The following is a 72,089-nucleotide window of genomic DNA, read 5'->3' as shown; positions in this document are numbered from 1 at the left end:
CAAGGCTATCTAAAATTCAACGCAATACCTATCAAAATTCCACCCTCATTCTTCAAGGAAATAGAAGAGGCAATCCAAAAATTCATATGGAACAATAAAAGACCCCGAATAGCAAAAACGCTCCTCAACGGAAAGAACACTGCTGGAGGAATATCAATACCAAATTTCAAACTCTACTATAAAGCCATAGTAATCAAAACAGCTTGGTATTGGCATAAGAACAGACCTCAGGACCAATGGAATAGAATTGAAAACCCAGAAATGAACCTACAGACCTATAGCCATCTAATCTTCGATAAGGGAGCTAAAACAATAGAATGGAAGACAGACAGCCTCTTCAGTAAATGGTGCTGGCAAAACTGGTTAACTACATGTAGAAAACTAAAGCTAGATCCTTATATATCACCCTGCACCAGAATCAACTCCAAATGGATCAAAGACCTTGAACTCAAAGCAGACACTCTGAAAACATTACAGGATGGAATAGGAGAAACCCTGGGTCTCCTTGGCTCAGGCCGAAATTTTCTGAATAGAGACCCGGAAACACAACAAATCAAAGAAAGGCTGGACAAATGGGATTGTATAAGGTTGCAGAGCTTCTGCAGGGCAAATGACATAGCTAGCAAGATCAATAGAAAGCCCACGGACTGGGAGAAGATCTTTACTAGCCATACAACGGACAAGGGTCTCATATCTAAAATATACTTGGAACTCAAAAAATTAAACCACCCAACAACAAATCCTAAAAGAAACAACTGCCCAATAAGTAAGTGTGCGAAAGACTTAAAGAGAAGCTTCTCTGAAGAAGAAAGAAGGATGGCCAATAGACACATGAAGAAATGTTCAACATCCCTAGCCATAAAAGAAATGCAAATCAAAACAACATTGAGATATCACCTCACTCCAGTTAGAACAGCAAAAATCAAGAACTCTAACAACAACAGATGCTGGAGGGGATGTGGACAGAAAGGAACCTTACTTCATTGTTGGTGGGAATGTAATCTTGTTCAACCACTTTGGAAAGCAGTATGGAGGTTCCTCAAAAGACTCCACATAGAGCTCCCCAACGACCCAGCAATCCCACTTTTGGGCATTTACCCAAATGATCACAAACAAGGCCACACTAAAGCTACCAGCACAACTATGTTTATTGCAGCATTATTTACCATAGCTAAGACATGGAACCAACCCAGATGCCCCTCAGTAGATGAATGGATCAAGAAGATGTGGTATATATACACAATGGAATTCTATGCCTCCATCAGAAAGAATGACATTTCCCCATTTGTTAGGAAATGGAAAGGCTTGGAAAAAATTATATTAAGTGAAGTAAGCCAGGCCCAAAGAAACATAGGTCCCATGGTTTCCCTTATTTGCAATATCTAGTATAGGTATGAGTCAAGCGGAAAAAGTCAGATAATGTGATGTTAGGAAAACGAAACCTCAAATATGTATTTTAATGTTTTTGTTTCTTTCATGCATGTGTTTCTAACGCATTTATAAGATTATTTCTTTGTTGCTTTGTATGTCCCTCCCCCACAGTGTAACCCCCGCTTTCACTATATTTGATGTCAGTATAACATGTGGAGGAGATGGGGACAAACAAGTCGTTTAAGGATTCAGGTGGACCTGTTGCAACAATGAGAAGTACAAAATGTCATGTCAAAACCAGCTTTACAATGTCGGTGGGGGGGGGAGGGGGGGTATGATTGGGTGGGAGGGAGGGAGGAGGCTGGGAAGGGAGGTGAAGGGTAAACAAAGGAGGAGGCTGCAATGCTTGGTAAGAAATGTATGCATTATCCTGCCCATGTAATTGTAACCCCTCTGTACAGTATGTTCTCAAATAAAATAAAATAAAATTAAAAAAAAAAATTAAGACATGAGATACCTTTGCAACTTTTAGAAATTAAAAATCCCAAAAGATACACTTCAGCATCCCTTGAAATGCAGTTGAAGAGAGTTTACAAAAAAATACTGATTTAGACTTGAAAACCCAGAAATGAACCTACAGACCTATAGCCATCTAATCTTTGATAAGGGAGCTAAAAAAATAAAATGGAAGAAAGTCAGCCTCTTCAGTAAATGGTGCTGGCAAAATTGGCTAACTACTTGTAGAAAACTAAAGCTAGATCCTTATATATCACCCTGCACCAGAATCAACTCTAAATGGATCAAAGACCTCGAAGTCAAAGCAGACACTCTGAAAACATTACAGGATGGAATAGGAGAAACCATAGGTCTCCTTGGAGCAGGCTGAAATTTTCTTAATAGAGACCCAGAAACACAACAAATCACAGAAAGGTTGGACAAATGGGATTGCATGAAGTTGCAGAGCTTCTGCATGGCAAAGGACATAGCTAGCAAGATCAATAGAAAGCCCACGAATTGGGAGAAGATCTTCACTAGCCATACAACGGACAAGGGCCTCATATCTAAAATATACTTGGAACTCAAAAAATTAAATCCCCCCTGCCCATGTAATTGTAACCCCTCTGTACAGTATGTTCTCAAATAAAATAAAATAAAATTTAAAAAAAAATTAAATCCCCCAACAACAATTCCTCAAAGAAACAATTGCCCAATAAATAAGTGGGCAAATGACTTAAAGAGAAACTTCTCTGAAGAAGAAAGAAGGATGGCCAATAGACACATGAAGAAATGCTCAACCTCCTTAGCCATAAAAGAAATGCAAATCAAAACAACATTGAGATACCACCTCACCCCAGATAGAATGGCAAAAATCAAGAACTCTAATAACAACAGATGCTGGAGGGGATGTGGACAGAAGGGAATCTTACTTCATTGTTGGTGGGAGTGTAAACTTGTTCAACCACTTTGGAAAGTAGTATGGAGGTTCCTCAAAAGACTCCACATAGAGCTCCCCAATGACCCAGCAATCCCACTTTTGGGCATTTACCCAAATGTTTACAAACAAGACCACACTAAAGCTATGAGCACAACTATGCTTATTGCAGCATTATTTACCATAGCTAAGATATGGAACCAACCCAGATGCCCCTCAGTAGATGAATGGATCAAGAAAATGTGGTATATATATACAATGGAATTCTATGCCTCCATCAGAAAGAATGACATTGCCCCATTTGTGAGGAAATGGAAAGACTTGGAAAATATTATATTAAGTGAAGTAAGCCAAGCCCAAAGAAACATAGGTCCCATGGAGTATATATATGCATCAAGCAGAAAAGGTCAGATAAAGTGATGTTAGGAAAATGAACCCTAAGATATGTATTTAAATGTTTTTTTCTTTCATGCATTTGTTTCTAAAGCATTTATAAGATTATTTCTTTGTTGCTTTGTATGTCCTTCCCCCACAGTATAACCCCTGCAAAAAAAAAAAAAAAAATGCGAAAACTTATCTCCAGTTATCCAGCAAGAAGTAGACGGTGAGAATGTGGCTCAAGGAATAGAGTGTCATCAGCCATGAGCAAAAAATTCAAGGAAGACCATTAAACATTGAGTTCCAGCCCTAAAAATGTCATATATACACAAGACAACAACAAAAAGTACTATGAACATCAATAATGAAGACAAAATAGTAGAAAAGATCATGAGAAATGTGTAAACATCTAGAAAACAGAAATCATTTTGATTCATGAGATGAAAAAGTTGCAGTCTCATTTGCACAATCTCATTGTAGTCATTTGTGTTGAAACCTGGCTATTGGGTAACGTGAAAGAGGAGATTGGATTACTTGACATAGCAGACATTGCCTGTGACTATGCACCATCCCACTCTACAAAATCTAAAATCATGCTTGTTAATTTAAATAACACCTAATGTTAGAGACTGGTCCACAGAGACTGGGGTCCTTATTTTGAGGCTTCAGACCAGTGCTTCTGTTTATAACCACTCCTGTTTTAACAGGATGGGCCAAAGAGAAGTAGTAGGTTTAATTATAAAAGGGAAACATTAGAAAGACTTATTTTTTGTTACTAAGGCTCTAACCACTTTAGATTATTTTTCAGGCCAAGCCACCCTTTAGCAATGATCGCTAACCTATGGCTTCCACAAACGTGAGAAAACAGGGAGATTACACTATATGTAGCTTTCTTTGTTTTTGTAGTTTCTCACATTTTTTTGTCAGAACTGGTCCTAGATATCAGTTTTCTATATTTTTGCCTTATAATTAGCAAAGCATATTTCATCTCAAGCTTGGACCCATACTATTTTTCATTGTAAACATTTAATATTGACTTCTGTTTTTTAGATGTCATTAAATACTATTGAGGTTAGTATGGATCTTTATGATGTTATAAGAAGAACACAGAGGGGCTGGGAAGGTGGCTCAGTGGTAGAGCGCTTGACTTGCATGCCTGAGACTGTGCGTTTGATTCCTCAGCACCACATAAGCAAAAAGAAAAAAAGCCGGAAGTGGCGCTATGGCTCAAGTGGTAGAGCACTAGCCTTGAGCTGAAGAGCTGAGGGACAGCGCCCAGGCCCAGAGTTCAGGCCCCACGACCAAACCCCCCCCCTAAAAAAAGAAGAACACAGATAAATCCCTGAATACATTTTCCAATTTATTTAAATATTTCTAGTATGACATCACAAGTAGGACATTAATATTTTACAAGTACCTTAAGTAGACTTCAGTTGTTTTAATTATTTTGTGCACATATTAAGTCCAATATAATTTTATCAACTCTATATGAATGTACCATATTTACAGATACGTTTCTTTACCAAAAATAATCTGTCTCATGCTTCCCTTTTATAATTAAACCCATTATTTCTCTTTGTCCCATCCCAAACCTGTTTAATCCTGGAAACCAACACATTTTTTTCTCCAAATTCTAGTTCATGCAATAAATAAGCTTTTAGGATTGCCTTCAAATCTATGGTAGATTATTCCCTATTGTTGTAGGTCTTAATATTGTATTGTGTTCACTCGAGTTGCCTTTTGGTTCTGTTATTAGAGAATTTAGCAAAAAATATTTCCCATTCACCTGAAGAATGCCTGAATTGATTTCCATTTCTTTGACTAGAGGAAATAATGCTGCTATATGGCTCTGTGTTTTGGCCTTTGGGTGAATGTTACATTTTATTTCTATGAGACAAAACCTGAAGAGCTCAATTCCTGTGCTATGCTGTGGGTATTTGCAAGTGTCATATACTAGGAACCTGTCAAAATGTTTTCAGAAGTGGCTTTCCCATTTGACATTCCTGCCAGCATCCAGTTTCTGTTTCTTGATAGCATTTAGTATGGTCATTATTGAATTATGTGAGGTAATTCTCATACATGTTTTATGATGTCATTTTAGTTTAATGTGCATTTATTTGATGACTGATGATGCCTTTCTTGTGCTTATTTTTCACAAGATGTATTTTGCTGGTTTCTAATTGATGTTCTTTTTAACATTAGGTTTTGAGAGTTCTATGTAAAGTCTCGATTTGAAGCATTCTTCAGGTATAGGATTTGCAAATATTTTATCCTTGACTATGGGTACACTTCATCATCATTATCTTCATAATCAACATCATAATCATCATCACCATCATCATGATGATGATGATGATGATCATCATCATCATCACTATGAGCATTACTACTATTACTGTTGTACATGTATCTACGGTCCTGGGCTTGAACTCAGGGTCCCTGTGACTTGTTGCAATTTGTTAACAATTTACCATTTCAGTCATTCCTCACTTCTGGCTTTTTTGCTGATTAATTAGAGATAAGATTCTTAGGAACTTTATTTTGTGGGCTGCTTTCAAACAGCACTTCTCAAATCACAGCCTCCCATGTAGCTAGGATAAGATTCATGAGCCACCTGCTACCAATTTTTATTCACTACTAGTATATGAACTTTAACAGACCAAATTATTTTACACTTGTATTGAGTTCTACTATATCAAGTTTTCCTTTCCTATAATTTTAATGCCAAATTTAAGTCTGCTTCATCTCCAAAATTGTCAAGACATCTTTCTTGGCTTTATACTTACATCTCTCTTTTTGTTTTATATGCCACTTTTTAATCCTGTTTGAAGTTAATATTTGCATTAATTGTTATTTTAAGTCAATGTTCATTTTTTAATTCTGCTCAATTCTGTCTAACCTATCATCACTTATTAAAGAGAATGTCATTCCACCAGTGTTTGGTTTTAACCCTTATTAAATATTCCCTGATAATATTTATGTGGAGCTAATCTGGTCCCCTATAGACCCATTGAGCTGTATAGTCTTTCCTCTACAAATATAACAATTTTACACTTTATTATTGGACAGAGAAATATATTCCAGTTTATTTTACTTTGTCAATGATTCAAAGAGTGCTGGTCAGGTGTTTTTGAAATTGTCATAAACATAAATAAAACTCTGTAGCTGTGTGCTGTTGCCTCATTCTTGTGATCCTAGCTGCATAGGAGGCTGAGATCTGAGGATTGTGGTTTAAAACCAGCTGGAACAGGAATGTCCATAAAACTCTTATGCTCAATTAACCTCAAGAAAACCAGAAGTGACACAGTTGCTCAATGAGTAGAGCACTCACTTTGAGCTGAAGAGCAGAGGGACAATGCCCAGTACCAGATCTCAAGCCCCATGAATGACCTCCCAAACAGGGGGAGGAGACAATTTATATTTTTTTCTCTATTGTATCCTGCAATCCACAAAAATTATATGTCTCCATTTATTTAGATGTTTGCTTTTATATTCAGCATTGTATAATTTTAAATGATGGTGAGTGAATAGCACTTTAATACATTTTGATGATATGTGAAAATAGCACAAAGAAATTCACAGAAAACAGTTGAAAAATAAAGGGAAATGGGAATGGAGAAAGACAGACACGGGTTAATCAGGCCCTTGATCAATATGTGAGTGTGTGAAATATTTCAATGATTATTTCATACAATTAATATACACCAATTAATAAATATCTTCCAAAGGCATTGGTGTTCAAGTATGACATAAAGGATATATACAGATTCTGTGGTGAAATAAAAGAAACATAGATGAGTAAATACATACTTATAGTAATCGTGTAAAGAAACTAAGAACTTTGGTCAACATCTGAGCGCTCATGACTCATTAGACAAGAAGGCTATTGGTATCAAAGGTAATACTAAAATGTTATACTTGAGCCTATCTTTAAGACTTCTTAATGCTATTGCTTTTGATTCAGTATTCTCTTTGTTGTTGCTGTTAGTGGTGGTGGTGGTGTTAGTCGTGCTTCTTGAACTCTTGGCCTGGACGCTGTCCCTCAGCTCTTCAGCTCAAGGCTAGAGCCATAGCACCACTTTGGGTTTTCTGGTGGTTTATTGGAGATAAGAGTCTCATGGACTTTTCCTGCCCAGGCTGGCTTTGAACTGTGATCCTTAGCTCTCAGCCTCCTGCATAGCTAGGATTGTAGGTGTGAGCCCCAGGCACTGGACTTCAGTCATTATTCTTAGTACGAGGAAAAAATACAAGTGGTTTGGAACCAAGTTGTAGAAGACTAACTTTTTGGCTTCAGAAGAGAGCTGTCAGGTAACTTAAGAGTAGATAGATTTAGCAAAAATTGAACATGTAAGTCCACAAGGAATGCTACAAAACATTTTTGCAAAGTTCCAAAAATGATAAGGATATGGACTGCAATAATTACCTTGGCAATAAAGGACATGTTTGAATATTCTGTCTTTATTGTTACTGTTGTAAATGTACAATGTCATTTTATTCATCTTTGTTGTTGTTTCCTTTATATGTTCTTTCCCCTATGGCATATCCCCTGTGTCACTGTACTCGATTTTGATACCCTGCATCTTGTATATACATGTCTAGTCTGGGGAGGGGAAGGGAAATTACAAAACCCCGAAACAAGGACACAGGATGACCCATTGCAACAATGATACCCACAAGACAGTATATTGGAAATGAACTTTACCACTTCATGCTGCGAGTGGGGGGAAATAGGATTGTGGGTGCGGGGGAAGGGAAGGGATAGTGAAACAACAACAAGGAAGGGAAGGGGTAACAATGATCAACAAGTAATGTACTCATTGCCTTACTCATGTAACTGAAACCCCTCTGTGCAACATCTTAACCATAAAATAAAATAAAGTAAAATCAATAAAGGACATGATCGGCAAATAAAGTAAAATGATATCTTACAAACAAATGAAAATAATAATATACATATGTCTATATACATGTGTGAAACCATCTGTATATACATATGTATGTATACATATATAGGTATTTGCATATATACACATATAAGTATGAATATTTACATAGGTACATATAGTGTGTATATATATATATATATATATATATATATACATTTATTTAAAGAAACTTGAATCAGAAATACATTAAGAACATATTAATGCCAATGGAAAAGTTTAACCATCATGAATAAATTATCAAAAATTCCAAATATATATCTCTATAGTAATATAACAACAACCAAGGAATATATGGAAAGATCAATACATACCTAGACATTGCATACATTAGAGATTAGTGGAAATAGAAACAAAAATGAGATTGCACTACACAACCATTAAGTAGAAATTGGAATCCATATATATTGGTGCTTGGCACTTAAAATGATATGGTCAGTTTGTTAAACATACTGGCAATCTTTAAGATATTATATATAAAGTTGCTCTGTGATCCAGCATTTTGAAACATAATTTTATGTTCAAAATTATTTCAACCTATGTCCAATGAGACACATGTGCAAGAATATACATAGTAAAACCTTTTACAATACCATATAATAAAATATTGAAATGCCCATTGAGGTTGTTATACAATTATACACAGGCAGACAAAATAATATTCTCCATCCATGAGAAAAATTTACATGGAGTTACTTTGGAAACAGTAATATTACATGGTAGAAATATATAAAATAGACTACATTTTCTAGTTATATGAGCTTTTTAAAGTTGGCACATCTGTAGAGGTAGAATATGAAATAATAACTACTCAAGAGCAGGGTAGGTTGAAATGATGACAGGAAGTGACTACTAATAAATATTGGAGTATTTTGAGAGAGTAGTGATGATAAAATGTTCTAGAACTGAAGTGATATTGTTACTCCAACCCTTTAACATTCTGAGAATCATTGTACTTTATCAAAGAATTACAGAGTGCATTTGTATTAACATTAGGAAAAATTTTAGAATAGTATTGGGTAAATCTGAGTGATAATTTAAAGTTTAAAATCACAGTATTCTGTAATGCATAACTTTAGTATGTTGATAAATAAGACTATTAATAAAATATAATCTGTAATATATTTTCAAGTCAGTGAATATTCTACAAAATTATGTAAATTGAGGGATGAGATAGGATTGAGAAAGATGAGAGATAATGATCATCAAGAGGCATTGTATTGGCCTGGGAATGTGGCTTAGTGGTAGACTGCTTGCCTTGCATGTGTGAAGCCCTGGGTTTGATTCCTCAGTACTACATAGCAAAAAAAGCTGGAATTGGCACAATGACACAAGTCGTAAAGTACTAGCATGAGGAAAAGTAGCTCATGGACATCCCCAAGCTCCTGAGTTCAAGCCTGAGGACTAGAAAAAAAATTCATTTTATTAAGCCAGTTATTAGTGGCTCACGCCTGTAATCCTAGATAATCAGGGGTCTGAGGATTGAGGCTTGAAGCCAGCCCAGGCAAGAAAGTTTGTGAGATTCTTTTTTGTTGGGGGGGAGGGGTTCTGTCGTGGGGCTTGAACTCTGGGCCTGTGCGGTGTCCCTCAGTTCTTGAGCTCAAGGCTAGCGCTCTACCACTTGAGCCACAGTGCCACTTTTGGCTTTTTTCTTTTTTGTTTATGTGGTGCTGAGGAATCAAACCCAGGGCCTCTTGTATGCAAGGCATGCACTTTCCCAGCCCTGTGAGATTCTTATCTCCAATTAAATCTCAGAAAAATATAAAAGTGCTACTGTGCCTCAAGTGATAGAGTTCTAGTGTTCATCGAAAGAAGCTCAGGGACAGCACCCCACCCAAAGTTTAAACCTCAGGAGAGAAAAAATTTTAAAAAAACTCACTAAACACTATTCATAAACTGCTTTGTCAAACAGCAACTCCCATACAACTGCTTAAAGTTAATTAAAAATATGATTAGAATAAAATACAAGTCATTTTGGGCACCAGACATAGATAGAATAAAGGGGACAAAATAAATTTTACATCACACTGTTTGAGTGGAAATTTGTTCTTCAGTCTTCTAACATCATTTTTGAAATTGACAATACTGCCAATTATAGTTCATTTTCCTTGAGGAACAGATTGAATTCTGCTGTCTTTTCATATCAAACCATAGAGGTGATTTTTTTGCTTCTTGTTGAAGTATATCTGATATTTTAAAGTAGATTTGTCCTAATATAATTTAATTTAACCAATCATTTCATTATCGCAATGTTGGTCAGATTTTTTCCAGTAAATCTTATCCCTTATAATAAATGAGAGCATGCTGTGTCAGTCTCCTATTAATATGAGACAATACTTTATAAAATTAACTTTAAAGGGGAAAAGATTAATTTTTGGCTTCTGATTTTATACATTTCAGTTTATGTTTCTTATCCTCATTGCTTTGGGTTGGTGGTGGCACAGTACCCCATATCAGGAACATGTGATGGAGTATGTGTATTCATGGAAGCCAGGAAGTAAGAAGAGGAGGAATAGGAGTGGGAGAGGGAAAAAGAAGAGGGAGAGGGAGAAGGAAAAGGAGAAGGAGACAGAGAAGAAAAAGTAGGAAGAGGAGAAAAGTACTTGATCATAACATCCTCTTTGATCACAAGTTCTCAGTGACCAAATCTCTACAACTATGCCCACTTGAAAGGGTTCACCTCTTTATGGCAACATAGTGAAAGCTGAGTATTAATCCCAATCCTTAATGATTTCAGATTTAATTTCTAGTGTGGTGGGTAGATATTTCTATACAATTGTGATAACTTCTGTTCTTAAGTACTTACTTGAATTAATCAGAGAAGCTATTTGGCTTGGAGGTGGTTTGGTTATATCATTGCTGCAGAGATGAATGAAATATTTTGAATGAAAATACATTTTATTTAACAGCTAAGAAAGCTTCAAGAGATTTCACTTTGTTACCTTCAAAAATGACTATTTCATCTAACTCATAATGACTTGAATTTTTCATAATTTTATGGCATTTCCATTCAAGTTTTTTCATCTATAGTGAGGTTCTTTCTAGTCCAAGGCAAAATAAATATTATCACAATCATTTATTTCTTATTTTATAAAGAGTAGGTATACTTTGAATTTCCTACCATTCAAAAATGTGTTATATTCAAGTCTATAGGAATAATCAGATAAGTGATGGGATATCTTGCTTTAGTTCAGATTTAAAGTTAAATTTTCAAAGTGCCTAATTGTTCCATATTGGTAATCAAAATGAAAATCAGGCATGTTTTATCCCCAAGAATGTCATTATTTCATATGTGAAAAGGTAAAATGAATGTAATATTAATTCCATGGAAAGAAATCAAATACTTATGCAATGCATCAATTCCATAGATTATGAGATCTATTGATAAAATTAATAAAACCCATATTAAACACATTGCTTAAGACATGAAGCAAATGATAATTTTGTTTTCTAGGTGAAGTTGATACAGAAATCAGAGCCCACACATTCCAGAGATCTGTGTGCTTGAAACATGCCAGTTTACACATATGCTTGGCTTATGTCAATGTTATTTGAGGATAACTGAGAATGGGACTACAATAAATATATCACGAAAATGTTTAGCTTTATTTTGTTACTAAATATGCCATTTTATATCTCCTTATTTTATTTGAAAATTCTGGTAAATTTATTTAACTCACATCAACAATAACGAGAAATAAAGAGCACCTAGCTCCTTAAAAGACAATCAATAAGAAAAAAATGACTCTTTTGTTTTCTTCCAAAGCTGAACTAAGCCAGGCCCAAAGAAACATATGTCCCATGGTTTCCCTTATTTGCAATGACTAGTATATGGTTGAGACAAGCAGAAAATGGTCATGTAAGTTGATGTTAGGCAAAATGAACTCCAAGATATGTGTTAAAAATATTTGTTTTCCTTTCATTTGATTGTTTCAGACATATTTATAAAATGATTTTTGTTGCTTTGTATGTCCCTCCCCCACGGTATAACCCCTACTTTCACTGTATTTGATGTTGGTATAGTTTGTGGAGGGTAAGGGAAAAAAGACATCATTTAAATACCGATACAGGTGGACCCATTGTAACAATGAGATGTACAAGACGTTATGTCGAAAAAATAACTTTACAATTTTGACATGGGGGCTCACAGGCAGGGGAGGAATGGAAAGGGATGGGAAGGGGAAACAGAGGAGGAGGCAACAATGCTTGTTAAGAAAAGCACTCATTACCTAGCCCATGTAATCATAACCCCTCTGTAAGGTATTTTCATAATGAAAAACGAATAAATAGAAGAAAAATAAGAAAGAAAAAATGAAACAACAAAGAAAAAATTGAACCTCATTTTGCATATGGTGTTTTTATATTGTGGTGCTTTTAGTTGTGGATTATGTGTGTATTCCATGAATCTGAGCTCTTATCACTAGGGCTACTAGAAGAAAATTTCAAAATCTAAAGCACTTAACACAGTTCTGAAGTTTTTTGTGGGTTTTACTACAGTAGCAACAGGGCATAAACTGTAAAAAGGAAATAATTCTAGTGCTTTTCAGGCAAGAATGTGATGAAAAGCATACTTTCAGCTTCCTAGATGAAATAAGAAGACCACACTTACTAAATGATCAGTCCTTAAATAACAGTGCCACTTTTAAGGCACTCTAGATAATTCAAGTCCTTCATCTCCCCACAACCACTATTGCCATTCCCAAATCATTGTCAAGGTGAATTTCCAGTTCTTTTTAATATTTCAAATGGCTTAGGCGTAACATAAACAGTAATTCAAGTTGTTGAGAAAATTTAATTTAGAATAAGCTAACAAATCAGAGTCAACTCCATAGCATAACCTTTAGGGAAAATGAACTAAGGAATACGGCATGTCCTTTGTAACTTAATAGTAGACATTAAGTCAAAATGCCAGAAACAGGGCTGGAAAGGTGGCTCAGTGGTAGAGCGCTTGCCTTGCATGCCTGAGGCCCTGGGTTCGATTCTTCAGCACCACATAAGCAAAAAGAAAAAAAGCTGGAAGTGGCGCTATGGCTCAAGTGGTAGAGTGCTAGCCTTGAGCTGAAGAGTTGAGGGACAGCGCCCAGGCCCAGAGTTCAGGCCCACGACCAGACCCCAAAATTCCAGAAACAGACTCTACAAGAAGAAAATAGATGTCTTTCATAAGACATATTAAAGATTACCTGGGGACAATTAATTTTACCTACCTTTTCTATTATATGATAGCATATTTTTGGCTACTAATCAGAAAGACTCAAAAACATTCATAAATATGATATGAAAAATGCATTGTCATGAATGAATGAAATCAGGGAGTAGATGGTTCAAAACCTGGATGGTTCTGTTAAATATTCTCATTATTTTGAATGATCTGATATTTTTACATACATGGAATTATAAATGTATTTTATGTCTTGGCATGAAAGTTTGATTATTTGATCATTGTCTGATACCCAGTGTCAAGAACCTAACCTGAGTTAGAGTGGTAAATATGTGTGTGTTTGTGTGTGTGTGCATTTGTGTGTGTGTGTGTGTCTGCACGCATGTATGTAGAAAGAAGAATCGTCTTGCTCTCAGGGTATATACTTAATCTTAATTGTATTAGTTATACCATATTAATGACAGCAGATAATGGGAATTAACATTTTGGGCCATATGTTTATGTTCCTATGATTGCATGAACAAACTAAAAATTATGTTTGGGGTATGAGTTTTGTGGAAGGTGAGCTGAAAGTATAAACATTTGGAATCTTGAGAAGGATATCAATGGCAATAATTTTAGTGTAAATCAATTTTAGACAACACTTCGAAGGATATGTAATCCTATATGAAAATGAAATATTTACTGATTTTTCCATAGCTACACTATTCTATAAATTTGTAGGAAAACAAGTTATATTATAGAAACATAAAAGTAATGGCAATTATTGAATACAGTTTTGCACTTTAGTTGCTTCAAGTAGAAATACCATTTATTTCTACTGTATAGGAAGGAAAACCTTAAATATTGCAGTTTGTGTGATATTTCACATTGGGAAGCTTTGTCTGTATCTATGTTTTTTTCTTTTGTTTCTGCTTTCCTATTCATAATTCTGTTTCTCATAGTATTCTTCTAAGGATTTTTTCTTTCTCCCAATATGGGGTTTGAACATACCTCATGCTCTCAGTTTGTTTGCTAACAGTAGTCAGTCTACCATTTGAACCAAGACTCCAGCCCAGAAGTTTATGTAGTTAATTGGAGATAGAACCACATAAACTTTCCTACCATCCTGAAAACCATTATCCCCCAAGTCTCATCATCCTTAGTCACTATGGTTATAGAGATGAGTCATGGACCAAAAGAGTAGATGACATTTCATGTCTTATAGATTCCACATGTTTGCTAGTAATTGTAATAATAAACTATGACTGATTGAGTAGCATTAATACTGTAAATACATTACCTCTGAGTTGGTGGAACTGGAACTCCAAGATCAGAGTTGGCTTTTTCTAAGTCCTCTTTCCTTGGCATATCCAAGGCCTTCTACCTCTCTTCGAGAAGACTTCAACTTAAATGCTTCCTTTGAGATTCTGTTTCCAAATGCAGTCAATGGGTTTTTGATCTTTAATATGACTTCAGTAGGACAGTATCCAACACACAACATATTATTTAATGTATAGAAGAAAATCTCTAATAGGAAATTATTCAGTTTGGGGATGGAAGTTATGATTATACTTTTAAAAAATTAGCAAAAGAGGTAAAAGCTTTATTAGAGTTTGTAAAACAAGTATGTAGTCTATACATATGCCAAATTTTTACCCTGGTACACACTTAAATTCCTAGTGGTACTGGAGGATTGAACCCAGAACCCAAAACCCTATATTTGTGAAACAGCATCTCTACTATTGCCATATCTGCAGATTGTAATTGGATTGCTTATTTTGAGGTAGTATCACTATGCCTGGGACTGATTGAACTGCGATCCTCCTAATACAAGCAAAAAAACTTTGCACCCAGAAAATGGTTAGAGTTTCAGAAACTTCTTTTTTTGTCTCAGCTTCCTTGGAACTGAAATTCTCAAATCTTTGTTTCCCAAGTAAATAAGATTACAGGTTTGAGCTACTTTATCTAGTAAAGGTATAAAATTTCAAAATATCTTGATATTGCTTGTATTAGTTCTTAAAATATATACATAACCTTAATTTTCTCTTTCTTTTGTTTAGTACTTAAGTTGAAAACATTGGCTTACTTTTCTATTCTTTTCTTCTCTCTCTTTATTTTTTTTTGCAGATGACTTTTTTTGTGAAAATATTGTTCAGAAGGTTTACAATTACATGGGCAAGATAAGAGTACATTTCTTATCACGCATTCTTGCCTCCTCTTTTGTTTCCCCTTCCCATCCCTTCACAGCCTCCCGCTGCCCATCCACCCAAACGTCCACCCCCCCCCCCCCCGCACCAAAGTTGTAAAGTTCGTTTTCGACATGACAACTTGTACTTCTCATTGATCCAATGGGTCCACCTGTATGTTATTTAAACGACTTGTTTTTCTCCTTCCCCTCCACAAATTATAACGACATCAAATTCAGTGAAAGCAGGGGTTATACTGTGGGGGAGAGGCATACAAAGCAACAAAGAAATAATCTTATAAATGCGTTAGAAACAAATGCATGAAAGAAAAAAAAACATTTAAATACATATCTTAGGGTTCATTTTCCTAACATCACCTTATCTGACCTTTTCTGTTGACTCATACATATACAAAATATTGCAAATAAGGGAAACCATGGGACCTATGCTTCTTTTGGCTTGGCTTAATTCACTTAATACAATTTTTTTCAAGCCTTTCCATTTCCGAACAAATGGGGCAATGTCATTCTTTCTGACGGAGGCATAGAATTCCTTTGTGCATTTATACCACATTTTCTTGATCCATTCATCTACTGAGGGGCATCTGGGTTGGTTCTCTTTCTTTGAAGAGTCCCTGCCTGGTTTTGGGATGAGGGTTATGATGGCTTCATAGAATGTGTTCGGTAGTGAACATTCTCTTTCAATTGCATTGAAGAGTTGGAGGAGTATTGGTGTGAGCTCTGCTTTGAAGACCTTTTAGAATTCTGCTGTAAAACCATCTGGTCCTTGATTTTTCTTAGCTGGGAGGTCTCTTATTGCTGTTTCTATTTCAATGCTTGATATGGGCCTGTTAAGATGGTTTCACTCATCTTGGTTTAGTTTTGGCATGTCAATATTTGCTAGGAAAAGGTCCATTTCTGCCATGTTCTCAAAATTATTAGCATAAAGTTTTGAGAAGTATTCCCGTATAATGTTCTGAATTTTGATTATTCCTGTGGTGATGTTTCCATTCTCCTCTCTGAGTTTATTTATTTGGGTGTGTTCTCTTCTTTTCCTGATAAGATTTGCTAAGGGTCTGTCAATTTTGTTAATTTGTTCGAAGAACCAACTCTTCATTTTGTTGATTTTTTTCTATAGTTTTTTTGGATTCTACTTCTTTTAATTCTGATTTAATTTTAATTATTTCTTTCAATCTACTGGATTGGGGTTTATCTTGCTGTTCTTTTTCAAGAAGGTTCAGATGTCTCATTAAATTGTTGGTTTCAGATCTCTCCAATTTGTTGATGTAGGAACTGAGAGCTATAAATTTGCCTCTTAATACTGCCTTTGTTGTGTCCCAGAAGAGCTGGTAATTTGTGTGCTCATTTTTGTTCAATAGCATGAATATTTGAATTTCCTTTCTAATCTCTTCCATGACCCAGTCATGATTCAGCAGAGTCTTGTTCAGCATCCATATGTTACCGGAATTTCTTTGGTGGCTTTTGGTGTTGAGTTCTAATTTTATTCCCTTGTGGTCAGAGAGAATGCAAGGTATAACTTCAATGTTTCTGAATTTGGACAAGTTTGTTTTGTGGTCTAAAATGTGGTCTATTAAGAAAATGTTCCATGTGCTGCTGAGAAAAACATGTATTCTGATTCTGCTGGGTGAAATATTCGGTAGATGTCTGTTAAATCTAGTTGATCTATGCAGCTATTTAGATCTGCGGCTTCTCTGTAGAGTTTTTGACGATTTGATCTATCTGGTGATGATAGTGGTATGCATCTAATGTCCCCAACAATGAATGTCTTTGGATTTATGTAGGATTTGAGGGAAAGTAGTGTTTCTTGGATAAATTTGGGTGCTCCATTGTTTGGCGAATAGATATTTAGAATTGCAATATCCTCCTGAATGAGAGATCCCTTAATTAGTATGTAGCAATCTTCGTTATCTCTTCTCACGAATTTTAATTTGAAGTCTATTTTATCTGATATTAGGATTGCAACTCCCGCCAGTTTATGGGGGCCGTTTGCTTGGTAGATTTTGTTCCAGCCTTTAACATTTAAAATGTGTTTGTTTTTACGGGTAAGATTTGACTCCTGAAGGCAGCAGAAAGAAGGATCTTGTTTTTTAATCCAACTAGACAGTCTATGTCGCTTAATTGGAGAGTTCAGTCCATTAATGTTGATCGAGAGGACTGCCATGTTATCCACCTTCTTGGGGCCTGCGAAAACTGGGTTCTTTCTATGGTTCTTGGATTCTCAGTTTGGGTGCAGTTTCTTAGCCTTTATTGTAGTCTTGTTGGTTTTCTATGTGTAGGACATCTTTAAGAATCTTTTGTAGGGCTGGTTTGGTGGAGATGTATTGTTTCAATTTTTCTTTGCTATGTAAGGTTTTTTATTTGGTCTTCAGTTATGAAGGAGAGTTTAGCTGGGTACAGTATTCTTGGTTGAGAGTTGTTTGTTTTTAGGGCATGGCATATATATTTCCAGGCTCTTCTTGCTTTGATGGTTTCTGCTGAGAATTCTGAGGTGATTCTAATTGGTTTCCTTTTATAGGTGATTAATCTTTTCTCCATGAAGTTTTAAGGATCTTTTCTTGGTCTGAGTTGATCCTGTGTGGATCATACTGTGACGGTGGGATGTCTTATTCTGGTCTGGTCTATTTGTAGTTACAAAAGCTTCTTGTATCTGAATAGGCCTAACTTTGCATGTTTGGGAAGTTTTCTGCTAGGATCCTGTTAAACAAATTTCCTAGACCATTAACTACTGTTTCTAGGTGCTCTTCTACACCCATTATCCTTAGATTAGGCCTTCTGATGGTGTCTTCCAAGTTTTGGATATATTTCTTGTACTTGTCTTGGATGTTTGTATCTTCTTTCTCTATAATATCTAGGCTGTCTTCAATCCCCGAGTTTCAATCTTCTGCATGCTCTAAACTGCTGTCAAGACTTTCTACTGTGTTTTTTATTTCTTTTCCTTCTAATTGGTCAGCTTGATGCCTTCAAATTCTTTGCTGAAGTTTTGTTTTAGATCTTGTATGAACTTCTTTATTCCTTAATTTGGTGTTCAGTGTTTATTCTCAAATCAGTTAGTTGATTGGGTATGGTTTCCTTGTACTCCCATTCCTTCTGTTGGGTTCCATTCAGCATTCCCTTTGTGGTCTCCCTGACTTCCTTCAGCTCTTCGTTAATGGATCCCATGAATGCCTTTAGTGATCTTTGTGTATTCTCTTCTTGCTCTCTCAATTCCTGTATTACTCTTTGCTTAGCTTCCTCCTGCTTCCGTTCATGCCATTCCTGTAGTTCTCTTTGAGTGTTCTCAGTCTGTTCACGCCATTCCTGCCTTTCGCTTTGAGTATTCTCATGCAGCTCAGGGAAATCCTGTATCAGTTTTGAGTAGCTTCCTCATGCTCATGATATTCCTGTATAAATCTTTGGATTGCCTCCTCTCTCTCCGTATCACACTCATAAAGAGTCCTTTGTAGGTTTTCAATCCTTTCCTCCATTGACCTTTTGTTTGCTTCCTCTCTCTCCCTATCACGCTCATACAGAGTCCTTTGGATGTTTTCAATCGTTTCATTTATCATGTTTGCCAGCAGTGTTTGTAGAGCTATTTGGGAACGCTTGTCTGGATTATTCATTATCTGTTCTGTCCCTAGATTATCATGAGGGGGAGTTGAGATACCCTGACTTGCCATTTTTCTTGTGTTTTTCCGACATACTCTGCCTCTTTGGGATGAAAATAACACCAGTTTTGTGCTTGAACACCAACTTAAGGCAAGCATCAACCAAAGTCTGTATTTGCACAGTCAATAGTCTGCAAGTACAATCTAGTTCAACAGATACATCTATTCAACATCAAACAACTATATATTAATGGGCTACGAACCACAAACAAGAATTTGGTAAACCAGAAATTATTAGGTTTAGGGAGAGGTGTAGGTAAAAAATAGGAATAGAGAGGGGAGTCCGGGAAGATGGCGGAGGACGAGCTGGAGTCTAAGTAAGCTCTCGCATAGAAAGCAGTTATAGAGTTCCAGTGGACAGTCCTAAGTCAGAGAATTACACCAAGTGAATCATCACAGGACAGAGAGTTTGGCCAGAGAAGGAAACCCAGGCAAGGAGACACTTCTGAGCCCTTGCCAGCAGCCACCGTGTCGGCGGCAGCTGTGGCGGTGGCAGGCGAGCGCAGCCGCCATACCTGAGCAACAGAGAGTCCGGGAAGAAGGAGCTAGATGCAGCAGGCGAGCAGATTCTACTCAACACCAGCAAGAACCGACAAGAAGCAGACATCTTCATCCTGCAGTTCGCAGACCAGAGACGACCCAGGAACCAAGACTCGGCGTGAGTAGAAGCCTGACGTCCTCACTCCTTCTCAGGGAGCAGAGGAGGGAAGGCCATCCCTTCCCCCCCCCCCCAGCACCAGTGATCTCCATCTTGGATACTGACAAACCTCGGAGATGCTGCTAGCTCCAGCTCAGGCCTTGGAATAAAACGAGTCATTTAGCAGGTCACAATAACTTAATGGCGGCGTGACCTGCCAGACTCAGCTCCACTCAGGGAAAAGTCACCCAGCTCGGGTGCCAGCCCTAGGAGTGGGTTCCTTCACTGGGTAATCAGAGCCAGAGGCTGCCCCTCCCTCTAGCAGCCTGGACAATCAATTGAAATTCAGTAAACAGAAACCCTCAGAATAGCTCCAGGCTGGGCTCTATGAGGTTTTCACAAACCAGCCCTGGAAAAGCTACCAGAACCTAGCCTCATCACTGCATCCCCCTCTTTTGTGATACTCAAAGCAGTTCTGTCTCCCAATGAACTAGCCTGGGAGGAGGATCGCCAAATCCTGGGTAAAGCAGAGCATTATACTGCCTGTTCGAACAAACTGACTTAAGAAACCAACCAAGCCACAGGACCACAGGCAGACCAGAGACTCCAACAAGATGCTGGTTACGGACACAAGGGAGATACAGGATTTTTCCCACTCCTCCCAAAAAATAAAAATAAAAATCAAAGAAATTTTTGGGATTTTTTTGTTTTTTTGTTTTGTTTTTTTCTTTTTTCTTTTTTCTCTTCTTCGTCTTCTTTTTTTTTTTTTTTTAGTTTTTATTTTTGGTACTTTATATAAAAAAAATTTTTTTTCTTTTCTAAAACTTTTTTCAATCTTTAATCTTTGCCTTTTTGATAAAAAAAAATATTTTCCAGAAAGTTTCCTTTCCTCTTATAATTTTCATTTTGGGGATACGGGAGTGTGCCTTTTTGCTTTCTTTTTTGGTCTTCTTTCTCTTTTTTTTCTCTCTTTTTAAATTATCTTTTTGTTTTTTGTTTAGCTCTACTGAACTTCTTATATTTTTCTTCTTCTTTCTTATCTTTTTCACCTTCTCCTCTCTTTCATTCTTCTTTATGTGACTTAATTCTTGTCCTGCACATCTTCAGATAAACCTGTAGTTGACTATTAGACCCTATCCCCCATTGTGTACACACTTAATCCACAAATTTATTACACAAGTCAAAACCTCTAAGACGTAAATTCCCTAATAGCAGTACTACCTCTTTATACCTATATAATATTTTAAGCATTTTTATTTTTAAGTTTTTCACATCTACTTTATATCCCTCCCCTTCACCAATAAATTCATGTTCTTATCTAAATAGATTGTTATCGAATCTACATAATTTTAATAATTTCTACCTTTCTATTTCTTCTGGACTCTTTTCTTTCTTTTTTTTCTTTTCTCTCTCTCTCTACTTTCATCCTACCCAACCTATTTCCTGCTTTGAGATTAAGACTTAGTTAATTCCCCCAGAGCCTCCCCACATCAATCTATTCCTATCTTTTTACCCACATCTCTCCCTAACCCTAATAATTTCTGGTCTTCCAAATTCTTCTTTGCAGTCCATAGCCCATTAACGTATAGTTGTTTGATGTTGAATAGATGTAACTGTTGAACTAGATTGTATCTGTAGAATATTGACTGTGCAAATTCAGACTTGAGTTGATGCTTGCCTTAAGATAGTTTTCTAGCACAAAACTGGTGCTATTTTTATCTCAAATGGACAGAGAAAGCCGGAAAAACACAAGAAAATGGCAAATGCGGGTATCTCTATTCCCAATCCCGATAATCAGGGGACGGAACAGATAATGAATAATCCAGAGGAGAATTCCCAAATAGCTCTACAAACACTGCTGGCAAACATGATAAATCAAAAGATTGAAAGCATACAAAGGTCTCTGTATGAGCGTGATATGGAGAGAGAGGAGGCATTTCAAAAGTTTATACAGGAATATCATAAGCATAAGGAAGCTACTCAAAAGCTGATACAGGATTTGCATGAGCAGCTTGAGAATACTCAAAGACAGAAACAGGAATGGCGTGAACAGGCTGAAAACACTCAAAGAGAACACAGGAATCCCACGAACGGGAGGAAGCTTATCAAAGAGTAATACAGGAATTGAGAGAATGAAGACAATACACAAAGATCACTAAAGGCATTCATGGAATCCATTAACAAAGAGCTGAAGGAAGTCAGGGAGACCACAAAATGAATGCTGAATGGAACCCAACAGAAGGAATGGGAGTCCAAGGAAACCATAACCAATCAACAAAGTGATCTGAGAATAAACACTGAACATCAAATTAAGGAAGTAAAGAAGTTCATACAAGATCTAAAACAAAGCTTCAACAAAGAACTTGAAGCCATCAAAGCTGACCAATTAGAAGGAAAAGAGATAAAAAAAAACAAAGTAGAAAGTCTTGACAGCAGGTTAGACCATGCAGAAGATCGAATCTCAGGGATTGAAGACAGCCTAGATATTATAGAGAAAGAAGATACAAACATCCAAGACAAGTACAAGAAATATGATAGATCTATCCAACACTTGGAAGACACCATCAGAAGGCCTAATCTAAGGATAATGGGTGCAGAGTAGCACCTAGAAACAGAAGTTAATGGCCTAGGACTTTGTTTAACAGGATCCCAGCAGAGAACTTCCAAATCATGCAAAAAGATAGGCCTATTCAGATACAAGAAGCTTTTAGAACTCCAAACAGACCAGACCAGAATAGGCCATCCCACCCTCACATTATAATCCACACAGGATCAACTCAGACCAAGGAAAAGATCCTTAAAGCTGTCAAGGAGAAAAGATTAATCACCTATAAAGGAAAACCAATTAGAATCACCTCAGCTTTCTCAGCAGAGACAATCAAAGCAAGAAGAGCCTGGAACGATGTATGCCATGCCCTAAAAACAAACATTTATCAACCAAGAATACTGTACCCAGCTAAACTCTCCTCCATAACTGAAGGCCAAATAAAAACCTTCCATAGCAAAGAAAAATTGAAACAATGCATCTCTACAAAACCAGCCCTACAAAAGATTCTTAAAGATGTTCTTCACATAGAAAACCAACAAGACCACAATAAAGGTCAAGAAACTTCACCCAAACTGAGAATCCAAGAACCATAGGAAGAACGCAATTTTCGCAACCCCCAAGAAGGTGGATAACATGGCAGGAACTCACAAATACCTCTCAGTCCTTTCTCTTAATGTTAACGGACTGAACTCTCCAATTAAGCGACATAGACTGTCTAGTTGGATTAAAAAACAAGACTCTTCTATCTGCTGCCGTCAGGAGTCACATCTTGCCCGCAAAAACAAACACATTTTCAATGTTAAAGGTTGGAACAAAATCTACGAAGCAAACGGCCCCCATAAACAGGCGGGAGTTGCAATCCTAATATCAGATAAAATAGACTTCAAATTAAAATTCGTGAGAAGAGATAAAGAAAGTCGCTACATACAAATTAAACGATCTCTCTTCAGAAGGATATTACAATTCTAAATATCTACTCGCCAAACAATGGAGCACCCAAATTTATCCAAGAAACACTACTTTCCCTCAAATCCCATATAACTCCAAAGACATTAATTGTTGGGGATTTTAACACACTACTCTCACCACCAGATAGATCAACTCGGCAAAAACTCAACAGAGAAATTACAGATCTAAACAGCTGCATAGATCAACTAGATTTAACAGATATCTACCGAACATTTCACCAAGCAGCATCAGAATACACGTTTTTCTCAGCAGCACATGGAACATTATCTAAAATAGACCACATTTTAGGTCACAAAGCAACCTTGTCCAAATTCAGAAACATTGAAGTGATATCTTGCATTCTCTCTGACCACAAGGGAATAAAGTTAGAACTCAACACCAAAAGCCACCAAAGAAAGTCTGGTATCACATGGAGGCTGAACAACACACTTCTGAATCACGAGTGGGTGATGGAAGAGATTAGAAAGGAAATTCAAATGTTCATGCTATTCAACAAAAGTGAACACACAAATTACCAGCTCCTCTGGGACACAACAAAAGCAGTATTCTGAGGCAAGTTTATAGCTCTGAGCGCCTACATCAACAAATTGGAGAGATCTGAAACCAACAATCTAATGACACATCTAAACCTCCTTGAAAAAGAGCAGCAAAATTAACCCCAATCTAGTAGACGGAAAGAAATAATTAAAATTAAATCAGAATTAAATGAATTAGAAACCAAAAAAGCTATAGAAAGAATCAACAAAACAAAGAGTTGGTTCCTCGATAAAATTAACAAAATTGACAGACGCTTAGCAAATCTTATCAGAAAAAGAAGAGAACACACCCAAATAAAAAAACTCAGATACGAGAATGGAAACATCACCATGGAAACAACCAAGATTCAAAACATTATAAGGGAATACTTCTCAAAACATTATGCTAATAAGTTTGAGAACTTGACAGAAATGGACCTTTTCCTAGCAAATATTGACATGCCAAAACTAAACCAAGGTGAGTTAAACCAGCTTAACAGGCCCATATCAAGCATTGAAATAGAAACAGCAGTAAGAGACCTCCCAGCTAATAAAAGTCCAGGACCAGATGGTTTTACAGCGGAATTCTACAAGGCCTTCAAAGCAGAGCTCACACCAATACTCCTCCAACTCTTCAATGCAATTGAAAGAGAAAGTTCACTACCAAACACATTCTATGAAGCCACCATAACAAAACAATGTTTCTTAATTTATAAATGCAATATATTTATAGTATAAGTCAGTGCCTTCTTAAGTATGAGAAGAGAAGGAAGACAGAAATGTAAAAGATGTCAGATATAATTTTGACAGCATACTAGGTCTCCATAGAAATTTTGTAGTTGTCACTTCATGTTATCTTCCTTCCTTAAATCTTGCTTTATTAAAACCCTCTGGGTGGATATTGGTTGTACTACTGGTAATGTTCTCCAGGAAATGAAGCTGATTTTTGCAAACTGATGGTGTGATAAATAAAGGAATGTTGAGAATGAGGACTGATATTGTCACATAATGAGAGACCAGGTTCAACTGCTGAACAGCAAAACAAAGCAAAGTTTCAAGTCTGATGATTCATCTTGGAAGATATATAGATAGCTACATGTACATATACATATACCTGCATGCATGAAATAGTAGAATATTGAGAAACTTGGCCTGACAATTATTAGACTATATCAAACTGGTTGCAGGAAAGGTAGAGTAAAATACCAATAGTTTAGCATAGATTTTTGGAAAGGATGAAAATTCTTCCTTGATTATATACTTTACAAATATCCTTAATATATTTTAAGTTTTTTTATATTGTAATGGGATCATCTATACAATGCTGACATTTGGAATTACCCAAAATATGCAACATGGCTGGGCACTGGAGGTTCAAGGATGTAATCTTATCAAGTTAAGAGATTGAAATCTGATTATTACAGTGTGAAACCAGCCTGCATAGAAAAATTCATTAGATTCTTATTTCCAATTAACCACAAGGAGAAATGGAGTTCCAGTTCAAATTGTATACAGAGCATTGGCCTTGAACACAAAATCACCATCCATGCCCTGAGTTTAAGCCCTAGGATCAACAGAAACAAAAACACAAAATACAACATGGAGTTAGATATTTTATAATGAAACACATTATTAGAAAACTAGATTTCTGTGTTAGCTTTATAACCTACAATAATCAGTGATATTGTCCATTTATTAAGCATAAATGCTTACTCAGATTTACAAGTTGGAAGGTTTCAGTGTATGTAAAGTTGGTTTTATTGTTTTGGTGGTCTGTGACAAGACAAAGTCAAGGTGGGGAATGTGTCACAGACAAATGTTTTTGACCTAGAATGATTAAAGGATAAAAGAAGAAAGTAGATATAATCTATATTCTCATGGTTTCACTCTGAAGAACTTACTCTCCAAAAGAACTATTCAGATATTCTCCACAGTATGGGAGGAAATGGAAAGTCATTTTTCTTTAACACATAGGTCTTTCTGGGCATTCTAAATTCAAATGGCTACATCTACACCAGTGATAATAACTTATCCAGGGGTGGATGCAACTCGATATTTCTATAAATTCTAATCAGATCTTAGCAGACGAAATATTTTATGGAATTCCTATTAAAATATTTTCTGCAGACTGACTGAGTCTCCATACTACAGATGTGTATATCTGTGTATTTGTATGTGTGTGTTTTAATAAACTAATATAACAATGCACCTGATAAAAAGTACTCCTATGGCCATTTTTTCTTCTCAGATCATGAAAGCCTGCCAATTTCCCAATCAAATCCCATCCAAGATTCAAACGTTAATGCTGTCCCAAAAGTTTTGCATGGAAACCCAAGTACATCCACGTCATTTCAGATGGCCATGGTATAGGAAAATTTTAAGGTTTTTCAATAATGTTGTCACCAAGGATACAACATAAAATATTTCTTTTGAAAATACCTAGATTATAGAACACTTAACCAGAAAATTGAAGGAGTATAATTTATGGGATTTAATTTAAATATTTAGTCACTTAAATGGATATTCTATATCCACATTTCAGAGCCTTACTAAACTACATAATTGCAAAACTAATCTATTACCATATTCCATGAAGACAGGCCTTGCTGAAAACAAACCAAATGTGGTAAACAAATTAACATGTATGCCATTTACAAATGTTGCTCTTCTAAAGGATAGAAGTGACAGAGCAATTAATGCCTGTGAGCAGCTGTTTCTAAGGAGTATGGAAAGTGATTACCTTGCACCATAAGTGGAAATATCCACAGATATTTCAGGTTGTGTTTCATTGTTGGCATTTGTGAGATATATTTTGGAAAGCACAATGAATGAAAGCATGCTGTTTTGTAAAACTTTGCTGGCTGACACAACAGGGAAAAAATTTATTGAAATGCTTCAAATGAGAAGACAGAATAGGGTGGGTTACAATGTGGTATGAAGCTTTAAATACAGACTGAAGCAAACCAAAGAATGGGAAAAATAGTTTTTCCTTAACAAATGTTTTCTGAGTATATCGTGCTATACATTATAACGATTAAATGATCATTTCTTTGGAAAGTAAGGAAAAATACTATCACTTGTTGAATTTCTATTTAAAGTGAATCTTAGATGACAAGGATGAAGAAACTTAAATGGTTGAATCAAATATTATCATGTATTACTTTAATTTTTGTTTAAAATTTAAAACAAACTGATAGACTATTAGTCCATCAAATTTATAGAGTGAATTGTCTGGAATATACTTTCTTTTGTTCCTATTTTGTGGGAGGTGATATAAATATTTTTTTTCTCAGAAAGAGCACATGGTTTTAACCATTACCCACAAAATTTATGCTGTAATAGAATCAGAGAGTTTTTCTTTTTACTAAATTAAGACAATTGTAGGCTAATTTTATGCCAACACAAAATTAAACACCAATGACATTTTTCACGGAACAATCACTCATAAAAAATCATGAAATAATAATATATAAATCCATGTCAATTTCTTTTGTCGGTCGTGAGATTTCAACTCTGGGCCTGGGCACTGTCCCTCAGTTCTTCAACTCAAGGCTACCACTGTATCACTTGAGCCAAATTGCTGTTTCTGGTTTTTAGGTGGTTTATTGGAGACAAAGTTCTCACAGACTTTTCTGCCCATGCTGGCTTTCAACCACAATCCTCAGATCTCAGACTCCTGATTAGCTAGGATTACAGTTATGAGCCACCAGTGCCGGCAATATTTATATCTGAAATTTGTCAGTGGAACAAAAGGTACAGAAACTGTTATTCTTATTACTAAAGGACTTCACATTGACAGGTGTAATGACAAGAAGAAAAACGATAAATATTCACAGAGGCACAAAAATTCCTTAGGTGCCTCGTTAGACAACACTTTTTTTGAGAGACTGCATGTTGTGTGAGTGGTTTTCAACCAAAGCGACTGTAGAAGGTATTGGACCCTAAACAACACTGACAATTGCCCACTGACAAAAACCCACTCCTCTATGACAGATATAGCAAGGACTATCATGGAGATTCCTGTTAGGGACATGATGAAAAATTTATATGTTAGTTGTGATTACAGAACTTTTTACACCTGTCACTCAGCCATTAACTGTATTTAACGTAGTTCCTTTGCTCTAACTTATATTTTCTTGGCTCAGGAAATTGTTGTTATTTGTGAAAACTTGACTGTTCACAACATAGACATGAGTTTTTAATCCTTTTGAAATTACTGTCTGCACAGAGTTCTATGAGATGAACTTCTCTTAACCACTGGAATAAACTTACTCTGATTCAAACTTAGACATCAGCTAGCTTGTTCTTGCTCCCAGAAAACCATCTGTATAGACGTCTTTACATGTAAAACAGATCCTCACTTACTTGCAAAAGTCTGTCAGTGAGTCAATCCTAACTCACCCAAGTGAGGTTAATTCCTCTCCCATGCTTCCTTTACATTAAAAATGGTAAGAACTGTTCCACAATGCACATACTTTTTAATGTGAAGTGTGACTCCTATTTTCCATAATGTGAATCAAGCAGAGGAATCAGTTTATGATGCGAAAGAGCCTTTCAAAGAGTCTTAGACCTTGAAAATTATCCTGAGTATAATTTTTGGAGAAATATCTCTTTTCAAAATAGAGGACTCAATTATCTTTTATATTGTGATGGTACTGGGGTTGGAACTGCTGGTCTTGAGCTCTATCTGGGCTTTAATTCTCAATGTTTGCTCTATACCACTTAAGCCACACCTGCACTTCTTCCTTTTACCACAACTGGAGAAAAGAATCTCTTAGGTTTATCTACTTGGAATAGCTTCATATTGCAATTGTCAAATTTGAACCTACCAAGTATCTAGATGTAAGCCACTGGTGCTCTGCTACAACTCAATTCTAAATAATAAATAATTACAAAAATCTGAGAAAAATATTTGTTTAATTATTTATGTGTTGTCTTATAAACCAAATCACTTGCTACTGGAAGAGAAAAAGAAGATAGAGATGAATATGGAGGAGCAAGACCCAAAGAAAGAAGAAGGAAAGGGAGGATAAAAAAGGGAAGGAGAAGGGAAGGGAGTGTACGAGAGGAGGGGGCTGAGTAGAATTGTCTTCTCCTCACTAAGGTATTGTTGGACAATCAGTGCTTTTGCATTTATGTAGCCAAAGCTTTCTATTTTTGGTAGTAGTAAGCTGAGACATAAAATACCAATTTACAGGTAATAACTTGCTACTGTGCTTCCTCCTGCACCAAGGAAGCCACAGTTAGATTACTGTTAGAGAGAAGGCAAGAGTAATCAGTTTAAGTGATTCTGAGAAACAATAATTGACATGCAAGGAATGCTCCCTTGTATGGTGAAATCAAGCATCACTCTTGTTCCCTGCTCCAGTCTTCCTCTCAACAAGAACAGCAAAAACAGAAGAGGAAGGAGATATCTGAGTAATGATCATCTCTATTTTTCCTCATCCCTTGGCCACTCAAACAATAAAGCCAAAGGAGACTTAACCTGAGCTAGTGGGAGAAATAGGGGGAAAAGTTCAGTCTAACAATGTGACAGTTGTCAAGTAATTGGGATGGCATTTCAAATACTGAAATAAACTTTTTAAAATTATTAATAAAAAGTAACTCGAAATTTATTGAACATTTAGAAGAATACAGGTCTCACTACATAGTGGAATGTGCATTATTAAAACTGACTCCTGCTTCTATCATCAGAAATTAAAGATCTTCCCTAATATTCCAATACTAGGCAAATTACCCTTGATATTCACTTATACTGTGTGGATATAATGCAGAAAACATTACTTTAAATTTAGACCGGTGAAGTGGTAGGTAATGGAAATTCATGATGGATAGCATAATGCTGAAAGCATGGAAATTTTTTTCCTTCTGTTTTCCATGTGTAGAGAAGAAAAAAGCTCTCTTGGATGTCCCTGAAAATCCATTTCTAAATGTAGGACAGAAGGTGAATAGTAAAGGAGACCTATCTCAGCCATTCAGAGATTAGAAATGTGGAGAACTATCCTCATTTTTGTAGGTCAAACATGGAAGAGAAGATGTGGCAAGTCCAAAGCCAAATTTCAAAGGCATGAAGTTAAAACAAGTCTTAATAGGGAATCTGGGTTTAAAGAGAGTAGGGAGGAATAATGGAGAGGGAAATGGTGGACTAATACATTCATAGTACTCAATGTACTTGTGTGAGGATATAAGTAGTAAACTTGAAGGGATAGGTGGGGTTGGGGTAAAGGAAGGAAGAAAAATGGAAAGTGTGACAATGATCCAGATGTATTGCACATTGAAATGCACATACACTCTATTCGACATTGAAATGATGAAGCGAAATCCATTTGCACAACTAGCTAAAGATTAAAAATTTTTTGAAGTTTTAATATTGAGAGACCAGAAGCCTAAACCTTTAGAGATAAACATGAGGATAGCATTGACATATTGTTGAGGCTTGTGCTCCTTTCAATATGCAAAATTTAATAAGTGTTGTCTGGGAAAATGTAAATTTTATTTTACCAATTCCTTTTTCAAATTGCTTAAAATATAGAGAATCAAATTCTAATATTACTTCACTTCCAATAAAAAAAAATTTATAGACCTTTAGTTTTCTCAGTTGTTTCTAAATATCTTAGTGTAATGCATTGGAAATAATTTCATTCTAATTTAATTTTAAATTTGAAATCACTAAATTCTTTTAAAATCCTCTCACTCGGGCACAGGTATGGATAGATAACTGACGTGGGCAGAATCAGGATTATTCAGAAGGCTGTAAATGGATCCTTACCTAGTTTTCTCTCTGCTAGATCACAGAGTACAGACTGCCCTAATTGGAAAAAGTTAGCCTTCCCAAGTTTTCTTCGTATAAACACTCTATCAACATTTTCTTGTTAGAGAATTATTCAAGAATAGCTATAAGTTATTGATAATGACTGAACATTACAGAAAGGTTAGGGAAAACCCTCTACACTTCAGTGAGGTTGTGAATTGTGCTTCATAAAGTGTTATGAAATGGCTCCATGAGAAATCTAGCAACCTCATTTCTAAAAAGTCCTTGCATGGTTACTCTTTCTAATAATGTCTCAATTCAAGTAATTCTCCTTGGAGTTCCATACTACTCAATGATGCTGTATTAGCTCCTTGTTATATTTTGCAGACCGGTGTTGGTAATGAAATTTGTGCTTTCCGAAATTGCTCTCCCAATTCCATCCACAAAATGCAGACAAATATTCTGAAAGAGTCAGAGGAAGATGGCGGAGGAGAAGCTGCAGGCTAAACAAGCTCTGGCATAGAAAGCAACTTTAGTGTTCCAGTGAATAATCCTAGACTAGAGAATCACAAGAAGTGTGCCTTCACTGTACAGAGAGTTTGGCAAAAGAGGGAAAATCCAGGAAGGTAACAGATCTGAGCACTTGCCCTTGGCCGCAGATCTGGCCAGGGATGGCGGCAGCAGCAGCTGCCTTTGCTGCCATACCAGAGAGAGTCTGGAACAAAGGCACCAGATGCAGCGGGTAGGTGGATTCTACTCAAAACCAGCAAGAACTGACAAGGAGCAGATATGTTCATCCTGCAGATCACAGACCAAAGACTATGCAAAAACCAAGATTCTGGCATGCAGGAACCAAGAATCTGGCGTGAGTAGAACCGTGACATCTTCACTCCTTCGCTGGGAACATAAGAGGGAAGGCTGCCCCCTTACCTCCCGCCCCCCCCCCCCGCCCCGCCATCACCAGAGATCTCCATCTTTGATTCTGACAAAGTCCTGGCTGAGCAACTAGCTCCAACTCAGGCCTTGGAAGAAAACAAAAAAGTCATTTAGCAGGTTAGAAGAACCTGATCTGACCTGCCAAGTTCAGCTCCACCCAGGGGAAAGTCATCCAGCTTAGGCAGGGTATCCTCTGCCCCTGGAGGAGTGACTTTCTTCATTGGGTAAACAGAGCCAGTAGCTGCCCCTCCCTATAGCAGCCTAGACAAACAATTGAAATTCAGTAAACATAAACCCTGAAAATGGCTCCAGGCTGGACTCTGTGAGTCTCTCACCAGCTAGCCCCTCAGGGAAAAGCTATTGTTTGCTGAAAGGCTTCAACCATACCCAAAACCTCGCCTCATCACAGCATTTCCAAACTAAAGAAAACAGCCATCTAAATGTTTTGTGATACTCAAAGCAGATGTCCCTCCCACTGTACTAGACTGGGAGAAGGATCACAAAATCTTGAGTAATGCAGAGCATTTTTCTGCCTTCTCTAACAAACTGACTTAAGAAACCAATCAACCCACAGGAAAACCAAACACCACAGACTAGATACTCCACCAAGAAACTGGTTACAGACACAGGGGAGATAGAGGATCTTCCCATTTTTGCACCCCCCCTCCAAAAGAAAAAATCAAAGACCTCTTTTTATGTGCCTTTTTAAATTTAAATTTTAATTTTTTTCTATTAATATTTTTCTCTCATAATTTTTTTAATTTTATTTTTATTTTTTGTGAACATGCTGTACAGAGGGGTTACAATTACAAGGGCAAGATAATGAGTACATTTCTTATCAAGCATTGCAGCCTCCTCCTTTGTTTACCCATCACATCCCTTCCCAGCCTTCGCCCATCTGCCCACCCAACCACCCCCCGCCCCCCGCACCAAAGTTGTAAAGTTCGTTTTTGACATGACAACTTGTACTTCTCATAGTTGCATCGAGTCCACCTGTATCCTTAAACGACTTGTTTTTCCCCATCTCCTCCACAAATTATACCGACATCAAATAGAGTGAAAGCAGGGATTATAATGTGGGGGAGGGACATACAAAGCTACAAAGAAATAATCTTATAAATGAGCTAGAAACAAATGCATGAAAGAAAAAAAAACATTAAAATACATATCTAAGGGTTCATTTTCCTAACATCACATTATCTGATCTTTCCTGCTTGACTCATACATATACTAGATATTGCAAATAAGGGAAACCATGGGACCTAAGTTTCTTTGGGCCTGGCTTAGTTCACTTAATGTAATTTTTCCCAAGCCTTTCCATTTCCTAACAAATGGGGCAATGTCATTCTTTCTGATGGAGGCTTAGAATTCCATTGTGTATATATACCACATTTTCATGATCCATTCATCTACTGAGGGGCATCTGGGTTGGTTCCATATCTTAGCTATGGTAAATAATGCTACAATAAACATAGTTGTGCTGGTAGCTTTAGTGTGGTCTTGTTTGTAAACATTTGGAAAACTGAACAACACAAAAAGACTAGAGACTCCACCAAGAAACTGGTTACAAACACAGGGGAGATACAGGATCTTCCCATTTTTGCACCCCCTCCCAAAAAAAATTCAAAGACCTCTTTTTTTGTACCATTTTGAATTTGAATTTGAATTTTTTCTATTAATCTTTTTTTCTCTCATAATTTTTATTGTGTGTGTTTGTGTGTGTGTGTGTGTGTGTGTGTGTGTGTGTGTGTGTGTTTGTGTGTGTGATTTTTAAAATCTTTTTTGACCTTTTGGTCCTTTTTAAAAATTCTTTTCAATATTTTGTGTTTTTTTTCTTTTTTGCATGACTTAATTGCTGTTCTGCTCATCTTCAGATAAATACCTGACATTGATTATTAGACCTTATCCCCCATTATGTACATACTTAATCCAGAAATTTATTATTGAAATCACAACCACTTATGCTTAACTTCTTTAATAGCAGCATTATATCTTTATACCTATATAATTTTCAAGTAACTAATTTTAAGTATTTTTATTTTTTAGTTTTTCATGGCTCCTTTCTATCCCTCCCCTCATCTCATCTTATCCTTTTCTTCTATAAATATCACTTATTTAAACTTACATGGTTTTTAAATGTATCACTTTTTAAATTTAAATTTTAGTTTTTCCATTTTTCCTTTTTTTGTTGGTTTGTTTTAATCTCTCTCCTATCATTCTGTCCAATCATTTTCACTCTCAGAGATTAGGACTTGGTCAAATTCACTTTCCTTTTACTTCTTCACATCCCTCTAAGCCTATTTTACCCATAATTCTCCCTAAAACGAATAATTTCTGGTTTGCCAAATTCTTCTTTGCTGTTTTTAGCCCATTAATCCATAGTTTTTTGGTGCAGAATAGATTATATCTGTTGAACTACATTGTATCTATTGCCTTTTGACTGTGTAACTACAGAAATTTGGCTGATGCTTGCCTTAAAATAGTGTTCTAGCACAAAATTGGTGTTTCTTTCATACCAAATGGGCAGAAAAAGCTGGAAAAACACAAGAAAAATCCAAGTTCGTGTCTCTAAACTCCCAGACACGACAATTCAGTAATAGAAAAGTTAAGGAATAATACAGAGGAGATTTCCCCAAAAGCTCTACAAATACTACTGGAAACATGATAAAAAAAAAAAAAGAATCGATTGAACACTTGCAAAGGACTTGTGTTTGCGAGATAGGTAGAGAGAGGTGGCAACCCAAAGGTTAGTACAGGTATTCCCTGAGCATGAGGAAGCTACTCAAAAATTGATACAAGACTTGCGAGAGCAGGCTGAGAACAGTCAGAGAGAAAGACAGGTATTAAGTGAGCAAGCTGAGAACAGTTAAAGAGAAAGACAGGAATTGTGTGAATAGGCTGAGAACAGTCAAAGAGAACTATTAGAATTGCATGAACATGAAGAAGCTAATAAAAGTAATAAAGAGGAGAGAGTTCTCAAGATGGCGACGGGGCAGTAGGGAAACGCCACAGCTCTCTCCAACCAAAAAGAGAGTTCGAGTTCCAACCTTTAATCTCCCCAAGAGACCGACAACAACAAAAAGACGAACACTCAGAGAAAAACCAGAGGTGGAAAATAACAAAAAAAGAAAGAGAGGAAAAGAAGAATTTCAGAACAGAGAAGAGCGAAGACCCCTCCCCCAACCTTTCCTGGCCGCGCGGCAGTGCGCCAAGCCGCCGGCCAGCCGGCCCGGCGGGGGCTGCCGGAGCCACAGAGACACAGGGGGCTGCTTGCAGATCACCAGGTACCGGATTGCAGAACAGTGGATCGCCAGGAACAGAGAAACCTACCAGCCGGGAGTCTCCAGGAGGATCCCACCCCACCCATCACTCTCCACCGGAGCGGAGAGGCTCCATCCCGCCAAAGCCGCCCGGCACCAGCAGCGCCACAAAGGGACCTGTCGCGATCGCAACGACCCGGCGGGGGGCCGCCCAACCCAGCCCGCAACCACCCCAACTGAACTCGGACTGCAACAACAACTGACGACCTACAGGGTGAGTACCCATCAGGGGACAGGGAATCCATCAAGGGAGACCAGAGCTGGAGGGAATCCCCAGACCCTGACCTAGACTCCCTACCCCAACACCCGGACCACAGGACCCACTAAAACTGGGAACTGTTCGAGAGCCCCACCAGCCGGTGGAGCACACTCTGCTGGCCAGGCCAGAGCAAGAGCGCCCCGGGAAGGGAGCTTAAATGCTCAAGCCAGGAACAGTGCCCCTGGGTCAAGACTACCAACAGTAGAAGAAATTTGAACTGTGTCCTCCAGGCTGCATAACCAAGGTGGTATACACATTAGCACAGGCCTAACGAGCGCGCTCCAGGCTGGGGCCGGAACCAGGCCAGGGGACCGGCGCCTGAACAAAGCAAAAAGGGTCAGAAGTGGGGCTGTGGCTCAAATGGTAGGGTGCCAGCCCTGAGCTGAAGAGCTGAGGGACAGCACCCAAACCTAGAGTTCAAGCCCACAACCAGCCCAAAACAAACAAAAACACATCAGGAGCCCATAGCAGACTCCAGTATTTGGGAGAGTGCATCCAGAGCATCTGATCTTCCCAAGAGCACCCGCAGGAGCAAACACAAGCAGTCTAGGCTGCTCAACCCTTCCAAAGGCGGGAATTGCTACAGCAGAGAGCTGAGAATCCTAAGTGAATAGCAGCTGGAAATAGGCTCCCAACAGAATCCAGATCAGACACAGACTCTCTCTACCAATAGAGAATCAGCAACCAAGCAAAGACAGACACACCAAAACAAGATTGAAGAGCAGTCTCCTGAACCCCCATGCGAAAATCACAGAGAAAAATCACAAGGTTTACCACTACCCAGGACAGCAAGCTCACCTCAAAAGCCAGCAGCCACGCAGGGGAGAGCCCCAGTGGGAGCAAAGCAGGAATGGAAGACAAAAACTACATCCAAGGGTTGCTGGAGGCAATGACTCAAGAAATAAAGCGAGAAATGGATCAGAAATTGAAAGAGCACAAGGATGAACTATCAAAAGATATACAGGATATCAAACAAAAATTGGATGCAAAAATAGAAGCTGCACAAACCTCAGTAAGAAGTGAGATAAACGCCAAATTAGAGGTAATGCATACTGATATCACCTCATTGAGAGGTGAGATCAGTACTCTGAGAACCAACATTGAATCCATAAAGGGATCCATTTCCATCATGCAAACCACAATAGAAGCCACGGTCAACAGAGTGAATGAAATGGAAGGTAGAGTGTCAGATACAGAAGACAGAATACACCAACTGGACCAAAAAGTGACAGATATGGAAAAATCACTCAAATTAAACCAAAGGGAAATTCAAGAGCAAGCAGATAATGCTAAAAAATTTAACCTCCGCATAATCGGAGTGGACGAAGGTGAGGAATTCCAGAGCAAGGGAATGCAACACCTATTTAACAAGATAGTCAATGAAAATTTTCCCCACCTCAAAAACGACCATCTTAACTACATCACAAAAGCTTATCGAACACCCAACAAGCAAGATCCCAGGAGAAACACTTCTAGGCACATAATAGTAACAATGATGGATCTGAATAATAAGGAAACAATCCTGCATGCAGCAAAAATGAAGAAGGAGCTATACTACAACGGGAAAAAAATTAGAATCACTGCAGATCTCTCCACACAAACAATGAATGCAAGAAAAGCCTGGGAAAGCACCATACGAGCCCTGAGAGCCAATAACTGCCAACCCAGACTGATATACCCGGCAAAGCTAGCATTCACATTCGATGGAGAACTGAAAACTTTTAATAGCAAAGAAAAACTAAATGAATACATAAACATTAAGCCAGCATTACAAAGAATTCTAAGAGGGGGGACACAACCTGAAGAAAGCAACCAGGAACTGGGACCTGCCCCAAACAGGCATTACTCAAAGTCTAACTGAGCAAGCACAGGAGGAAAGGAAAGAAGAAAAACTTAGGAAAACGGAATGGCAGGGACAACAATGCATCTCTCTATACTTTCTCTTAATATAAATGGGCTGAATTCGCCAATTAAAAGAAAACGAACTGAGGACTGGATCAGAAAACAAGACCCATCCATCTGTTGCCTTCAGGAGACCCACCTCTCAGCCAAACATACAAACAAACTCAGAGTGAAGGGGTGGAAAAGGATCTACCAATCAAATTCCCCCAATAAGAAAGCAGGTGTAGCTATCCTGATATCTGACAAAATAAACTTTTCATTAAAATCAGTACAGAAAGACAAGGACGGACATTACATATTAATAAAGGGAACAATCCAAGAGGAGGATATAACCATCATCAACTTATATGCCCCAAATATCGGTGCACCCAGATATGTTAAACAAATGCTCTCAAACTTACAGAATAAAATAGATCCCAATACGATAATACTAGGAGACTTTAACACGCCACTCTCACCAAAGGACAGGTCTACCAACCAGAGGATTGGCAAAGAAGCTACCGAATTAAGTGAGGCCATACTTCAAGCGGAATTAACTGACATCTACCGAGTATTTCACCCTAAAACAACACAGTACACATTCTTCTCAGCAGCTCATGGAACTTTCTCCAAAATAGACCATATCATAGTTCATTCAAGGAACTTAAGCAAATACAAAGGGATCGACATAATCCCCTGTATCCTATCTGACCACAGTGGAATCAAGCTAGCTCTCAATAACAAAGCATACCGCAGAAATTTCTCTAATACATGGAAATTGAACAGCACACTCCTTAACAAGGCCTGGGTAACAGAAGAGATCAGAGAAGAAATAAAGCATTTCCTAGAACTCAATGAAAATGAAAACACCTCACAAAGAAACTTGTGGGACACAGCAAAAGCAGTCCTGAGGGGCAAATTTATTGCCCTCAGTGCCCACATCAAGAGAATGGAGACAGACCAAGTAAATAATCTCATGTTGCAACTAAAACAGCTAGAAAAACAAGAAAAAATGGGACCTAAAGCTACTAGACGAAGCCAGATAACCAAATTGAGAGCAGAGATTAACCAATTAGAAAATCAGAAAACCATAACCAAAATAAACCAAACAAAAAGCTGGTTCTTTGAAAAAATAAACAAAATTGATGGCCCGTTGGCAAGATTAATTAAAAAAAGAAGAGAGGAAACCCATATTAATAGGATTAGGGATGCCACGGGAAACATCACAACACGTACCCAAGATATCCAAACAATTCTAACAGACTACTTTCAAAAGCTATACTCTCTAAAGGAAGAAAATCTGGCGGAAATGGATGCATTTTTAGAGAAATACAAGTTACCCAAACTGAGCAAAGAAGAAGTTAACCAATTAAATAAGCCAATATCCTATAATGAGATACAGGAAGCTATCAAAAGTCTTCCAACAAAAAAAAGCCCAGGACCAGATGGATTCACAGCAGAATTCTATAAGACCTTTAAAGAAGAACTAATACCCATACTCCTCAAGCTCTTCAGAGAAACAGAGAAGGAGGGAGCTATCCCAAACTCATTCTACGAAGCCAATATCACACTCATCCCCAAACCAGGCAAAGACCCAACCAAAAAGGAGAATTACAGGCCAATCTCCTTGATGAACACAGATGCAAAGATCCTTAACAAGATTCTAGCTAACAGAATCCAGAAACACATAAAAAAAATAATACACTATGATCAGGTAGGCTTCATCCCAGAGACACAGGGATGGTTTAACATACGTAAGTCAATAAATGTAATCCAGCATATCAACAGAGCCAAGGTCAAGAATCACATGATTATCGCCACAGATGCAGAAAAGGCCTTTGATAAAATTCAACATTCATTCATGCTAAAAGCTCTGGAGAAAATAGGAATAGAAGGAACATTTCTAAAAACAATAAAAGCCATTTATGACAGACCAATAGCCAATATTATACTTAATGGGGAAAAGCTACAACCAATCCTCCTAAAAACAGGAACAAGGCAAGGATGTCCACTGTCTCCACTCCTCTTCAACATAGTCCTAGAACCCTTAGCCAGGGCAATAAGGCAAGAAAAAGACATTAAAGGGATCCGCATAGGGAAAGAAGAAGTGAAACTATCCCTTTTTGCAGACGACATGATACTATACCTCCACGATCCCAAAAACTCCATCCCCAAACTTTTAGAAATCATAAGTCACTTCGGCAAAATAGCAGGATACAAAATAAACCCACAAAAATCAGTTGCCTTCCTATACACTGATAACGCACAGGAAGAGAGGGAAATAAAGGGAGCAACCCCATTCACAATAACCTCCCAAAAAATAAAATATTTAGGAATTAACCTAACCAAAGATGTAAAAGAACTATTTAATGAGAACTATAAAAAGTTAAAGAAAGAAATTGCAGAAGACACTAGGAAATGGAAAGACCTCCCATGCTCCTGGATAGGCCGACTTAATATAGTAAAGATGGTGATACTTCCAAAATTAATATACAAATTCAATGCAATTCCTATTAAAATCCCAATGACGTACATCACTGAAATACAGAAAACAGTCCAAAAATTTATATGGAACAACAAAAGACCTAGAATAGCCAAAACAATTCTAGGGGATAAAGACAATATGGGAGGGCTATCCATGCCGAACTTCAAACTCTACTACAGAGCTATAATCACAAAGACAGCATGGTACTGGCACAAAAACAGACCCGAAGACCAATGGAACAGAATAGAAGATCCAGATATAAATCCACAGGCCTACAGCCAGCTGATATTCGACAAAGGAGCCAAAGACATACAATGGAAGAAACACAGCCTCTTCAACCGCTGGTGCTGGGAAAACTGGGCAGCCACATGCAGAAAACTAAAAGTGGACCCCAGCCTATCACCATGCACCAACATCAACTCAAAATGGATTAAAGACCTTAACATTAAACCTGAATCTCTGAAACTACTGCAGGACAGAGTAGGAGAGACACTTGAACTAATAGGCACAGGAAGGAACTTCCTGAACAGAGTCCCAGGGTCACAACAAGTTGGAGAGAGACTCGACAAATGGGACTACCTTAAAATAAAAAGCTTCTGCACAGCTAAATCTATCGCAACTAAGCTAGAAAGACAACCAACTAATTGGGAAAAAATATTTACCAGCAATATATCAGACAAGGGGTTAACATCCTGTATATACAGGGAACTCAAGAAACTAATCCCTCCCAAACCTAACAAACCAATTACTAAATGGGCAAGGGAACTAAAGAGGGACTTCTCAAATGAAGAAATAAAAATGGCAAAGAAACACATGAGGAAATGTTCATCATCCCTGGTGGTGAAGGAAATGCAAATAAAGACAACCCTGAGATACCACCTTACCCCAGTCAGAATGTCCCACATCCACAAATCAACCAACGACAAATGCTGGAGGGGATGTGGAGAAAGAGGAACCCTATTACACTGCTGGTGGGAATGTACACTTATACAACCACTTTGGAAAGCAGTCTGGAGGGTCCTTAGAAAGCTAAAGATTGACCTCCCTTACGACCCAGTCATACCACTTCTAGGCATCTACCCTGAACAACAGGAACCAATATACAAGGACACGTGCACCTCCATGTTTATTGCAGCACTGTTCGCAATAGCTAGGATATGGAAACAACCTAGGTGCCCCACCACAGATGAATGGATCCAAAAATTGTGGTATCTATACACAATGGAATATTATGCAGCCATTAGAAATGACAAAATAATGGCATTTGCAGGGAAATGGATGGAGCTAGAAGGAATCATGTTGAGCGAGGTAAGCCAAGAACGAAGAGACAAACGGTACATGGTCTCCCTCATAAGTGGATGCTAAATCCAAAAGGTTAGTGATACGACAAAACTAACAGGACTTAAGAAACAAAGAACTCCCGCTCATCTGGTTGAACCACTACTAAATATCCTCATGCTGCTGATCACAAATATGGTATATAACATGTGAACACTGTTATATATTACAGACTGTGGTAGACAATTTGCTCCAGGGAAGTTAGAATGAACTTGTGACTTTGAAATTATGTAATCATTTAATCACAATCAAAAAAAAAAAAAAAAAAAAAGAACCTCGGGGAAGGGAGGGAGGGAGGGGATGGTAGGGGGAAAACAATGGAGGGGGTAACAATGTTCAAGAGGAAGTGTACTCATAACCTCACTCATGTAACTTTGACCCTCTGTATAGTAGCTTTACAATAAAAAAAAAAAAAAAAAATTAAAAAAAAAAAAAAAAAAAAAAAAAAAGTAATAAAGAAACTGCAAGAGCAGGATGAGACTAGACAGAAATCAATTGAGGAATACATGGAATCCATAAACAGATAGCTGAAAGAATTCAGGGAGACTACCAATGGAATGCTGAATAGAACCAGACAGAAGGAATGGGAGTCCAAGGAAACCATAACCATTCAACTAAGTGATTTGAGAATAAATATTGAACATCAAATTAAGGAACTAAATAAGTTCATAAACATCTAAAACAAAGGTCCATCAAAGAATTTGAAGCCATCAAAGTTGACAAATTAGAAGGAAAAGAAAAAAAAATGAGAAAGTCTTGACAGTAGGTTAGACCAGGCAAAACTCAATTCTCGGGGATTGAAGACAGCCTAGATTTTACAGAGAAAGAACTTACAACTATCCAAGACAAATTCAAGAATATGAAAGATCTATCCAACATTTGGAAGACAATATCAGAAGGCCTAATCTGAGGATAATGGGAGTAGAGGAGCACCTAGAGACAGAAGTTAATGGTCTAGGAAATTTATTTAACAGAATCTTAACATGCAATAAGATAGGTCTATTCAGATACAAGAAGCTTTTTGAACCCCAAATAGACCAAACCAGAATAGGACTTCCCTCTGTCACTTTATAATCTTAACAGGATCAATTCAGACAAAGGAAAAGATCCTTAAAGCTGTCAAGGAGAAAAGATCAATCAATTATAACAGGAAACCAATTAGAATCACCTCAGATTTCTCAGTAGAGACAATTAAAGCAAGAAGACCTTGGAATGATGTAGGCCATGACCTAAAGACAAACAGCTATTAATAAAGAATAATGTACCCAGCTAAACTCCCCTTCATAAACGAAGGTCAAATAAAAGCCTTTCATAGCAAAGAAAAACTGAAACAATTTATCTCCACCAAACCAGCCCTAAAAGATAGTTAAGGATGTCCTACACATAGAAAACCAAGAAGACCCCAATAAAGGCAAAGAAAACGAACTTAAACTGCTAATCCAAGAACCGTAGGAAGAACCCAGTTGCCGCAGCCCCCAAGAAAGTGGACAGCATGGCAGGAACTCCCAAACACCTCCTAGACCTAACTCTCAACATTAACAGACTTTATTCTCCAATTAAGCGACATAGACTCTCTAGTTGGATTAAAAAGGAAGATCCTTCTATTTGCTGCCTTCAGGAGTCACACCTTCACCATAAAATAAAAATTTTGAAAGTGAAAGACTGAAACAAAATCTACCAAGCAAACAGCCCCCATAAACAGGCAGGAGTTTCAATCCAAATATCAGATAAATTGGACTTCAAATTAAAAATAGTGAGAAGAACTAAAGAAAGTTGCTACATACTAATTAAAGGATCTCTCCTTCAGGAGGATATCATAATTCCAAAGATCTATTCACCAAACAACGGAGCACACAAATTCATCCAATAAACACTACATTATCTCAAATTTCACATAGATCCAATGACACTAATTGTTGTGGACTTTAACACACCACTATCCCCACTAGATAGATCAAGTGAGCAAAGACTCAAAAGAGAAACTGAAAATCTAAACAACTAGACATAAAAAACCCTTAGGAAATCTTATCAGAAAAAGAAGAGAACACACCCAAATAAATAAACTCAGAGATGAGAATGGAAACATCACCACGGAAACAACCAAGATTCATAATATTATAAGGGAATAATTCTCAAAACTTTATGCTAATAAGTTTGAGAACTTGACAGAAATGGACCTTTTCCTAGCAAATATTGACATGCAAAAAATAAACCAAGATGAGTTAAACCATCTTAACAGGCACATATCAATCATTGAAATAGAAACAGCAATAAGAGACCTCCAGGCTAAGAAAAGTCCAGGACCAGATGGTTTTACAGCGGAATTCTACAAGGCCTTCAAAGCAGAGCTCACACCAATACTCCTCCAACTCTTCAATGAAATTGAAAGAGAAAGTTCATTACCGAACTCATTCTATGAAGCCATCATAACCCTCATCCCAAAACCAGGCAGGGACTCATCAAAGAAAGAGAACTATAGACCCATTTCTTTGAAGAACATTGATGCAAATCCTCTCAATAAAATTTTGGCCAATTGACTTCAACAATTCATCCAAAAAATCATACACCACGATCAAACAGGATTCATTTCAGGGATGCAAAGCTTGTTCAATATACGCAAATCAATTAATATTGTTCATCACATCAACAGGAGCAAGAATAAGAACCACATGGTTATCTCATTAGATGCAGAAAAAGCATTTGACAAGATCCAACACCCCTTTATGATGAAGGTTTTGGAAAAATTATTAATCCATTGAACATTCCTCAATACAATAAAGGTTGTATATGACAAACCTACAGCCAGCATTATATTTAATGGTGAAAAACTGAAGGCATTTCCTCTTCACTCAGGAATAAGACAAGGATGTCCACTCTCTCCACTTCTCTTCAATCTAGTATTAGAATGCCTAACTACAGCAATAAGAAAAGATTCGAACATAAAGGGGATCCAAATAGCGAAAGAAGAAATAAAACTTTCCCACTTTGCAGATGACATGATCTTTTTTTAAAGAATCCTATAGACTCCACTCCTAAGTTACTCAAGCTGATTCAAAACTTTGGCAAAGTAGCAGCATATAAAATTAACCCCCAAAAATCAATGGCTTTTCTGTATGCCAACAATGAGAAAAGTGTGGCTGAAATTAGGAAAGCAACTCCATTTTTAATAGCCCCACAAAAAATAAAATACTTAGGAATTAACTTAACCAAAGAAGTAAAGGACCTCTATAATGAAAACTTTAAAATGTTGAAAAAGGAAATCAAAACAGAACTTAGAAAATGGCAAAATCTCCTATGATCCTTAATTGGAAAGATTAACATCATGAAACATGCATTACTTCCCAAGACTATATACAAATTCAACGCGATACCTATCAAAATTCCAATCTTATTCTTCAAGTAAATAGAAGAGGCAATCCAAAAATTCATATGAAACAATAAAAGACCCTGAATAGCAAAAACGCTCCTCAACGGAATGAACCCTGCTGGAGGAATATCAATACCAAATTCCAAACTTTACTATAAATCCATAGTAATCAAATCAGCTTAGTATTGGCATAAGAACAGACCTCAGGACCAATGGAATAGAATTGAAATCCCAGAAATGAACCTATAGAACTATGGCCATCTAATCTTCGATAAGGGTACTAAAACAATAGAATGGAAGAAAGTCAGCATCTTCAATCAATGGTGTTGGCAAAATTGGTTAACTACTTGTAGAAAATTAAAGCTAGATCCTAATATATCACCCTGCACCAGAATCAACTCCAAATGGATCAAAGACCTCGGAGTCAAAGCAGACACTCTGAAAACATTACAGGATGGAATAGGAGAAACCCTAGGTCTCCTTGGCTCAGGCCGAAACTTTCTGAATAGAGACCCGGAAACACAACAAATCAAAGAATGGTTGGACAAATGGGATTGCAGGAAGTTACAGAGCTTCTGCATGGCAAAAGATATAGCTAGCAAGATCAATAGAAACCCCATGGATTGGGAGAAGATCTTCACTAGCCATACAACGGACAAGGGTCTCATATCTAAAATATACTTGGAACTCAAAAAATTGAATCCCCCAACAACAAATCCTCAAAGAAACAACTGCCCAATAAACAAGTGGGCAAAAGTTTTAAAGATAAACTTCTCTGAAGAAGAAAGAAGGATGGCCAATAGACATATGAAGAAATGTTCAACCTCCCTAGCCATAAAAGAAATGCAAATCAAAACAACATTGAGATACCACCTCACTCCAGTTAGAATGGCAAAAATCAAGAACTCTAACAACAACAGATGCTGGAGGATATGTGGACAGAAGGGAACCTTACTTCATTGTTGGTGGGAATGTATACATGTTCAAGCACTTTGGAAAGCAGTATGGAGGTTCCTCAAAAAACTTCACATAAAGCTTCCCTATGACCCAGCATTTACCCAAATGTTTACAAACAAGCTACCAGCACAACTATGTTTATTGCAGCATTATTTACCATAGCTAATATATGGAACCAACCCAGATGCCCTTCAGTAGATGAATGGATAAAGAAAATGTGGTATATATACACAATGGAATTCTATGCCTCCATCAGAAAGAATCACCCGGCCCCATTTGTTAGGAAATGGATAAACTTGGAAAAAATTATATTAAGTGAAGTAAGCCAGGCCCAAATAAACGTAGGTTCCATGGTTTCCCTTATTTGCAATATCTAGTATATGTATGAGTAAAGTGGAAAAAGTCAGATAATGTGATGTTAGGAAAATTAACCCATAGATATGTATTTTAATTTTTTCTCTTTCATGCATTTGTTTCTAATGCAGTTATAAGATTATCTCTTTGTTGCTTTGTATGTCCCTCCCTTACACTATAACCCCTGCTTTCACTATATTTGATGTCAGTATAACTTGTGGAGGAGATGGGGAAAAACAAGTCATTTAAGGATACAGGTGGACCTGTTGCAACAATGAGAAGTACAAGTTGTCTTGTCAAAATTGAGCTTTACAACGTTGGTGCGGGGCGGGGGTGGAGAGAGGAAGGAGTGGGTGCTGAGGTGGGGGGGATGCTAGAAAGGGATGTGAAGGGTAAACAAAGGAGGAGGCTGGAATGCTTGATAAGAAATGTACGCATTATCCTGTCCATGTAATTGTAACCCCTCTGTACAGTATGTTCACACACAAAAAATAAAATTTTAAAAAAGACATCTACTGAAATTTTCACCTTGCAGCATCAGAATACAAGTTTTTCTCAGCAGTACATAAAACATTTTCCAAAATAGACTTCATTTTAGGTCACAAAGCAAACTTTTCCAAATTTAGAAGCATTCAAGTTATACCTTGCATTCTCTCAGACCACAAGAGAGTAAAATTAGAACTCAATACCAAAAGCCACCAAAGAATGTTCTGTAACACATGGAGGCTGAACAAGACAGACTTGAATCACCAGTGGGTCATGGAAGAGATTAGAAAGGAAATTCAAATGTTCATGATATTCAACAAAAATGAAAACACAAACCATCAGCTCCTCTGGGACACAGCAAAGGCAATACTCAAAGGCAAGTTTATAGCTCTGAGTTCCTACATCAACAAATTTGGAGAGATCTGCAACCAATGATTTAATGAGACAGCTGAACTACCTTGAAAAAGAGCAGCAAGATAAACCCCAATCCAATATACGGAAAAAAATCATAAAAATGACATTAGAATTAACGGAATTCGAATCCATAAAAAAACATAGAAAGAATCAACAAAACAAAGAGTTCGTTCTTCAAAAAAAATTAACAAAATTGGGCTGGGAAGGTAGCTCAGTGGTAGAGTGCTTGCTTGCATGCCTGAGGCCCTGGGTTCGACTCCTCAGCACCACATAAGTAAAAAGAAAAAAGCCAGAAGTGGCGCTGTGGCTCAAGTGGTAGAACACTAGCCTTGAGCAGAAGAGCTCAGGGACAGCGCCCAGGCCCAGAGTTCAGGCCCCATGACAGGACTCAAAAAAAAATTAACGAAATTGACAGACCCTTAGCAAATTTATCAAGAAAGAAGATAACAGACCAAAATAAATAAACTCAGAGATGAGAATGGAAACCACCACAGAGAGGGGGAAAAAAGATTCAGAATATTATAAAGGAACATTTCTCAAACCTTTATGCTAATAAGTTTGAGAACTTGGCACAAATGGACCTTTTCCTAGCAAATATCGACATGCCGAAACTAAACCAAGATGAGTTAAACCATCTTAACAAGCCCATACCAAGCATTGAAATAGAAACAGCAATAAGAAAAGTCCCATCTAAGAAAAGCCCAGGACCAGATGGATTTACAGACGAATTCTCCAAGGCTTTCAAAGCAGAGCACCCACCAATACTCTTTCAACTCTTCAATGAAATTGAAAGAGAAAGTTCACTACCGAACTCAATCTGTGAAGTCATGATAACCCTCTTCCCAAGCCAGGCAGGGACTCATCAAAGAAAGAGAACTATAGATAGACCCATTGCTGCGAAGAAATTTGATGCAAAACTTCTCAACAAAGTTTTGGCCAATCGGCTTCAAGAATTCATCCAATAAATCATATACCACGGTCAAACAGGATTCATTTCAGAGATGCAAAAATGGTTCAATATAAGCAAATCAATTCATAGAATTCATCATATCAACAAGCGTAAGGAAGCGAATCACATGGTTATCTCAGTAGATACAGATAAATCATTTGACAAGATCCAACACCCATATATGATGAAGGCTCTGTAAAAATTAGGAATCTGGACATTCATCAATACAATAAAGGCTGTGTATGACCAAATTACAGCCAGTATTATACTTAATGGTAAAAAAGTAAAGCCATTTCCTCTTAACTCAGGAAGGAGACAAGGATGTCCACTCTCTCCACTTCTCTTCAACCTAGTATTAGAAAGCCTAGCTACAGCAATAAGACAAATTACAAACGTAAAGGCAATCCAAATACGGAAAGATGAAGTAAAACTCTCCCTCTTTGCAGATGACATGATCTTGTATTAAAAGAATCCCTCGGACTCCACTCCCAAATTATTCAACATGAATGAAAACTTTGGCAAAGTAGCTGGGTATAAAATTCACCATCAAAAATCAATAGCTTTTCTGTATGCCAACAATGAGAAATGCATGGCTGAAATTAGGAAAGCAACTCCATTCATAATAGTTGCACAAAAAATAAAATACCTGTCAGGGAAAGGATGTGAAGGGTAAACAAAGGAGGAGGCTGCAATGCTTGATGAGAAATGTACTCATTATCTTGCCCATGTAATTGTAACCCCTCTGTTCAGTATGTTCACAAAAAAATTAAAATTAAAATTAAAAAAAAACTAGGAATTAACTAAACCAAATAAGTGAAGGACCTCTATGACGAAAACTTTAAAACCTGAAAAAGGAAATCAAATCAGAACTTAGAAAGTGGAAAAACCTCCCATTCTCCTGGATTGGAAGGATCAACATCCTGAAAATAGCAATGTTTCCCAAGGCTATCTACAAAGTCAGTGCAATACCTATCAATATTCCAACCTCATTCATCAAGGAAATAGAAGAGGCAATCCAAAATTTCATATGGAACAAGGAAAGACCCCGAGTAGCAAATGCAAAGCTTGATAGAAAGAACAGTGCTGTAGGAATATCAATACCAAATTTAAAACTCTACTACAAGCCTTAGTAATCAAAACAGCTTGGTACTGGCATAAGAACAGACCTTAAGACCAATCAAATAGAATTGAAAACCCAGAAATGAACCTACAGACCTATAGCCATCTAATGATCAATAAAAGAGATAAAAAATAGAATGGAAGACAGCCTCTTCAGTAAATCGTGTTGGCAAAATTGGTTAACTACTTGTAGAAAACTAAGTTTAGATCCTTATATGTCACCTTGCACCAGAATCAACTCGAAATGAATCACAACCTCGGATACAAAGCACACACTCTGAAAACATTACAGGATAGAATAGGAGAAACCCTAAGTCTCCCTGGCACAGGCTGAAATTTACTTACTAGAGTCCCAGAAATATAATACATGAAAGAAAGGCTGGACAAATGGGATTGCATGAAATTGCAGAGCTTCTTCATGGCAAAGGACATAGCTAACAAACTCAATAGGAAGTCAACGGATTGGGAGAAGTCTTCAAAGGACACGAGTCTCATATCTAAAATATGCCTGGAACTCAAAAAATTAAATCCCCCAACATCAAATACTTAAAGAAACAACTGCCGAATAAATAAATTTGCTGGATTTACAGAGAAACTCCTCTGAAGAGCAAAGAAGGATGGCCAATAGACCCATTAAAAATGCTTAACCTCTCCAGCCATAAAATAAATGGAAATCAAACAACATTGAGATACAACCTCACCCCAGTTAGAATGGCTATAATCAAGAACTCTAATAACAACAGATGCTAGAGGGGATGTGGACAGAAGGGAAACTTACTGCATTGTTCTTGGGATTGTAAACTTGTTCAACCAATTTGGAAAACACTATGAAGGTTCCTCGAAAGACTCCACATAGAGCTCCCCTATGACCCAGCCATCCCCCTTTTGGGCAATTACCCAAATGATCACAAACAAGACCATCCTAAAGCTACCAACACAGCTATGTTTATTGTAGCACCATTTACCATACCTAAGATGTGGAACCAACCCAGATGCCCCTCAGTGGATGAATGGATCAAGAATATATGTATAGATATAGATATAGATATTATATATAATATATTTATACTATATTATATAATATAATATATAGTATAGATAATATATAATATATATAATAATGATATATGTATATATATTATATAACATATAAAAATATATTATATATAATATCTATATCTATATATATCTAATTATCTCTCTCTCTCTCTCTCTCTATGTATATATACAATGGAATTCTATGTCTCCATCAGAAAGAATGACATTGCCCCATTTGATAGGAAATGGAAAGAATTGGAAAAAATTAAGTTATATGTTGAAAGCCAGGCCCAAATAAATAGAGGTCCCATGTTTTCCCTTATTTGCAACTTGTATATGTCTGAGACAAGTAGAAAAGTTCAGATAAGTTGATGTTATGTGAAATGAACCCCAAGATAACTATTCAAATGTCTTTGCTGTCATGCGATTGTTTCTAACATATTTATAATATGATTTCTGTGGTGTTTTATTTGTCCCTCCCCCACGGTATAACCCCTGCTTTCACTGTATTTGATGTTGGTAGAATTTATGGAGGGGAAGGAAAAATGAATTCGTTTAAGAAGGGATAAAGGTTGACCCATTGTAACAATGAGATATAAAAGTCGTTATGCCGAAAAATGAACTTTATAACTTTTGCCGAAGGAGGGGGGTCGGAGTGACGGGGGGGGGTTATATAGGAAGGGATGAGAAGGGGAAACAAATGAGGAGCCAACAATGCTTGATAAGAAATGTACTTATTATATTGCCCATACCTCTGTGTGGTATTTTCACAATAAAATAAATATATAAATAAATAAAAAGCTAAGTGCATCTTAAAACTTGGGTTTAAGTGTAAGTTTGTGAACATGCTCAATATAATCTCATCATAATACATAAAAACCGTAAAGATTTATCTTCTTTATTTCTTGATAGTGATATTTCTTATCAAATGTGCTGTTTGTTAAAAGAAAACAATTTTATCAAGGGTAGTAGTAAAAGGAATAAGTCCCAGCTCAGCTCCTAGCCAGCTGTGATTAAAAAAAACATGTAATGAGATAAGAATTGTTTTGAAATGTTTTTTTCACGTATCTGTTCTTGTCCTCAGAAAGTTCGAGTATGTAGAAGTTATGAGTATGCCTTAAAATACAGCTTATGAGTAAAGTTGGTATGTAATTGTTGGCTGTGATTTAACATTAAAACTAGCATGTCATTCTGTATGTCCTTCTAAAGTCAAGTGTCTTTAACCAGTCTATGTATAATGTTGTAAGCAACTAACCAGGAGATTTGACACTTCATCTGAGGGACACAGTCTAGCCCAGATCCTGCCTGAACCATCCTACCTCCACCATAGTATACTGCACTCCTGCTTGACTACATCACACACAGCTGATTCTTGGTAAAAGACTGCTTTAGGTTTACAAAAACTAACGCTCTTGTGGGATACTCTCTGTAAACCTTACCAAGCCTGACCTGAAAAAGCTAGCTATGTTGTTATGCTAGCTGGCTATGTTGTTATGCTAGCTGGCTATGTTGTTATGCTATTGAAACATGTACAGGCCAGGAGAGCCTCTTATACACTTTGGTTATCTGGTTTTCCAGGCAGCCAAACTATGCTCAAACTCTCATCCCATCTATTGAGTTTTGTGTTTACAGAGTTTTGTTAAGTATTTGTTGATCAATTCTTGACAGAGTGCACATAAGCTCTACTTGTTCCCACTGATCTCTTTGTTGCTTTAATTGGAAGTAATAAAGGATTTTTTGTGGCAAAGATTGCAGTTCAAAGCCATCCCAGGCAGAAAAATCCCTTCACACTCTCCCAACTAACCAGCAAAGTGCCAAGCTGAATGCTGCCTCAAAAATTAACCAGCAAAATGCTAAATGTGGCCTTTTGACTCAAAATGAAAGGATGTTCTTCCCGAGCAGACGTGCTCAGGGAAAGTGCTAAGGCTTTGAGTTCGAAGACCATGTCCCAGCCATAAGCACCTAGATCCCAGGACAATGTGGAAAAGAATAAGAGGAGATAATGTCACATCAGCCACTTTGTGCCTGCCCTTTCAAAATTAACCAGAGCCAGGAGGTCATTAGAAAAAAGATGAGAAGCTTGTCCATCTAGTGTCCATATCTGAAAAACTTCTTACTGGACAGGAATTTACATTCTTGCCTTTGTTACCTGCTATTTATAGGAAATTATCAAGATATTTTATCAGACCCTTCAATACTCCAATCATAGTTTCTGACTGGTTATGGGCTGATGATCCAAATGGAACTTTTCTGGCTTTTTCCCAGGATGTGTTTTCCTATGTCACTCGTATGCCACCTTATCAGCCTTTTCCTTGGTCTCAGCATTTTCAAGTTTTTTGTTTGTTTGTTTGTTTAAATTAATTTTATTTTATTTTATTTGAGAACATACTGTACAGAGGGGTTACAATTACATGGGCAGGATAATGCATACATATCTTACCAAGGATTGCAGCCTCCTCCTTTGTTTACCTTTCACCTCCCTTCCCAGCCTCCCCCCTCCCCCCCCAATCCTTCCTCCCCTCCCCCCCCCCACACCGACATTGTAAAGCTCGTTTTTGACATGACATTTTGTACTTCTCATTGTTGCAACAGGTCCACCTGAATCCTTAAACGACTTGTTTGTCCCCATCTCTTCCACAAGTTATACTGACATCAAATATAGTGAAAGCGGGGGTTACACTGTGGGGGAGGGACATACAAAGCAACAAAGAAATAATCTTATAAATGCGTTAGAAACACATGCATGAAAGAAAAAAAAACATTAAAATACATATTTAAGGGATCGTTTTCCTAACATCACATTATCTGACCTTTTCCGCTTGACTCATACATATACTAGATATTGCATATAAGGGAAACCATGGGACCTATGTTTCTTTGGGCCTGGCTTACTTCACTTAATATAATTTTTTCCAAGCCTTTCCATTTCCTAACAAATGTGGAAATGTCATTCTTTCTGATGGAGGCATAGAATTCCATTGTGTATATATACCACATTTTCTTGATCCATTCATCTACTGAGGGGCATCTGGGATGGTTCCATATCTTAGCTATGGTAAATAATGCTGCAGTAAACATTGTTGTGCTGGTAGCTTTACTGTGGTCTTGTTTGTAAACATTTGGGTAAATGCCCAAAAGTGGGATTGCTGGGTCATAGGGGAGTTCTATGTGTAGTTTTTGAGGAACCTCCATACTGCTTTCCAAAGTGGTTGAACAAGTTTACATTCCCAACAACAATGAAGTAAGGTTCCTTTCTGTCCGCATCCCCTCCAGCATCTGTTGTTGTTAGAGTTCTTGATTTTTGCGTTCTAACTGGAGTGAGGTGATATCTCAATGTTGTTTTGATTTGCATTTCTTCTATGGCTAGGGATGTTGAACATTTTTTCATGTGTCTATTGGCCATCCTTCTTTCTTCTTCAGAGAAGTTTCTCTTTAAGTCTTTCACCCACTTATTTATTGGGCAGTTGTTTCTTTGAGGATTTGTTATGCAAAACTTCTCAACAAAATTTTGGCCAATCGACTTCAACAATTCATCCAAAAAATCATACACCACGATCAAACAGGATTCATTTCAGGGATGCAAAGCTTGTTCAATATACGCAAATCAATTAACATTATTCATCACATCAACAGGAGCAAGAATAAGAACCACATGGTTATCTCAATAGATGCAGAAAAAGCAATCGACAAGATCCAACACCCCTTTACGATGAAGATTTTGGAAAAATTAGGAATCCATGGAACATTCCTCAATACAATAAAGGCAGTATATGACAAACCTACAGCCAGCATTATACTCAATGGCGAAAATCTAAAGCCATTTCCTCTTAACTCAGGAACAAGACAAGGATGCCCACTCTCTCCACTTCTCTTCAATCTAGTATTAGAATGCCTGGCTACAGCAATAAGACAAGATGCAGACATAAAGGGGATCTAAATAGGGAAAGAAGAAATAAAACTCTCCCTCTTTGCAGATGACATGATCTTGTATTTAAAGAATCCCATAGACTCCACTCCCAAATTACTCAAGCTGTTTCAAAACTTTGGCAAAGTAGTAGGTTATAAAATTAACCCCCAAAAATCAATGGCTTTTCTGTATGCCAACAATGAGAAAAGTGTGGCTGAAATTAGGAAAGCAACCCCATTGGTAATAGCCCCACAAAAAATAAAATACCTAGGAATTAACTTAACTAAAGAAGTGAAGGACCTCTATGATGAAAACTTTAAAATCTTGGAAAAGGAAATCAACACAGAACTTAAAAAATGGCAAAACCTCCCATGCTCCTGGATTGGAAAGATTAACATCGTGAAAATGGCAATACTTCCCAAGTCTATCTACAAATTCAACGCAATACCTATCCAAATTCCACCCTCATTCTTCAAGGAAATAGAAGAGGCAATCCAAAAATTCATATGGAACAATAAAAGACCCCGAATAGCAAAAATGCTCCTCAACGGAAAGAACACTGCTGGAGGAATATCAATACCAAATTTCAAACTCTACTATAAAGCCATAGTAATCAAAACAGCGTGGTTTTGGCATAAGAACAGACCTCAGGACCAATGGAATAGAATTGAAAACCCAGAAATGATCCTACAGACCTATAGCCATCTAATCTTCGATAAGGGAGCTAAAACAATACAATGGAAGAAAGACAGCCTCTTCAGTAAATGGTGCTGGCAAAATTGGTTAACTTCATATGGAAAACTAAAGCTAGATCCTTATATATCACCCTGCACCAGAACCAACTCCAAATGGATCAAAGACCTTGAACTCAAAACAGACACTCTGAAAACATTACAGGATGGAATAGGAGAAACCCTAGGTCTCCTTGGCTCAGGCCGAAATTTTCTGAATAGAGACCCAGAAACACAACAAATCAAACAAAGTTTGGACAAATGGGATTGCATAAGGTTGCAGAGCTTCTGCAGGGCAAATGACATAGCTAGCAAGATCAATAGAAAGTCCACGGATTGGGAGAAGATCTTTACTAGCCATACAACGGACAAGGGTCTCATATCTAAAATATACTTGGAACTCAAGTTTCTCTCTAACAGGATAACAACCCTCACTCAAAACTTGGGACCAAATCAGGGCCATCCTATTACTGCTGGCAACCAGAGGCTTTACTTACACTGCCCTGGACTGAGCACAGACCTGGACCCGAAGATCCCAGCCCCAGTCACTCCTCCGCACCCCCATGCCAGCTGGAAGTAGCCAGAAAACACCACAATGCCCCTCCACCTTTTATACTCCAGGGTTCAAAATGATGGGAATCTGCTTTGTTCTCATAACTGCATGATAGTCCTCTCTCAGCCCAATTCTTTTTCTGTATCCAAAGATCCTAAATGAAGATCTTGCCTCTCCCTACTTGGCCCTATCATGTTATGTATCTAACGATAGAATATGAAGGATTAACCCCCACCCTACTGTTCCAGGCCCAGGCAAAATCCCAGATATGTGTGAACTCCTTTGAAGTGCAGGCAGGACAATACACCTAATCCCAGCTGTGACTTAAGGGCTATTCATTAACCTCTACCACCTTGCTCAGACCACCTATAAAAACCCAGATCCTGTCCCAGACCCTCACACAACCTCCAAACCTGCTGGCAGGACTGTGCCCCTCGCTGTTCGTCAATAAACAGTCCTCGCCTGTTGATGATCGAGTCCAGCCTATTCCTTTTCCATTCTCCTCCATTTTCCTAACAAGGACAGTCTGTATTTTATGATCCAGAAGAGAGAAACTTAGGTAAGCATTTATTTACAGCCTTCTGAATAATTCTGATTCTGCCCACAACAGCTATCTATCCATACCTGTGCCTACGTGAGAGGATTTTAAAAGAATTTAGTGTTTTAAAATTTAAACTTAAATGTAGAATGAAATTGATTTCAATGCATTATATTAAAATATTTAGAAACAACTGAGAAAGCTAAAGGTTTATAAAAATTTTTTACTGGAAGTGAAGTGATGGAATTTGGTTCTCTATATTTTAAGCAATTTGCAAAAAGAATTCGCAAAATAAAATTTACTTTTGCAGCAGACTTGACACATTAATTTTTGTATATTGATAGGAGCACAAGCCTCCACAATATGTCAATGCCATCCTCTTATTTATCTCTAAAGGTTTATGATTCTGGTCTCTTAATAGTAAAATTTCAAAATTTTTGAAATCTTTAGGAAGTTGTGCAAAGTGGTTTCACTTCATCATGTCAGTGATGAATAGAGTGTATGTACATTTCAATGTACAATACATTTGGATCATTGTCAATCTTCCACTTTTCCTTACCCCAACCCTCCTAACCCTTTAAGTTTCTTACTTATATTCTCACATATGTACATTGAGTGTTTTGACTGTATTCATCCATTTCCCTCTCCATTCTTCTGCCCTACTCCCCTTAAGCCCAGCTCTCCCTTTGAAGACTTGTTTCAACTTCATGGTATTTTGTTAAATTTCTCTGCCTTTGACATTTGGCTTAGGGCTTGCCACATTCTCTCAACCATGTTTGACCTACATAAATGAGGATATTTCTCCACATTTCTAATCTCTGAATGGCTGAGATAGGTCTCCTTTACTATTCACCTTCTGTCCTAAACTCAAAATTGGACCTTCAGATCCATCCAATGAAGCTTTTTTCTTCTCTACACACTGAAGATGAAAGGAAAATAATTTCCATGCTCTTAGCATGACACTATCCATCATGAATTTCCATCACTTATCAGTTCAGCAATCTAATTTTTTAATTTTTATCCATTTTTATTGTAAAAATCGTGTAGAGTGGGGTTACAATTACCTGAGTAATGTTTTCTGCATCATATTCACACACTTTAAGTGAATATTGAGGGTTATTTACCTAATATTGGAAGTTTAGGAACGTTCTTCAATTTCTGATGATGGAAGCAGGAGTCAGTTTAATTATTCAGATTCCACTATGGAGTGAGCCTTTTAGTTTTCTAAATTTTCAATAAATTTAGAGTTACTTTTATATTAATAATCACCAACGATTTATTTCAGTATTTAAAACGCTGCCCAAAATATTTTAAAACTTTCACATCAAGCTAGACTGAAATTTTTCCTCCCATTTTCCCCACTAGTTCAGGTTAAGTCTACTTTGGCTTTATTGTTTGAGAGGCCAAGGGATGAGAGTAAACAGAGAGATGATCATCACTCAGTTATATCCTTCATCTTCTTTTTGTGCTATTCCTGTTGAGAGGAAGAGTAGATCAGAGAACAAGAGTGATGCTTGACTTCACTATACAAGGGGGCATTCCTTGCATGTCAATTATTGTTTCTCAGAATCACTTAAACTGATTATTCTAGCCTTCTCTGAAACAGTAACCTCACTGTGGCACCCTTGGTGCAGAAAGAAACACACTAACAAGTTATTACCTGTAAATTGTTATTGTATATCTCAACTTACTACTACCAAAAATATAACCCTTTGGCTACATAAATGCAAAGGCACTGATTGGCCAATACTACTTTATAGACAATTCTACTCAGCTCACCCCTCCTCTTCTGTGCTCCCTTCCCCTCCCCTCATTTACCCTCCCTTTCCTTCTTCTTTCTTTGGGTCTCTATCCTCCATATTCATCTCTAAATTCTCTCTTTCTATCTTCCACTAGCAAGTTATTTGGTTTATCAGACAACATAAATAATTGAACAAATATATTTTCTCTTTTTTTGTGATTATCTTTTTTGAAGAAGTGAGTTCTAGCAGAGCACCGGTGGATTACACCTATCTACTAGGTAATTTCAAATTTGACCATTGCAATTCGAAGCTATTCTAAATGAATAAAATTAAGTCATTCTTTTCTCAACTTGTGGTAAAAGGAAGAAGTGCAGGTGTGGCTCAGGTGGTATAGAGCAAGCATTGAGAATTAAAGCCCAGATAGTGCTCAAGACCAGGAGTGCTCAAACCCCAGTACCAGCACAATATAAAAAAATGCATCATTCCAACTTCCTGAACAGAGTCCCAGGGTCACAACGAATTGGAGAGAGACTCCACAAATGGGACTACTTAAAATAAAAAGCTTCTGCACAGCTAAATCTATCACAACCAAGCTACAAAGACAATCAAATAATTGGGAAAAATATTTACCAGCAATATATCAGACAAGGGGTTAACATCCAGTATATACAGGGAACTCAAGAAATTAATCCCTCCCAAACCTAAGAAACCAGTTACTGAATGGGCAAGGGAACTAAAGAGGGACTTCCCAGATGAAGAAATAAAAATGGCAAAGAAACACATGAGGAAATGTTCATCATCCCTTGTTGTGAAAGAAATGCAAGTATAGACAACCCTGAGATACCACCTTACCCCAGTCAGAATGTCCCACATCCACAAGTCAGCCAACCACAAATGCTGGAGGGGATGTGGAGAAAGAGGAACACTATTACACTATTACACTGCTGGTGGGAATGTACACTTATACAACCACATTGGAAAGCAGTCTAGAGGATCCTCAGAAAGCTAAAGATTGGCCTCCCTTACGAACCAGTCATACTACTTCTAGGCATCTACCCTGAACAACAGGAACCAATATACAAGGACACGTGCACCTCCGTGTTTATTGCAGCACTGTTCACAATAGCTAGGATATGGAAACAACCCAGATGTCCCACCAGAGATGAATGGATCCAAAAATTGTGGCATCTATACACAATGGAATATTATGCAGCCATTAGAAATAACAAAATAATGGCATTTACAGGGAAATGGATTGAGCTAAAGAAATCATTTTGAGCAAGGTAAGCCAAGAGCAAAGAGACAAATGGTACATAGTCCCCTTGATAAATGGATGTTAAATCCAAAATGTTAGGTGATAAGACAAAATTAACAGGACTTAAGAAACAAAGAACTTCCACTCAGCTGGTCGAACCACACCTAAATATCCCCATGGTGTTGATCACATGTATGGTGTATATGTGTACACTCTCATATGTTATAGACTGTGATAGACAACTTGCTCCAGGAAAGTTAGAATGAACTTGTGACTTTAAATGAGCATCTTTATTACACAATCCTGTGAAATTTGGGAAATTACGCAATCACTTAATCTCAATTAGAAAAAAAAAAAAAAAGAACCTCGGGGAAGGTAGGAAGGAAAGGGTTGGTAGGGGGAAAGCAATGGAGGGGGTAACAATGCTCAATAGGAAGTGTACTTCATTACCTTGCTCATGTAACTGTAACCCTCAGTAGAGTATCTTTACAATAAAAAAATTTATTGGGGATATTTCTCCAAAAATTCATACTCAGGACAATTTTCAAGGTCAAAGACACTTTCAAAGTCTCTTTCATATCTCAAAGTTTTATTTGAATCCTGTATCTCACATACATTCAGCTTCCTTACAAACATGCATGAATATTCATGTTCACATACATCCCCATACTCACATGACATACTAAACGTTACACTGTAAAAAAAATAACATAGATACTGAAAAAGAACACCTTTGCCAATGTAATTAAATTTCTTTTTTAAAATATAATGCATTATTGAAATACTGATGAAAGAGCAGGTGGGAGGATGTTTCAAATACTAGAGTGCCAACTTAAAGATCACGTTTCTCAATCCAAACATCATTATTTCCATCCTTCCTTCTCCCATTAAAAAAATGAATAACAACAGAATTCACGTACACGTTCCTTAATTGCTGATTGAATAAAGAATATATACGTATATGCATATATACACAATGATATATTATGTACCCACACATAATAATGAAATCACTTCATCTTCAGGAAAATAGATAGAACTGGATACCTTCATATTAAAGCAATAAGTCATACTGTGAAAAATCAATACTAGATTTCTCATGCAGAGTCTGAATGACCCAAGTGTAAAAGATGGAACTGATTAAGTTTGGAAAAAAGTGAATGAGTAGATAAAGAGAAATAGTGTGGAGTAATATTTAAATACTTTATAAGTTAGTATGATCACATAATAAAATTTAAGTATAAAAATAGAATAATGAAATTAATAAAGGAATAAAATATAACAAGCTACATTATGTAGACATATGTGTATATCCCAATAAAATTACTTTGTGAAATTAATATTTGCTACCAAACAGACAAAAATTCATTCCAGTTGTTATAGATTCATATAGTATGTTCCTTTTTTTTCAGTTATTTCCCAGACAAATTAAAAGGAGAAATAGGTTTTGCTAATTCATAAGAACAATCATGTCCAATTAGCATTAAAATATTCTAGTTAATTACTGTCAATGTGAAATTGTTCAATCAACTTAATTATTATATTAGAATATTTCCAATGCATTTGTCAAAATATTATCTCTACAGGTATATATTTTTTGCTATTTATTGTATATGTTTTCTTTACTTAATTGCTATATACCATTTTCTGAATATAGTTTGGTATGTGGAACTAGGATATATTACACCTGACCTGAAAATCAATTATTCAAACAGTTTTATCAAAAATACTTATAGTGAAATGAAGAGTTAAATCCAAATTATGTATATTTGATGACAATGCTTAGTTAGTCTTCTTCTCACATTCCCCATTCCCTTCTCAAGAATAATACACAGTGTAAGGAAATACTTAGAATGTTTTGGAGAAATAGCTTGACTTTAAACCAGTGAGTTACTTTATGCTGCATTTTGTTTACTTTATATCCAGAAAAGCTAAATTCTTACCTTATCATTTTCCTTAAGCTTTATACTCAAGTTTAATCTCTGATGAGTGACAGATAAAGATTTAAACATTTTTAACAGTGGCTTAATTTAGTCTGAGGAATCTAGTTACAACTATAGATAGGCCTTATCAGTCATGAGACTATGATATCGAAATGTTAACCTATGCGTAATGAAATCTTGCTTATGAAATTTTGTGTATTATAAACAGTGGTTATTAGGTTTTTTTTATATTCAACATCATTTCATGAGTTAGGAACTCAAGTGAGACATTATACTCAGAAAAAATTTAAGGATGCATCCAAAATTAGTTACCAAGATATACATCATTTAACAGAATGTTTTAAAATGCAAGCTAAAAGAAATCATTTATGGAAAAATTCATTTAAATAAATCAGTGTGATTGACTTTCTTTTACGCTAGTTTTCAATATGGCTTGTATAATGATTTTTCTGTTTATATGTTTATTTATGTCTTGATATTTAGTTGAAGTTATGTTATTTCATATATTCATTTTTTTCAGATCAAAGAGGAAATGAATTCCATGCCAGAGTCAACATCCATAATAATGTTAAAGTTGTATCTTACTACTTTGCCAAAGTTTCAAATCAGCTCGAGTAACATGGGTCTTTTTTGGAACTAGCTAAATTGCTATGCAATTTTGTCAGTACTAGAAAGATTTTGACCACCACTTATTAAAATAGTATTTTCCAGAAACTACTATTCTCCTTCTCATGAGATTTTTAATTTCATTTATATAATGTGCTGATGTTTTCCTTTAGATAACCCACATTGAGTCTTCTACAAACTGTGATTTAGAGTAGTTTTAAATTACGTACAGTCATGTACACTTCTCAGATTCTATTATTTGTATATTTGGTTATTGTTAAATAAGTGGTTTTTAGTTCTCAATATGGATACTATTGGACTTATTCATTGGATTTCTGAATTTGTTAAGTATGTCATGATTTTTGTGATTTAATTCTATAGCATTTTTTCTTTTAAATATGTGCAGATCTTAATTCATATACAGTAAAAAAAAATTTTAAACAATTTGATCCATTCAAGAGATTTGCTCTATTAGGGTCATCCAGATGAATTTAATTACAAATTAACACAATCTTGTTTCTGAGACAGTTATCCTTATAGCTGTACTCAAATTAACCTGTATTTGAGGTTTTTGTACTGAAAAAAAAACTGGGCACAACATGTTTTTGTTCCTGGGGAAGTTACACTTTGTTGGATGTTTTTCCAGCTATGGTGACATCAACATATGTGTGCATTTTATTTCGATTGGTTTGTGTCTATATTTTGTTTCATATAACAAAAAGTACAAAGAATCAGTGATATAGAACTTTTACAACTAGAATTCTAAGAGAGACACTTGAATTTTTATGACAACTGGGAATGGGCAGGTCTTGGTGGAGGGGCTAGCAAAATAGCAGAGATATTGTTTGGTGTGAGTTGAATTCTGCCTCCTTTTGCCTCACTAGTCCAATGGTATTATTTCAAAGTCTTTAGTGAAAAGAAAATAATTTTGTCTGTATGAACTCAGAATTTTTGGTTTAATTGGGACACACTACATATTCATATTTGATTTTAAATCTAAAATATTTTTTGCTTAGTTTAAAACCACAGATGTGAATTTAAATGCTAAAATAGCATCTAGTAAAAAATTTATATGAAATGGTTCAAACTATATTTACTTCACACTATATGAAATATAGAATGGAATAATAATAGTGTGTAAGATAGTATGTAATAATTGACTTTGTGCAAAGTCAATAATAGTGGATTTTAGTGAGATACTGAATAATAGTAAAAATTATATTTGAATCTATTAAAAAATCCCAGTTACATCTAAAAATAACTCAGAGTTATAAAATAGTGCTGAAAAAATAAGTTTATTGGAAAAAGCCAGAAATTTCAATAAGATTGTTTTTTTTATTGAATTGGATCTGGGTTTGGTGGCTCATGCCTGTAATCTTCGCTAATCAGGAGTAGGAGATCTGAGGATAGTGATTGAAAACCAGCCTGGGCAGAAAAGTCTGTAAGACTCTTATCTCCAATAAATCACCTATAAACGAGAAACGGCACTGTGGCTCAAGTGGTTCATTGGTAGCCTTGAGCTGAGGAGCTAAGGGACAGTGCCTGGACCCAGAGTTTGAGACCCATGACCAACAAAAATAAATTGAGATGGAGATTTACTTTATTATTTCATGATTTTTTATGAGTGGTTGTTCCGTGAAAATATCATTGGTTTTTATATTTTGTGTTGGCATAAAATGAGCCTACTATTGTCTTAAATTAATCACAAAAACTCTCTGATTCTATGACAACATACATTTTGTGTGTAATTATTAAGACCAAGTTGCCCTTTCGAAAAAAAATATTTATATCACCCTCTAAAAAGGAGGAAGAAAAAAATATATGCCAGAAACTTACTCTGTAAATCTTAATGTAAATCTTAATAGTCTGCCAGTTTGTTTTAACATTTAATAAAAAATTGAAGTAATCCTAGATAATATGAACCAATTTAAATTTTTCATTCTTGTCATTTAAGAATCACTTCGAAAATAAATTCAACAGATGACAGTGTTTTTTCTTACTTTTCCAAAGAAATGATCATTTCATCATTATAATGTATAGCACAATATACCCAGAAAACATTTGTTAAGGAAAAACTTTTTTCCCATTCTTTGGTTTGATTCAGTCTGTATTTAAAGCTTCATACCACATCGTAACCCACCCTATTCTCTGTCTTCTCATTTGAAACATTTCAATAAGTTTTACTTCCCTGAAGTGTCAGCCAGCAAAGTTTTACAAAACAGCATGCTTTCTTTCATTGTTCTTTCCAAAATATATCTCACAAATGCCAACAATGAAGCACAACCTGAAACATCTGTGGATTTTTCCACTTATGGTGCAAAGTAATCACTTCCATACTCCTTAGAAACTGCTGCTCATAGGCATTAATTGCTCTGTCACTTCCATGCTTTAGAAGAGCAACATTTGTAAATGGCATACATGTTAATTTGTTTACCACATCTGGTTTGTTTTCAGCAAGGCCTGTCTTCATGGAATATGGTAATAGATTAGTTTTGCAATTATGTAGTTTAATAGGGCTCTGAATTGTGGATATAGAATATCCATTTAAATGACTAAATTTTTAAATCCCATAAAATATATTCCTTCAATTTTCTGGCAAAATGTTCTACAATCTAGATATTTTTAAAAGAAATATTGTATGTTGTTTTCTTGGTGACAATGTAGTTGGAAGACATAAAAATTTCCTATACCATGGTCATCTTAAACAAGATAGATGGATTTGGGCTGGTATGCAAAACTTTTGGGACAACATTAATGTTTGAATGTTGGATAGGATTTGATTGGGAATTGTGGCAAAATTTCATGGTATGAAAAGAAAAACGAAAGGCCATAATACTTTTATCTGCTACATTGTTATATTAGTTTATTCAAACACACACATACACACATACAAACACACAGATATACACATTTGTAGTATAAAGGCCCACTCCGTCTGCAAGAAAATATTTTAATAGGAATTCCATAAAATATTTAGTCTTCTGAGATCTAATGAGAATTTACAGAAATATCTAGTTTCTTCCACCCCTGAAGTCATTATTATTGGTGAAGATGTTGCCATTTGAATTTAGTATGCCCCAGAAAGATCTATGTGTTAAAGAAAGATGATTTTCTATTTCCTCCCATACTGTGGAGAATAACCGAAAAGTTATTCTAGAGATTAAGTACTTCAGTGTGAAACTTATGAGAATATAGACTCTTATCTACTTTCTTCCTTTCTCTTTTAATCATTCTAGGTCAAAACCATTTCTCTTTGACATACTCCCCACGTTGACATTGTCTTTTAACAGGCCCCCAAAGCAACAAAACCAACTGAACATACACTGAAACCTTCAAACTTGTAAATTTGTGTAAGCCTTTCTGTTTAATAAATGGACAGTGTCACTTATTATGGTAGGTTATAAAGCTAACACAGAAGTCTAGTCTTTCTAACAATGTAGAGTATATTAAATTGGGCTTCATTCTAAAATATCTAACTCCATGTTTTATTTTATGTTTTACTTTCTGTTGACGCCAGGGTGTAACCTCAGGGCCTGGATGGTGTTTTTGTGTTCTAGGCCAGTCTCCACATACATTCTGAACTGAAACTCCATTTGCCCTAGTAGTTAATTGGAGATAAGAATCTAATGAACTTTCCTACTCAGGCTGGCTTTGAACTGTGATCTGCAGATCTCAGCCTCTTAACTAGCTCAGATTATATCCTTGAACCACCAGTGCCTAGCCATGTTGCATATTTCGTGTAATTCCTTTTTTCAGCATTGTGCAGATTCTCCTACTACAATATCAAAAAACTTAATCTTATTTTCACTGTATTTGATGTTGGTATAATTTGTGGAGGGGAAGGGAAAAACCAAATTGTTTAGATAGGGATACAGGTGGACCCATTGCAACAATGAGATGTACAAAATGTTAAGTAGGAAAACGAAAATTTACAACATTGGCTCCGGTTGCGGGGGAGGGTCAGGAAGGGGAGATGGGAAGGGATGTTAAGTGGAAATAAAGGAGAAGGTAACAATGCTTGATAAGAAATGTACTCATTACCTGGCCCATGTAATTGTAATCCCTCTGTATGGTATTTTCACAAAATAAAAAACTTAAAACATACTAAGGATATTTGTAAAGTATATAATGAAGGAAGAAATTTCATCTTTACATAATCTATGTAAATTCTATGCTAAACTCTTGATATTTTACTGTACCTTTCCTGCAACCAGTTTGATAGACTTTAATACTTGTCATTCAAGTTTCTCTATATTCTACTGGAGATTTAATTTTTCATGTATACATATTCATGTATATGTATATTTATATACATATGTATTTGTATCTATCTATATATGTTCCAATGTGGATCATCAGACTTGAAACTTTGCTTTGCTTTGCTGTTCAGCAGTTAACTTGGTCGGTTCATTTTGTGACAATATCTGTGCTCATTCTCATCATTCCTTTATTTACCACACCATCAGCCTTCTAAAATCACCTTCATTTCCTGGAGAAGATTACCAATTAGTCCAACCAATATACACCCAGGGGGGGTTAATAAAACAAGTTTTAAGAAAGGAAGATAACATGAAGTGACAAGTACAGAATTTCTACAGACCTGACATCTTTCACGTTTCTGCCTTCCTCCTCATACTTAAGAAAGCATTGATTAACAGTATAAATATACTTCATTTATATCTTAAGGATCAGTGTTTTTTTTCAACCTGAAGCCTTCTTTTCCATGATTTTTTTTATTGTGAAAATACTGTACAGAGGGGTTACAATTACATGGGTAAGATAAGGAGCACATTTCTTATCAAGCATTGTAGCCTCCCCCATTGTTTCCCCTTCCCATCCCTTCGTATTCTCCCCACCTCCCCGTTCCCCAAACCAAAGTTGTAAAGTTTGCTTTTCGTCATAATGACTTGTACATCTCATTGTTGCAATGTGTCCTCCTGTATCCCTGTTTTAACAATTTGTTTTTCCCTTCCCCTCCACATATACCAGAATCATATATAGTGAAAGCAGGGGATATACCATGGGTGAGTACATACAAGGCAACAAAGACATAATTTTATAAATATGTTAGCAACAATCACATTAAAGATCTCTCTCTCTCTCTCTCTCTCTCTCTCTCTTTTGTCAGTCGTGGGGCTTGAGCTATAGGCCTGGGAGATGTCCCCGAACAATTCAGCTCAAGGCTCATGCTCTACCATTTGAGACATAGAGCCATTAGTTTTCTGGTGGTTTCTTTTTTAAAATTGTGATTAAGTGATTACATAATTTCCCAAATTTCACAGTATTGTGGGATAATGATGCTCATTTAAAGTCATAAACTCATTCTAACTTTCCTGGAGCAAATTGTCTATCATGGTCTATAACATATAATGGTGTACACATATACACCTTTCATGTGATCAGCAGCATGGGCTTATTTAGTAGTGGTTCGACCAGATGAGTGGAAGTTCTTTGTTTCTTAAGTCCTGTTAATTTTGTCTTATCACCTAACATTTTGGATTTAACATCCACTTACCCGGGAGACCATGTACCGTTTGTCTCTTTGCTCTTGGCTTACCTCACTCAACATGATTTCTTTTAGCTCCATCCATTTCCCTGCAAATGCCATTATTTTGTCATTTCTAATGGCTGCATAATATTCCATTGTGTATAGATGCCACAATTTTTGGATCCATTCATCTCTGGTGGGGCATATCCTAGCTATTTTGAACAGTGCTGCAATAAACATGGAGGTGCACGTGTCCTTGTATATTGGTTCCTGTTGTTCAGGATAGATGCCTAGAAGTGGTATGACTGGCTCATAAGGGAGGTCAATCTTTAGCTTTCTGAGGACCCTCCAGACTGCTTTCCAAAGTGGTTGTATAAGTGTATATTCCCACCAGCAGTGTAATAGTGTTCCTCTTTCTCCACATCCCCTCCAGCATTTGTGGTTGGCTGACTTGTGGATGTGGGACATTCTGACTGGGTTAAGGTGGTATCTCAGGGTTGTCTTTATTTGCATTTCTTTCACAACAAGGGATGATGAACATTTCCTCATGTGTTTCTTTGCCTTTCTAGTTCTTTATCTGAGAAGTCCCTCTTTAGTTCCCTTGCCCATTTAGTAATTGGTTTCTTAGGTTTGGGAGGGATTAGTTTCTTGAGTTCCCTGTATATAGTGGAGGTTATCCGCTTGTCTGATATATTGCTGGTAAATATTTTCCCAATTATTTGGTTGTCTTTGTAGCTTGGTTGCGATAGATTTAGCTGTGCAGAAGCTTTTTATTTTAAGTAGTCCCATTTGTCGGGTCTCTCTCCAATTTGTTGTGATCCTGTGACTCTGTTCAGGAAGTTCCTTCCTGTGCCTATTAGTACAAGTGTCTCTCCTACTCTGTCCTGCAGTAGTTTCAGAGATTCAGGTTTAATATTAAGGTCTTTAATCCATTTTGAGTTGATGTTGGTGCATGGTGATAGGCTGGGGTCCACTTTTATTTTTCTGCATGTGGCCGTCTAGTTTTCCAAGTGTTTGAAGAGGCTGTGTTTCTTCCATTGTATGTCTTTGGCTCTTTTGTCAAATATCATCTGATTGTAGGCCAGTGAATTTATTTCTGGATCGTCTATTCTATTCCATTGGACTTCAGGTCTGTTTTTGTGCCAGTACCATGCTGTCTTTGTTATTATAGCTCTATAGTAGAGTTTGGAGTTTGGCATGGATATCCCTCCCATGTTGTCTTTATTCCCTACAATTGTTTTGGCTATTCTAGCTCTTTTGTTGTTCCATATGAATTTTTAGACTGTTTTCTGTATTTCAGTGATGTACATCACTGGGAATTCAGTAGGAACTGCCTCAAATTTGTATATTGATTTTGGCATTATTACCATTTGCACTATATTAAGTATTGCCTATCCAATAGCATGGGAGGTCTTTCCATTTCCTAGTGTCTTCTGCAATTTCTTTCTTTAACTTTTTATAGTTTTCATTAAATAGTTCTTTTACATCTTTTCTTAGGTTAATTCTTATTATTTTATTTTTTGGGAGGTTATTGTGAATGGGGTTGCTCCCTTTATTTCCCTCTCTTCTTGTACATTGTCAGTGTACAGGAAGGCAACTGATTTTTGTGGGTTGATTTTGTATCCTGCTACATTGCCGAAGTGATTTATGATTTCTAAGAGTTTGAGGATGGAGTTTTTAGGATCATGAATATATAGTATCATGTCATCTGCAAAAAGGGATAGTTTAACTTCTTCTTTCCCTATTAGGATCCGTTTCATGTCTTTTTCTTGCCTTATTGCCCTGGCTAAGGGTTTCAGGACTATATTAAAGAGGAGTGGATACAGTGGGCATCCTTGCCTTGTTCCTGATTTTAGGAGAATTGGTTGTAGCTTTTCCCCATTAAGTATAATATTTGTTATTTGTCTGTCATAAATGGCTTTTATTGTTTTAAGAAATGTTTCTTCTATTCCTATTTTCTCCAGAGCTTTTAGCATGAATGAATGTTGAATTTTATCAAAGGCCTTTTCTGCATTTGTGGAGATAATCATGTATTCTTGACCTTGGCTCTGTTGATGTGTTGGATTACATTTATTGACTTACATATGTTAAAACATCCCTGCATCTCTGGGATGAAGCCTACCTGGTCATTGTGTATGATTTTTTTCATGTCTTTCTGGATTCTATTAGCTAGAATCTTGTTAAGGATCTTTGCATCTGTGTTCATCAAGGAAATAGGACTGCAATTCTCTTTTATTGGTTGGGTCTTTGCCTGTTTGGAGATGAGTGTGATATTGGCTTTGTAGAATGAGTTTGGGATAGGTCCCTCCTTTTCTGTTTCTCTGAAGAGCTTGAGGAGTATGGGTATTAGTTCTTCTTTAAAGGTCTTATAGAATTCTGCTGTGAATCAATCTGGTCCTGGTCTTTTTATTTGTTGGAGGACTTTTTATAGCTTCCTGTATCTCATTGTAGGATATTGGCTTATTTAATTGGCTTATTTCTTCTTTACTTAGTTTGGGCAACTTGTATTTCTCTATAAATGCATCCATTTCTGTCAGGTTTTCTTCCTTAGAGAGTATAACTTTTGAAAGTAGTCCGTTAAGATTGTTTGGATATCTTGGGTATGTGTTTTGATGTTTCCCGTGGCATCCCTAATACTGTTAATATGGGGTTCCTCTCTTCTTTTTTTAATTAATCTTGCCAACGGTCCATCAATTTTATTTATTTTTTCAAAGAACCATATTTTTGCTTGGTTAATTTTGGCTATAGTTTTCTGATTTTCTAATTGATTAAACTCTGCTCTTAATTTAGTTATCTGGCTCCATCTAGTAACTTTAGGTTCAATTTTTTCATGTTTTTCTAGCTGTTTTAATTGCAACCTGAGATTATTTACTTGGTCTGTCTCTATTTTCTTGATATGGGCACTGAGGGCAATAAATTTGCCCCTCAGGACTGCTTTTGCTGTGTCCCACAAATTTCTTTATGAGGTGTTTTCATTTTCATTGAGTTGTAGGAAATTTTTTTTATTTCATCTTTGATCTCTTCCATTACCCAGGCATTGCTAAGAAGTGTGCTGTTCACTTTCCATGTATTAGAGAAATTTCTGTGATATGCTTTGTTATTGAGAACTGGTTTGATTCCACTGTGGTCAGATAGGATACAGGGGATTATGTCGATCCATTTGTATTTGCTTAAGTTCCTTGCATGAACTATGATATGGTCTATTTTGGAGGAAGTTCCATGAGCTGCTGAGAAGAATGTGTACTGTATTTTTTTAGGGTGACATACTCGGTAGATGTCAGTTAAATCTGCTTGAAGCATGGCCTCACTTAATTCGGTAGCTTCTTTGTCAATCCTCTGGTTGGTAGACCTGTCCTTTGGTGAGAGTGGGGTGTTAAAGTCTCCTAGTATTATCATATTGGGATATTCTGTAAGTTTGAAAGTATTTGCTTAACATATCTTGGTGCACCAATGTTTGGGGAATATAAGTTGCTGATGGTAATATCCTCCTCTTGGATTGTTCCCTGTATTAATATGTAGTGTCCGTCCTTGTCTTTCTGTGTTGATTTTAATGAAAAGTTTATTTTGTCAGATATCAGGATAGCTACATCTGCTTTCTTACTGGGGGCATTTGATTGGTAGATCCTCTTCCAACCCTTTACTCTGTTTGTTTGCATGTTTGGCTGAGAGGTGAGTCTCCTGAAGGCAACAGATGGATGGGTCATGTTTTCTGATCCAATCTGCAGTTCTTTTTCTTTTGATTGGTGAATTAAGCCCATTAATATTAAGTCCCTGTCATTTCCTGTTTTCCTCACTTTTTCTTCTTTCCTTTCCTGCTGTGCTTTCTCAGTTAGACTTCAATTAATGCCTGTCTGGGTGCAGGTCCCAGTTCCTGGTTGCTTTCTTCAGGTTGTGTCCCCCCTCTTAGTATTCTTTTCAATGGTAGCTAATGTTTATGTATTCATTTAGTTTTTCTGCTATTAAAAATTTTCAGCTCTCCATCGAATGTGAATGCTAGCTTTGCTGGGTATATCAGTCTGGGTTGGCAGTTATTGGCTCTCAGTGCTCATATGGTACTTTTCCAAGCCTTTCTTGCATTCAGTGTTTGTGTAGACAGATCTGCAATGATTCTAATTTTTTTTCTCATTGTAGTATAGTTCCTTCTTCATGTTTGCTGCATGCAAGATTGTTTCCTTATTATTCAGATCAATTATTTTTACTATAATGTGTATAGAAGTGTTTCTACTGGGATTTTGCTTGTTAGGTGTTCTATATGCTTCTGTTATGTAGGTAAGATGTTCTTTTTTGAGATGGGGAAAATTTTCACTGATTATCTTGTTGAATACGTGTTGCATTCCGTTGCTTTGATATTCCTCACCTTATATGAAGGTTAAATTTCTTGGCACTAAGTGCTTTCTCTTGCATTTCCCTTTGGCATAATTTGAGTGATTTTTCTGTCATTTTTTGGTCCAGTTGGTGTATTCTGGCTTCTGTATCTGACACTATATTCCATTTCGTTCACTCTGTTAACTGTGGCTTCCACTGTGGTTTGCATGGAGGAAATGGACTCCTTTATGGATTTGATGTTGGTTCTCAAAGTATTGATCTCACCTCTTAATGAGGTATGTACTGCCTCTATTTTGGCATTTATCTCACTTCTTAGTGACGTGTGTGCTGCCTCTATTTTTGCATGCATTTCCTATTTGGTATCCTGAATCTCTTTTGATAGTTCATCCTTGTGCTCTTTCAATTTCTGGTATGTTTCTTGCTTTATTTCTTGAGTCATTGCCTCCAGCATCCCTTGGATGTAGCTTTTGCCTTCCATTCCTGCTTTGCTCCCACTGGGGCTCTCCCCTGCATGACTTCTGGCTATTGGGTTTAGCTTGCTATCCTGGGTGTTGATAAACCTTGTAATTTTTCACTGTGATTTTCCCATGGGGGTTCAGGGATTATTGTAGACTAATCTGAAATGTTGTTTTGGTGTGTCTGTCTTTGCTTGGTTGCTGTTTATGTATTGGTAGAGAGATCTGTACCTGATCTGGGTTCTGTTGGAGGCCTCCTCCAGCTGCTGGTCTATCCTACATAGGATTCCCGGCTCTCTGCTGTAGATCACTGGCAATTCCCATATTTGGAAGGGTTGAGCAGCGTAGACTGCTCCTGTTTGCTTCTATGGGTGCTCTTGGCAAGATTGGATGTTCTGGATGCACTCTCCCAGATGCTGGAGTCTGCTATAGGCCCTGAATTTTTTTTTGGCTGATTTTGGGCTTGAACTCTGGGCTTGGGTGTTGTTCCTCAGTCCTTCAACTCAAGGCTGGTACCCAACCATTTGAGTCAAAGCAGCACTTCTGGCCCTCTCTGCTTATGTGGTGCTGAGGAATCAGATCCAGGTCCTCATGCACCCAAGACTAGCACTCTACTTCTCAGCCACCTTACCAGCCTGAGCTCCTGCCTATTATCAGGTGCTGGTGGCCTGTGTTGTCCAATTCCAAGCCTAGAATATATGAGTAGGATTCCGGTGGGCTTCTCTTGTCCTGAGCTCCCAGGTCTTTTGTTGTCACAGGCGTGCTTCCCAGGGGGTGCAGTTCCCTGTTTTTCTCCCCTATGCTGAGGCATATGCTCAGCTTTTGACTTCAGTTGGGAGGAGTTGGTTGTGTTGCTCAGGCACCAGATCCCCAGACTTGGTCCTGGTCCCCCTACTGGGAGGCCCAACCCTAGTTGGGCCTGTGCTGCTGTGTATATCACCTAGGTTATGCAGCCTTGGGTACACAGTTCAAATTTCTTCTACTGTTGGGTGTCTTGACCCAGGGGTGCTGTTCCTCGCTTGGGCGTTTAAACTCCCTTCCAGGGGCACTCTTGCTTTTGCCTGGCCAGTGGAGTGTGCTCCGCCAGTTTTAGTGGTTCCTGTGGTCC

The sequence above is a fragment of the Dipodomys spectabilis genome, unplaced genomic scaffold (genome assembly GCF_019054845.1).
Source record: "Dipodomys spectabilis isolate Male_0828 unplaced genomic scaffold, ASM1905484v1 ptg000203l, whole genome shotgun sequence".
Taxonomy (NCBI): domain Eukaryota; kingdom Metazoa; phylum Chordata; class Mammalia; order Rodentia; family Heteromyidae; genus Dipodomys; species Dipodomys spectabilis.
This window is presented reverse-complemented; position numbering follows the sequence as displayed.